At 41.3% G+C, this 72,089-nt stretch overlaps 3 protein-coding genes and 1 pseudogene across 3 annotated transcripts; 2 read left to right on the top strand and 2 right to left on the bottom strand.

The window, feature by feature from the left end:
* The first annotated feature begins 18,983 nt into the window (after window positions 1–18,983).
* LOC127297093 (aminotransferase ALD1 homolog) lies at window positions 18,984–22,668 on the top strand. The gene is made up of 8 exons (XM_051327353.1): window positions 18,984–19,027; window positions 19,170–19,225; window positions 19,364–19,431; window positions 19,536–19,652; window positions 21,034–21,096; window positions 21,247–21,351; window positions 21,443–21,493; window positions 21,601–22,668. Exons 1-8 carry the CDS (start codon window positions 19,005–19,007, stop codon window positions 22,423–22,425), a joined length of 1,308 nt encoding a protein of 435 aa, XP_051183313.1. The 5' UTR covers window positions 18,984–19,004; the 3' UTR covers window positions 22,426–22,668.
* A 421-nt stretch (window positions 22,669–23,089) lies between these two features.
* On the bottom strand, window positions 23,090–26,581 carry LOC127297095 (uncharacterized). The gene is made up of 10 exons (XM_051327354.2): window positions 26,409–26,581; window positions 26,247–26,284; window positions 25,877–25,926; window positions 25,722–25,787; window positions 25,435–25,475; window positions 25,149–25,285; window positions 24,660–24,750; window positions 24,226–24,297; window positions 23,475–23,581; window positions 23,090–23,376 (listed from the first exon to the last, which is right to left on the bottom strand). The coding sequence occupies exons 1-10, from the start codon at window positions 26,492–26,494 to the stop codon at window positions 23,234–23,236; spliced, it is 831 nt and encodes a 276-aa protein (XP_051183314.1). The 5' UTR covers window positions 26,495–26,581; the 3' UTR covers window positions 23,090–23,233.
* A 166-nt stretch (window positions 26,582–26,747) lies between these two features.
* LOC127297096 (RNA cytidine acetyltransferase 1) lies at window positions 26,748–35,411 on the top strand. The gene is made up of 24 exons (XM_051327356.2): window positions 26,748–27,175; window positions 27,275–27,397; window positions 27,551–27,724; window positions 27,854–27,964; window positions 28,041–28,174; window positions 28,252–28,345; window positions 28,433–28,531; window positions 28,628–28,764; window positions 28,841–28,935; window positions 29,043–29,166; window positions 29,253–29,340; window positions 29,460–29,559; window positions 29,643–29,695; window positions 30,595–30,771; window positions 30,881–30,918; window positions 32,359–32,443; window positions 32,776–32,955; window positions 33,052–33,163; window positions 33,371–33,440; window positions 33,516–33,663; window positions 34,172–34,300; window positions 34,392–34,517; window positions 34,677–34,742; window positions 34,859–35,411. Exons 1-24 carry the CDS (start codon window positions 26,807–26,809, stop codon window positions 35,099–35,101), a joined length of 3,075 nt encoding a protein of 1,024 aa, XP_051183316.1. The 5' UTR covers window positions 26,748–26,806; the 3' UTR covers window positions 35,102–35,411.
* Window positions 35,118–69,869, bottom strand: LOC127348033 (sulfate transporter 2.1-like; annotated as a pseudogene).
* Window positions 69,870–72,089: the final 2,220 nt, after the last annotated feature.

Genomic DNA, 72,089 nt, shown 5'->3' with positions numbered 1-72,089 from the left:
GGTTTGTTTTTGTTTTTTGTTTTGTTTGAATAAAATGGATCCTAGCACTCACTTTATGGGAGAGAGACACGCTCCGCTGTTGCATATGGACAAATATGTCCTTAGGCTCTACTCATAGTATTCATGGCGAAGTTTCATCTTCGTTAAATTGTTATATGGTTGGAATTGGAAAATGATACATGTAGTAAATTGCTATAATGTCTTGGATAATTTGATACTTGGCAATTGTTGTGCTCATGTTTAAGCTCTTGCATCATATACTTTGCACCCATTAATGAAGAAATACTTAGAGCTTGCTAATTTGGTTTGCATATTTGGTTTCTCTAGAGTCTAGATAACATCTAGTATTGAGTTTTGAACAACAAGGAAGACGGTATGGAGTCTTATAATGTTTACCATATGTCTTTTATGTGAGTTTTGCTGTACCGTTCATCCTTGTGTTTGTTTCAAATAACCTTGCTAGCCTAAACCTTGTATCGAGAGGGAATACTTCTCATGCATCCAAAATACTTGAGCCAACCACTATGCCATTTGTGTCCACCATACCTACCTACTACATGGTATTTATCCGCCATTCCAAAGTAAATTGCTTGAGTGCTACCTTTAAAACTCCATCATTCACCTTTGCAATATATAGCTCATGGGACAAATAGCTTAAAAACTATTGTGGTATTGAATATGTACTTATGCACTTTATCTCTTATTAAGTTGCTTGTTGTGCGATAACCATGCTTCTGGGGACGCCATCAACTATTCTTTGTTGAATATCATGTGAGTTGCTATGCATGTCCGTCTTGTCTGAAGCAAGAGAGATCTACCACCTTTATGGTTGGAGCATGCATATTGTTAGAGAAGAACTTTGGGCCGCTAACTAAAGCCATGATTCATGGTGGAAGTTTCAGTTTGGACATATATCCTCAATCTCATATGAGAATAATAATTGTTGCCACATGCTTATGCATTAAAGAGGAGTCCATTATCTGTTGTCCATGTTGTCCCGGTATGGATGTCTAAGTTGAGAATAATCAAAAGCGAGAAATCCAAAATGCGAGCTTTCTCCTTAGACCTTTGTACAGGCGGCATGGAGGTACCCCATTGTGACACTTGGTCAAAACATGTGCATTGCAAAGATCCGGTAGTCCAAGTTAATTAGGACAAGGTGCGGGCACTATTAGTATACTATGCATGAGACTTGCAACTTGTAAGATATAACTTTCATAACTCATATGCTTTATTACTACCGTTGACAAAATTGTTTCATGTTTTCAAAATAAAAGCTCTAGCACAAATATAGCAATCGATGCTTTCCTCTTTGAAGGACCATTCTCTTTACTTTTATGTTGAGTCAGTTCACCTATTTCTCTCCACCTCAAGAAGCAAACACTTGTGTGAACCGTGCATTGATTCCTACATACTTGCATATTGTACTTGTTATATTACTCTATGTTGACTATTATCCATGAGATATACATGTTACAAGTTGAAAGCAACCGCTGAAACTTAATCTTCCTTTGTGTTGCTTCAATACCTTTACTTTGATTTATTGCTTTATGAGCTAACTCTTATGCAAGACTTATTAATGCTTGTCTTGAAGTACTATTCATGAAAAGTCTTTGCTATATGATTCACCTGTTTACTCATGTCATCACCATTGTTTTGATCACTGCATCCACTACATATGTTTACAAATAGTATGATCAAGGTTATGATGGCATATCACTTCAGAAATTATCTTTGTTATCGTTTTACCTGCTCGGGACGAGCAGAACTAAGCTTGGGGATGCTTGATACGTCTCCGACGTATCGATATTTTCTTATGTTCTATGCCATATTATTGATGATACCTACATGTTTTATGCACACTTTATGTCATATTCGTGCATTTTCTGGAACTAACCTATTAACAAGATGCCGAAGTGCCAGTTCCTGTTTTCTGCTGTTTTTGGTTTCAGAAATCCTAGTAACGAAATATTCTCGGAATTGGACGAAACGAAGACCCAGGGCCCTATTTTTCCACGGAGCTTCCAGAAGACCGAAGAACACACGAAGTGGGGCCACGAGGTGGCCAAGCTATAGGGCGGCGCGGCCCAAGCCCTGGCCGCGCCGACCTATAGTGTGGGCCCCTCGTGACGCCCCTTGACCTGCCCTTCCGCCTACTTAAAGCCTCCGTCGCGAAACCCCTGATGCGAAAAACCACGATACGGAAAACCTTACTGAGACGCCGTCGCCGCCGATCCCATCTCGGGGGATTCTGGAGATCTCCTCCGGCACCCTGCCGGAGAGGGGATTCATCTCCCGGAGGACTCTACACCGCCATGGTCGCCTCCGGAGTGATGAGTGAGTAGTTCACCCCTGGACTATGGGTCCATAGCAGTAGCTAGATGGTTGTCTTCTCCTCATTGTGCTTCATTGTTGGATCTTGTGAGCTGCCTAACATGATCAAGATCATCTATCTGTAATTCTTGTTGTGTTTGTCGGGATCCGATGGATAGAGAATACCATGTCATGTTAATTATCAAGTTATTATACATGTGTTGTTTATGATCTTGCATGCTCTCCGTTTCTAGTAGAGGCTCTGGCCAAGTTTTTACTTTTAACTCCAAGAGGGAGTACTTATGCTCGATAGTGGGTTCATGCCTGCATTGACACCTGGGGGAGTGACAGAAACCCCTAAGGTTGTGTTGTGCTGTTGCCACTAGGGATAAAACATTGGCGCTATGTCCGAGGATGTAGTTGTTGATTACATTACGCACCATACTTAATGCAATTGTCTGTTGCTAGCAACTTAATACTGGAGGGGGTTCGGACGATAACCTGAAGGTGGACTTTTTAGGCATAGATGCAGTTGGATGGCGGTCTATGTACTTTGTCGTAATGCCCAATTAAATCTCACTATACTTATCATGTCATGTATGTGCATTGTTATGCCCTCTTTATTTGTCAATTGCCCGACTGTAATTTGTTCACCCAACATGCTTTTATCTTATGGGAGAGACACCTCTAGTGAACTGTGGACCCCGGTCCATTCTTTAATACTGAAATACAAATCTGCTGCAATACTTGTTTTACTGTTTTCTCTGCAAACAATCATCTTCCACACAATACGGTTAATCCTTTGTTACAGCAAGCCGGTGAGATTGACAACCTCACTGTTTCGTTGGGGCAAAGTACTTTGGTTGTGTTGTGCAGGTTCCACGCTGGCGCCAGAATCTCTGGTGTTGCGCCGCACTACATCCCGCCGCCATCAACCTTCAACGTGCTTCTTGGCTCCTCCTGGTTCGATAAACCTTGGTTTCTTTCTGAGGGAAAACTTGCTGCTGTGCGCATCATACCTTCCTCTTGGGGTTGCCCAACGAACGTGTGAAATACACGCCATCATTACACCACAAAGAATTTTCTGGCGCCTAAAGACATTTCTGGCACCGGGTCTCACCAAATCTTGGGGAGATAACATCACTGTGAGCTCTTCTATCTCTTTTAGATTTTGCATCGTATTTTATTTATCTTATTTTTAGTCTTTGTTTGCTAGTTTTTAGTTTTTTTTTCTTATTAGTTTTCTTTCTTAAAAATTGAAAAACACATAAAAAGTAGTATCAATCATGTTTGGGAAAGGTAGAAAGTTAAAATGAGCAACACAAGGTTGTAGCCGTCTTACATACTCCACGGGCAATCGCTACAACATTAGTCCTAAGATAATAACTGCTATCTACAAATTAAGTTTTGATCATTGGAATGCTTTGGAAGCTGAGCATCATATTAAATTTATTGATAAACTTTGTTCTCAAATTGTTACTTCCGGCATAGATCCTGGGATATTAAGAGTTAATATTTTTCCACATTTCTCAGTTGGAGAAGCTACTACGTGGTATGAGACTTTGCCTCAACAAAAGCGCTTTACGAGAGGCAACCTGAGATGTTTTTATCTATGTTTTTTGTTTTGTTTTTGCATGCTTGCTATAGCATGTTAGTTTTATTTTAGTTTACTCTCTGATTTTTAAATAAAGTATCAATGTTTTACCCATTTGAATGTTTAAAGTTGCAAACAAAATATGGAGTTGCTGATTTCTACGCTGCACTTTTTAGTGCACGAATTTTTTCTCCTTACTGAAAACTTACAAAAATGAGATATTAATACCGTAACTGCAAATTTTTGTCCTCTTTTTTTTTCTGTAAATTGGATTAATTTTTGAGGTGTCTAAGTCGTATTAAAATTTTAGTTTTGCTGTAGTAAATTTTTTGGACGGATTCTACCGTGCTTGTTAGATGTATTCTTTTGAGTGTCAAAATGATTTTTACTTGCATCGTTTGATGCTGGAATGAGTAGAACATTATGTTCTCTCTGGTTCATGAATATATAATTTTATTTTTTAGTAAAATAACAACAAGCATGATTTCTGTTTACCTTTAGTGTAACCCATAGAAAAGAATGGGCAGAAAATTTTGTGTCGAAGTTTTTTCACACGGAATGGAGGAATATCACACTAGGATGATTCAAGTATGATGAAGATCATAAGCTTGGGTATTACCATGCAACCCCACTGGACTTATTTTAAAATCCTTGGTCTGAGCACCTCTAAACTCTGTTTTTTGAGCAACATTCGCAAAAAATTTAAGCGTCCTTGTTTTATTTATGTCTAGTTTTATTTTATTTTATAAGAGGACCATCACATTGAGTGTTTATGATGCATATGAATGAGCTGCTATACCAAACTCTTTATCTCCGAATGTTCAAAGTAAAATAAGTTGCATGCTCTTAAAATAAAAGAAGGAATGCCTAAAAGCTGAAATTTATTTTGTGTATTGTGTCTCTAGTTTCACATGCTCTATTGAGTGATGATTTGTTATGTACCTTATTCAGTGCTACTTCAGGCTAGTATACATAGATGTTTAACTTTAAGTATCATTGTTTGATTATGAATGAATAGTCTATGGATACTATTGCATGCTTTTAGACCTCTTGCTAGCCAAAAGATTTGAATTCTTACACAAGCATATACTTGTTTTCAAGCTCAACTCAAATCTAATGTCTATTATACCTACCTACATAGCACTTGCTATTCCAAGTATAATGTGTGTGTTTAACTCCAACCTTTTCAAAATTTCCTTTTTGTGTAATTTATATAGCTCATAAGAAAGTAATGTTTGGTAGGAAATACCACTATGCATGTTGCTGGTTTGACTGATTATGAGTAATGAGCTAGACCGTAACCATGTTTGCTGGGAAAGTCTTTCAACATTGCACTTTTAGGGTATTGCACCCTTCGTTGATCATCATTTATTTTGTTTTGTTGATGGCTATCTCTTGTGAAAAAAATTAGAGGCTATTTAAGAAAATAAGCATGCATTGTTAGAGAAGAATAATGGGCCGCTAACCGAAGCCATGCTTAATCATGGTAGACGTTTCAACAACGAGCATCCTTAATAGGTTGAGTGAAAAAAGAGTTGCGTGAAAAAAGAGTTGTGAAAAAAAGTTGTGTGAAAAAAGAGTATGAGAAAAAAGTGAGAGATAGTTAGAGTGGATGCTCAACGTCTGTTATTCATGTTGTCCCAGTATGGATGGCCTATAGTTGAGATGCATATCTCCTTTGATCCTTTGTACAGGTGACATGAAGATACCCCATTACGACACTTACTCATAAGAGATCAAACTCATAACACATATACATCTTTATACATGAGATATTTGGTACCCCATCCTTATTAGTATTCTTGACATGAATTGCATAGCTCAAAATCATATTTTATGCTCTATACTTTTAAATTTTGTTGGAGGTTTAGCACATGCGTTTCCTGCTTACTTTCTTGTGTTCAAGAGTCATAAGAAATATTTGAGAAAAGAGAAGACACAAGTCTTCCAACAATTCCATAGGATCTTCTCAAGCATGCTTTATGATTCATAAGTACTTATCATTCAGGTTACTTACAATGTTATTTACTTTTATGCATGCTATGTAGAATATAAGAGTTATCACTTTATGAGCTCATTTTACTTTTTGTTATTGTTTATTGATTGAACCTTCTGATACTTTGCATGATTATTTAGAAGCTATATATTATAAACTCCAAAGTTCATGTTAGTTTTATCACCTTCATGCTCGGGATGAGCATAGGTTAAGCATGGGGACGTTGATGCATGTAAAATGCATACATGAACTTTGTCCTTTATTATATTAAATTACCACATATTTGCAACATGTATGATGATAATACCATATTTTACATTGATTTGTGGGAATTTACCAAAGATCCCCTTTATTTGGTTTATAACCCTGCACAACAGGAAAACCCTGTTTCGCGTATTTTCACTTTTAGAGACCTATACAGAGTCAAAGTGACCTTGGATTTTGGAAGCATCATTTTTTTATCGAGAGGAACAACATGGAATTTTGAAGCTCGTCTAGAGAGGCCCGAGGGTCGAAAAAGCATAGGTGGCGCGGCCCAACTTGCTGGCCGCGCCACCCACCTCCGTTCGGCCGTCGATCGTCCGTTTGTCCTAATTCTTTCGCGAACCGACACATTTTGCCCTGAAAACCACTATATATATAACCCCGAAGAGTTCTCGGGAGAAGAAGCGAGGCAGAAAGACAGAAACACCAAAATAGAGGATACTGCAGAGAAGATTGTAGGGGGAAACTCCGCCGAGATCACCGCCGGAGGGATCTCCACCTTCTCCAATGTCTTCATCATCATCACCATGACCAAGAGGGAGTAGTCCACCTCTGGACTACGGGTTTGTGACAGTGACTTGATCCATTTCTCTCATGTTTTTCATAGTACTTAGTGCCATATATGAGCTGCCTATCATGATTATGGTCATATTTATAATACCTATGTGGTCGATCCTTGTTCTATGATATTATTATATGAGATCTGATCTTATTATATTTGTGAGATGTATTGATAGATGCATATTATGTACCTCGTTCTTAAGTTTATGTTTTGATCCAACATCTATGCAAGAGCGTGTGTGGGGTGATGTATGTGTTAGATGGAGTAGTAAGATTTTAGTTCTTGGATAGTGATAATATGTTCAAGAGCTATTATGGTTTTTACCTTTCTTTTGCTACCTCACTAGGGATAAAGTGAATGCATGTGCTATGTTCATCATGTGACAATAATGATGATCTTGTTTGTTCAAGTTAGCATATTTGATATTCAAACTTCATGTAAAAGTACTTATTGCTATGCTCTGTTAATTCTTAATACAAGATCGATGAAGGAAACTTGTGGAGCATAAGAGAGGTGTGTTGCATTATCTCTAATTTAGGACGTGATGCCCATATTAATTCTAATTTTACATATAATATTATTTGCACCTCCATATCTCATTGATGAATTGCTTTTTGTCCACCACAACTTTAAGAGAGAATAGTCAAGTGAACCCATGAAGCCCGGTCCACTTTTTATCATTAGAAACACCTTTATCTTGCATTTACATTGTTTCTATTTGCTGCACTATTTTATTCCAAAAATACAAAAATATTTATCTTTCTTATTTGCATCCAAAACACCAAAAATAATCAATCAATTTACAGTTTTTACCTAGTTATTTTATCTAGTTTAGTTTCTACTTATTTGATTATTACTTGTGTTATTTACTTACGCGAAACCTTGTGCTTGACAACCACACGGTGGAGTTGGGGACACAAGGCATTTATTTTACTTGCATAATTGCTTCAAGAAGAGAGAAGAAAATACTTTTCCATCCTGTTCCCTGAGAGTTCGATATAAACCCTCGAGTCACCCTTGTGGGGAAAAAATACTTCGCTGACGCAACACTCTGCACTTGGAGTCCCAACGCCATCAATGGGCGACCCCCGAGAGACACAGCCGATATGGAAGAAGATCTAGAAATACTCGAGGAATAAAAAGGAACCACCAAGGTTAAAGCTTTACTCCGGTTTAGCCACCTTAATAGATGCGCTGACCATGGCTTTGGTAACAGGCAGAAGGATTATTGGAGGAAGATGAAATCTAGCAAGAGGAGTCTTTCTCTCTTATGGGTTGCTTTCCTTCTCAGATATATAAATAGAAAGAATCATATTCACTTATCATATTTATCCCACCCGGCACATTCACTATCACCATGACCTGAATCACACCGCGGCTACTTTTCCATCTGCAGAAACCAGTTTATTTATTATTAGATGTTTACTTTTATGCATTTTACCTTATTTCATTACCAATACTCTAAAATCTTATCATTTACATTTGCCATTTTCCATTTTAATTCTTGTAGTCAATTCACCTAAGACTTGTGGCACCTTGGGTGTGACAGAATCACCGCAGATAAACATCCTTCTACGCTCCTTGTTGGGACACGATATAAAAACCGGAAATAATACTTCCACAAAAATATGCACGAACGACCCTGTGTTATTGTAGGCCATCAAGCTATTTTCTTGAGCCGTTGTTGGGGAGCTAAGTGTTGGGTGTTTGTTTCTTGACACTTGTAAGTTTTGATGATCTTTTGAGGACAGAGGTTCTACACGCTCAGGTAGAGTTTATCTACCAAATTTCATTGATAGAGTACTAGACTCTAGACGTCTGGAAGTTATTCAAAATTTATCTACTCCCTCCGGTTCATATTAATTGACTCTAATATGGATATATCTAGACGCATTTTAGTTATAGATACATCCATATTGAAGTCAATTAATATGAATCGGAGGGAGTAATTCATGTGTTGCAGACGTAAAAAGTTTAAGTACCATGATGGAAAACTTATCTATCACAGATAAGGCAACAGAGCCTAGCAAAACCTTAGAAGAATATCAAATTCCTTCAACGTTAGTTGCAAAAATCCTATTGTTTATACTCATTTTAAGGGAATTGAATATGAAATAGATCCCGAGTTACTAATTATGATGCAAGATAATGTCTTTTCAGGAGAAGAACATGAAGATCCAAGCATTCACTTAACTAGAGTGAATGATATTTGTGAGGTAGTTGGGCAGAGGAATTTGCCAAAAGATTTATTACTTCTCAAATTATTTTGTTGATCCTTAAAGGACAAGGCATTCCAATGGTTGCAAGCCTTACCAAAAAATACTATTGCTAGCAGGAAAGGTTGTATTAAAGAATTCATAAATAGATTTAACCCTTTCTATAAGACTATGCATGTTACAAGGGAGATTACAAATTTCTTCCAAAATATTAGAGAGCTTTGCTCAAGCTTGGGGAAGATTTTTCAGATTACTTATGAGGGTCCCCAACCACGGTTTTATGGACCATGCTATTTTACAATATTTTTATGGTGGTCTTAATGATGAATCTAAACAAATGGTTGATGCATTTGCAGGAGGAACTCTAAATTCACTAACCTACAAGGAGGCAGTAAAAAATTTCGCCGAGAGAGCCTTTAATGATAAACAATACAATCTCTTAGGTGAGGTTGAATCAAAGAAAGGTATGCTCTTTATAACCGTAAACTTATGCCTACAGTAAAAAAATTAATGAAAGAAAAAGGTATACCGACTAAGCTGAAATTGAAAGCAAGACTAATGAACTGCATGATATGGTAGTTGTAAATGATCTTGACATGAAAATGAAAAAATATTGGTATCAACAAACTGAGTTCAAAGAGTTAATGTTTAGACAACTAACTCTTCATAAGAGCCATATAAATGCTTTAGCAGGGACACTAGAAGATTCGGTTCATGCATGCATTGTCGGTCCATGGATGTCCATATGTGCCCATTCACATTCCACAAACACAACATATACACGAAGCTATCTCCTTCATGTGGGTCTTTGGAAAAAAATCATATATAATTATTCACCTAGATGTTTAATTTAATTCGGCTCTTAGCTGCATATGCTCGCTCTATCCGAAAACATATTTTTAGGTATCAAATTATGTTTGATAAAAATATACATGTACATCTCCACAATATATGTGTGTTCGTCAAGTTTGATGAAAAACTGATATTTTTGTGGTCTATGTAAAAAAAAAGAAAATTTATCTTGTAAAAAGTCTTAACTTTAGCACCAAATTTTGTTCTTTTTACACACGCCACACGATACTTTAATTTTTTGCTGAAACGACCTTGTGGGCGCGTGGCACATGAAGATGTACGTGGAAATTTTTTGTTACAATTTTTTGGCATTTCAAAATGTATCTAAGATTCATTTCAAAATAAAGGTAGCATATGCTCCCATGAGCCAAAATACCACTCTCGATAGTACTAAAACGTAATATATATATTTATCACGTGGACTTGTTCGGGAAGTGTGTCCGGGTACCCCCTACTGCTCCTTCCGTTTTAAATTAGGTGTCACAAATTGATCAACATTCATATATATCTACACACTAAAACGTGTATAAGACTCTAGGTACTCCTTCCGATCTCTTTTATTTGACTCACGTTTAGTATAAATATATTAAATTTGAGTCAGTTAGAAGAGATCGCATGGAGTACATGCGAATCAGACAAGTCGATGACACTTGTTTCTTAGGGGAGGGAGCATGTACATATTCCTGTAAATCTTGTTATTAATTAATAAAGTTTAATTAGTTGTCTATAAATAAAATACTTCCTCCGTTCATAAAAACATATCAGACCTTTGTCTAAATTTAGATGTATCTATGCATCAAAAGATGTTTAGATACATCTATATTTAGGTAAACTTATGACATCCTTTTACGGATAGAAGTAATACTACTCCCTCCGTCTTGTCTAAATTTGAATGTATCTATATATTAAAGGGTATCTAGGTACAATTAAATTTAGATAAATTTTAGACATATTCTATACACAGTATACACATAGCTAGTACTAGTAACAACGAAGTTCCTTTCCAGCACGTTTTGCTTCAATGCTAGCTGCTCGACCGATGGCAGCAGGTATTTTCCGGTTAATATGCAAGCTACAGAAGCACGCAGTGCGTTCGATCATGATTCGTGGCTAGCCACTAGCCAGCCACACTCACGCGGGGTTTACCTTATCGCGACCGCGACTTGGGAAAATTAGTTTTCCGTCTTAGTACTTTCTTTCAAGATCAGTAACCAAGGAAAACTTGAGTCCGGACGAGACGCGCACGCTTGTCTTGTAATTGTATGCACGCACGTACGTACGTACGTCGCGGCACTTGTTGACGGCCAGGGACGATGGTGAGCAGAAACTGGGGAGAAGCTTACCTGATTCTTATCCAACCGTAGGTACAGGAGGAAAGCGCATCGATATGGCACGTGGGATTTTTTTACCGGTGACGATGTAACTTGGCAAGCTTCACTTCCACGGATTTTGCCCATATTCTTTAACCGTGTCCTCTTGGATTTACTGAAGAAATGCAATGACCTTCCACCTTTAGTCACCCATGTCCCTGTCGGCCTGTCCCGAGCACAGACTAGATATCACGAGAGATACAAGATACAATGCATGCATGCATCGATCCGATCTTGTCGCCATCTCTAACAATTAATGTTAATTAAATAAATTTTATTAGAAAGTTGGTTGCTAGGAAAGACATGCGAATACAATTGAGATACTAGCTTTCTCTTATTTTATATTCATTAGCTAATGAAGGATAATCTTCTTTTTATTCATTCGTTCTCTTTCATCTAGCTAAGGAGAAATCCAACGTGGCAAGTCTAAGAGAAGGTTGTTGTGCATGCAAGTTAGCAAAGCGAGCACCTTCATGCATTTCTAGGACTGTATTTTTCATTCTTACTTTCTTTACGGAATACTCTATATTTTGTAAGATTTGCAATAAATCCTCGTTGATACATGTGGTTGTCGCTGGCATCTGGTGCTATTACCATGACGGTTTTGATAGTTTCTTAAAACAACCTTTCACTTTGCTTTATAGTAAAGCAACAAGGCTGAACCGATACAAAGTAATCAATGGAATCCTTTTATAATAGAATTAAAGATAAAGAAAATTACAGGAGTAGCCACACCTCTCCAAGAACTAGAACTAATGCCACGCCTCCTTGCTAAATAACCGAAAGCCATTGCATATGGCACACACCATGATGTTGGATTGTTGGTGGAGAGAACAGTCTGCCCTCGCTCTCTAGGCCGATCCAGCCAGAAGACAACGAAAACCTAGGACGGTGATAAAATTAAGCCACATGCATAAGGTAGGAGGCCACCGAGATAGCCTCACACCAGAGCCGAAGGAGCTTCGAGAGAATGCAGATACTTTTCTATACTACAAAAAGGTACCAAGACGCTGATGTTTTCAAATTAATGGAAGGTGTAGACCAAAGAATGCTGGTATTTACAAATTAATGGACGTGTAGAACTGTGGGAGTTGCCAATGAACCAAGAAAAGTTATACGCGGAACGGTGGAAGAAGAAACAAGCAGACCATACATGTATACTCGGAAAGCCGAGATACTAGCTAGAGTCATTAACTCTTCTGTGACCCCGACCGTGGAATATTCAAACGATGAAACGATGGCACTGCGGCAGTGAACACTGTACTACGATCAAATGTAAAACGTTCATTCCATGGTCCTATTACTTTTGCTGTGAACTTTCCGACACATTGCGTTCTAATGGAAGATACATGTTCATTACTATTGCCCGGCCGGCCTTGAAGTCAAGCTTTTGGCAGTACACGCCAGTACCTACGCATGTAGCAGGTATATATCTAGCTAGTTGACCAAAGTATTATTTTCTGCTAAAAAACTAGTTGACCAACAAAGTCCCACGTACCTGCCAGCTAGTACAGATATATGATATCTAAAGATGCATGAAAAACTACAAAATACCACACGTTGCTGGGCTATGTTGAATAGTATCCATCAACCTTCACCTCACAAGTTCATCCATAATTGACTTCTGGCTGGTAAACGCTTACAATATTGTTATAACTTCTTTACACATGATGTGATGGAGAGATGGTACATGTTTTCTCTGCAATGTCAAACAAATAATTGATCACCTCGTCCTTACCTGTTCATTGCAGAAATATATTGTGCATGTCTGCTTTTAGTCTGAGGATTGGGCATATACTATTTCATCATTGTTCAAAGGTTAACACAAGAAAACTGTTTGTGCAGGCGTAGTAGCACGCGTTTGACCACCGTCACAAGCAGAGAGGTGTATCTTGGTCATAAGGCCGCCATGGCATATTTCTATATAAACTCTTATATTTTGCCAAAATCAACATGCACTCAATCTCAGAGAGGTTTTGTACAAACTTTTTTACTGAGATTTCACACATGTTTCATATATAATGTAAGTAGAATAAATAGTTTTTGTTAATGTGAATGTACAAAATGTTATGAAATTGGGAATTTTCATAGTATGTTTAACAATTTTTTCGCACAGGTTCACAGAAAAGTGAAACATATTTGAAATGTTCTAAAAGTTTGAATGAAATACCCTCGGAGATGGACCCCACGTTTGATTTTGACAAATAGTAAGGATTTTTGTTAAGTTTTCCTCACCACACGATCAATCCTTGTTGATTGGTGGGATATCATCATCAGATAATTGTCGGTGTAGTTGCCACTTTGTGTGCATTGTAGAAATTTGAAAGTAGAAACTTATTTAGTCTATTTTCCTAAACATTATCTTAATTGTATAGGTAATATTGATTTGGATAAGGTATAGAAAAACTACTTCAACAAAGAGAAACAAGGGTGGTGGCAGGGGAGGTTAGGCTACAGCAAATAGATGAGTCAATCGATCAATATTACCGAAACCTCACCAATCGACTGGAGTTGCTCTCGCCATCACTTTTTTATTTATGCAGAAATAAGGCTACTTTGGTATTCCATTTTTCATAGGGGCAGACGAAGAAACATTTATTACTGGGGTCAAATGACATGAATGGGGGCATTTTGTATGTACTGAAGAACTTGTGCTTCTTTGTTCTAAATTACAAAAAAAATATGCGAGTGGAGAAACTTACCGAGGGCCTCAATATGGGTTTGCCCCTGGTTTTCCATGTGATAAGGTTAGCATTGCCGAATCCTAAACCTTCATCTACAAATTTTTAGATCCATTTAATTTTGGCACTGCTTGTACTTGTGGAATTGGGCAGTTTAGTTAATGAAATTGGATAATTTTTTCGTGGTACAAGGAGCAATCAATTAATGATAACCATGTTCCAGAGTCCAGACAAACGTGTCCATGAGCGAATGCCTGGTTAGCTAGTGACATGACAAGAAAACTCGCATGCTGGTCATGCTAAACAAACATCACATACGGTAGAGCAGGTATACTGTTGACATGCAAGTAGTCAACACACAATATATATGTATATATTACTCGTACTTTATAGTGTGAATGCATTCTGAGCTGACAAGATGAACGACTTGTTAATTGGTCGGTCATATACGAGAGTGAGCTCACAAAATTAGGTTTGGGGGTTATTGACTAAAATTTTGAATGTTTCAGCGAGAAGATCGACTCCTGCTGGGACATTTTGGGAAAGAAGACTTTGTAGAAAAAATACGCTTTAGGCAAGAAGACATAAGATGGCCATATATTACCAACAACACAACATAGATATACATAATCACAACGCATGTTGAACCATGACATCTATGTTAGGTTAATGCATCATGCTCCCTCGGTGGACTTGTCAACAACCAATAGCTAGCTGCTACTTGTAAATTTCTTTTCGATCGATATACTATTTAATTGATTATGTGGAGGAACAAAAAGTTGCAACTTGACCTCTCTGGCTCTCAGGAGGCCTCCCTTGTTTATTCAGTTTCAAAAACGCATTTGGTGTACTGAGGCCCTCCCTGGAGATATTGTTCTTTTTAAGGTTAGGTTAGGACTTAGCAATAGATACAAGATTTGCAATCGTTGTTTCATTCAACTTATGGTGAGTTATATAAAGGAAATTAAGTAGTAGAAATGTAGAATGGATACAAGATTTGTGATTGTTTTAGATTAACTTTTTTGGTATCCTGGAGAGAAAAAAAGGGAGCATTCACTTAAAGAAAACATGAGGCCAGAGCAGTAGTGTACCATCACCATCCGAAGCCCACGTTGGTAAATAACTATGTTTAACTGAATAGGAACAAAACACAGGTCCAAGTAATCCCGTACATGGTCTGTTCAACAAATCTAGTTTAGTACGGTTGCACAACACTCATTGCAAGACTTGTTCAGAACTTCACCAGTGGTCAACATAGAAAATGTCACTACAGATGCAAAGCAGCTCATCACACAATCAAGCTTGCCTTACCCGCAAAAAAAAAAAACTTACCTACGTGGAATGGCCGTGAAAAATCCCCATCACATCAGTCCAGGCACTTGCTTGCAGGAAACTAGCACATGGATATATATCTCTTGTTTGTGCATGCTGAGATTATATCCAATGAATATCGTGTGACATACATGTAGCTAAAGAACTATAGTAGAGAAAAGAACGGGCTTTGCTAGTTCTATGCCGATCGAGAATTAACTTAGAGCACATCATGATTCGTGCGCCCCGTAAGTTGCAACTGGGTTGCAATTGAGTTTTTTTCCGTTGCAGGTGGTTGCAACTGAGAAAAACCACTAGATGCAAGTCGTGATTGGTGATGGGTATTAGTCACAAGTGTGTTACAACTGACCAGAAATTAAGCTGATTCTCGATGGACCAAGAATTAGTCGCTCCTCGCAAAAAAAGGCTAGCCGATCAACTCCTCAAGATCTCCATGGTTTGTTCTTCTAGATGGAATACTTTCAGAGAACTTCTCAACTACTCACATTGAAAGCTATTAATTCTTCCCCAGAAAATCTAGTTTTCTTAACGGTGGCACACTCATTATGCCACTCACATTGGGAACTATCAACCATAGCGCACCAGGTTGCCCGCAACATCTTTCTCAAGGTGCGGGCATATGAATGACGTCATTTCTCGGGGGTTACTTGCGGGTAGGATGATGGGCATGGAAGAACGATAGCTTTGGTGGGTCATGATCTAGTTTCCGCTAGTTAGATGCAACATCAAGTTTTTTGAGATGTTTATCCGAGATTAAATAACTCAAGATCCGACTCGATCCACATCATAGTATGTCTGTTGTTCTCGAACGTGGCACTTCTGTTGTGCACGGTATATACCGTGTATGTTTCACCCATTCATTTGGTGCTTTGAGATTCGTGTTGGATTGTTTCACCAAGTTTTATCGCATTCCAAAAAACCGCATGAATTGACATGCAATGGAACATGGTGGAACCAGGCATGGTTGTAGAAAGTCACTTCTCATGTTTTCCATATGTTACTATTGTTCATGATTATTAATAGATCGGTGAATTTCTCGCAAAAAAAAAGACATAGGACTGGTTGAAGATGTTGTTGTCTTTAGGGATGATAACCCTTGGTATGGTCTTTTCTTGTCGGACAACATCGACATGGGAGTTCTTACATGCAACTTTTTGGAGTACTCACTCTTGTTCCGGTGCCTATGAACCACGGTCTTTTTTAATTTTCAAGTTTCCTTCATGCATGGTCATTTCTAAAAAAATAAATAAATAACTTCATATTCAATTCTATTTTGAGTTATGGAGCAAGAGTAGCTAGGTCAGGTGTCGTCCAGCGATCTATGGAGGTTGCGTGTCCGGGCAGGCGGCACATAGCACCTACTAGGTCTGGCCCTAGGTCCAAGTTGCCCAGCGGCAGGCTAGGACATTGAAAGGGTATTTCGCCTCTAAGTATATTTTGGTAATTAATGACAGTACCTGTGAACTAATATTTTTATTGAATTTTATATTAAAGAAATCTTCCATAGTTAATGCTTGAAGTTCTTGTGTTCGATTCAAGGTTGGATACAATTAAGATAAATATATAGCTTGAGTATTGACATCAAGATCATTGATTTTGAAGAGATGACTTTAGTATGTGTTCTTGTGTGGAACTCACATCAAGCCACACTCTACCTTACGTGTTAAGCCTTGAAGCTTAACAATCTTGAGAGTTTGTTTACAAGATATTGAATAGGCAGGTGGAGGTTTTGGTCCTTGACAAAGGGGCAATGTCTCTGGGTGAAAACTCATTATTTAGTATTGTAGCTAGATCAAACAGTGTCGACGTATGCTCGTCGTTCCCTTGTTGAATGTTTTGGTTTGAAGCTTTTCTCTGAGTAATCTCCAGGTTTGAGTACATTTACATCATCAACACCAACGAGCAATCAGCGATTCCTTCTGAAAGTTGTTGTCTTGGAGCATTGAGCCCTTTGTTGGGTTGCATGTTGATCGGCATGTGGTTTTGGCTGCAGGTTTATTTTGAATATTTTTTAAGTTAATTTATTATTTGATAATTAATAATAAATGTGTGCAAAGCACACACAAGTAACAAATATACACTTTGACGAGCGGTACTTCTTAACCTCCGTTCATCGACAACTATCTGGCAGGAATGGAGTAGCGGCTGCAATAGAGGTCCAGATGCACCGCAAGCTATGGAGAAAGAGCGGCTAGCGCATGTTGTCTCCAATAGATCTGTGGCGGCTACGCAACGAGGGTTGGCGAAATGGAGCACCGGCTAGGGTTGGCCCTAGGGATAGGATGTCACGCGACAAGCCATGACACGACGATATTGTTGTGTCTTGTGGCCTCGATCTCGAGTAGAGGTTCAAGATCTGGTATGCACCGACCCATATGGCATCGATCAACAAGAAGGTTGCACAACGACGAAGTGATATGACGTTGTTGTCCATTCCGGCAATTTCTTCATTTGTGGGCTACTTCCGCGTTAGCAAGCTGGTGTATAGGTGGATGACAATTTTGGTCCTTTACATAGGAGTAATGTCTCTGGGTTGAAACTCATAATTTAGTCTTGTAGTTAGATCAGGTTGTGTTGTCGTCCGCTCGTCGCTCCCTTGTTGAAGGATTTATGTTTGCGGTTGTTCTCTAGGGTAATCTCTAGGTTTGAGTACATTTGCATTGACCAACACCAACGGGCGAGCGATGGTTCCTTCTTAAAGGCACTACCTTAGAGCTTTGTACCCTTTGTCAGGTTACATGCTGCTCGTCCGGTGGATTTTGATCCATGATCATATGGTTCTTCGTGGGATTTTAGAGACGCTGTTGTGAGACAAATCCTATGAGAGCAGGTCTTCTTTTAATCCTCTTGTAAGATAATTTTTTCAGCATCAATGCTTGGCATTGTCTTCGATAATCAATAATATATGAATATACATCAAAGAGAAGGGGTTTATCCTCCTTCCAAAAAAATAAAGGGAAACTACCCCCTTCAAATAACTTGAGATTTTCAGAAAACGAATTCATTTAATCGTGCAATTTGCCTGATTTCTGCCTTTTTTTTTTACAACAGCTAGGCTGTCTCATGTGCAAATCTATTGCCAAGTCATGATCAAATCCGCTTTCAATGAGATAAATGACCACATATAGACGGGTTTGAAACTTGAGAGACCAAAGATTTTCGGTATTGTAAGTTGAGGTAACTAGGTAACAAGCATATCTCAAAAAAAAAAAAAAAACTAGGTAACAAGCATACACTTCGGCAAGAAGAAAAATTCTATTTAAATCCCCAAAAAAGGAAGTTACTCTTCACCTAGTTAGCGAGCCATTTTCTTGTTCTGAAACTTTCACCTCCAAGATAGAAAATTTCAACATCTGAATTATTACCAAATTCAGTCTCCTGGTTTTTTCGAGATTGACCAACAGCCCTCTGCCAGGAAAGTCACGTATTACCCTGTCATACGTCCACGTGCCCTACATTGGAGCAGTGCAGGTGTGGACACAAAGAACCAAGATTTTCCAAGGGGGACAAAACCACCGTGCGTAGCCGAAGACTGCCTAAATAGCTAAGGAGATCAAATCTGTTTGAACTGAAATCAGCAGCTTGCTTCCGACCATGGGCAGCAATTTTCAAAGTGGACCAGCCGGTGGCAAGCTACTTTTCAACACCTTGCTCTCTTGCCAACTTCTGTTAACTGTGTCAGCCTGTGCTCTCCAGCATTATAAATACATTCAGTAGCTCCATCGTGTCTTGCGTCCAAGAGCTACCTTGCTTACTAGCATCCTCGATCACATTTTCTTGCATCAAGAATCCTTAACACTAGCCCAAGCCCTTCAAGATCCATCATGCCGACAAATATGATCTCCAAGTATATACCCCATACAATTACGCCTTTTATTTTGTATAAAGATCGACCATGGGTTATCCATGCGTGTCAATTTCACGAAGTGATCTCAATCTGATCATGTGTTTAATTGCCGTTTTCCTTTTGTTTGATCATACATATGCAGGGTATTCGAGAAGGCTGTCCTTCCACTGGATGTTGCACCTGCTGTAAAGATAACAGGTACTGTGTTTAACAATTTATGCACAAAGATGTATGACATGGTTCTTTCCCTTGTAACCTTAATGTTCTTGTCATCTCCTAATGTCTGTCCCTCGCTTAAAATTTCTGCATGCTAATCGATCACCGCTGCAATTTCAGCTTCTCGGACGAGCGTGCGTCGCAATCCAAACATGGAGAAGCTTCGGAACGGGTACTTATTCCCGGAGGTGCGTGTACATGAAGATTTGGGGCTTCACTGACAATTATTTGAGCGTTTTATTCACTCGCTAACTTACAGCGAGTTTAATTGTTCATCCTTTGGCCGGTTCAGATTAGCATGAGACGTGAAGCACACCAGAAGAAGTACCCAGACGCGAAGGTCATCAGCTTGGGAATCGGCGACACAACTGAACCCATACCAAGCATAATCACATCCGCTATGGCCGAGGTATCAATGCTAGCTGTTTCAATTTACTTGTTTTTTCCTTTTGTACTTGAATGAACATGCATGCATGTGCACATGAGGTCATGGGGTTTTAAATTAGAAATGGTACTATACGAAATCTGCTCAAGATACTCTCTCGCATATTTCATTTGGCCTCTTATCATGACCTTATTATAGAGGACCGCAGTGCTAGCGAAATATAATACGCAGCTGTTTAACTAGTCCGGTCTATTTCATGCGCAAATACCCAACAATTGCACAGATGCTTCTGATGATCTGACATCTACAACTGAAATGGGTGGCATACTGGCATGATGCAAAAACTTTGCTAGGTTACACTAACCAATTAGGTCATTGATCGCACTTAGTCAGGGTTCAAACTAACAGTTTACTGCTCATCAGCAGTCCTCTGTCGAATAATGTACCAGGTGATTTCCTAATCGACGTGACGTATCTGATTCTCAGAGGTTATATAAGAGAGGTAGAGAAGAATACCACGCGTCATCGTACGTACGCAACAGCCAGCTGCTAGCAAGTCCCAAGCTATAGAGATTCTTACACTCCATCATCGCTTGGAGACCTTGACTTGTCAGACCCCTAATATATCGATCATATCGCATGATCGACATTCTCTTTACATGCTACCATGCCTACCGGCCAGGAGACACGTGTACACCTTGTTTCTTTGTCAAGCCACCCATGCACGCATCTTGTTAATTAGAGATCGATCGACCCTGCTCGGCCACATCATCATTCCTGATTTTTTCCATGATCTGCACAGCCACACAAACCCCTGAAAACGGAAAGATGTAGTACAAGTGGATATAAGAGCAATTAGGAGGGCAAAGCACTCACCATCATCGATGGATCTCTCCTGATTTGATCGATCCGGCTGCCAGGATATACAACAGCAGGATAAGGTGTGTCAGGCACACGACACTGAGCCTACTCGCAGACTAGTCTACGCTGGCTCTTGTGATCAATCGATGCGGCAGCGTTTGCTGTAAACGTATTCATTTTTGGGTTAGCGTACAATCGTACATCTCCTAGCCAATCCTAACATAATAAGTACAGTGAAAGTGCTTCCAGAGCACTGGTGAATGGCTGTCTCCTGCAGAGATATATATTTGTCTGCTCATTCATGGTATGTTGACATCGCATGACTAAAAGGCGACGACTGCGACTCAAGAACAAACTTGAGATTTGGTTGTGCTGCTTGCTTGACTTTGACGTAGCTAGCCAGCTTAAATTATCCGAGTCAAGCTCAACAGGCTTTAATCTAGAACGGATTTCAGTATAGTCTCACATGTTATAATCCTACTTTTTGGTCAAAAAGTGGAAATACAATCGCAGGGCTTACCTTTTTTTCCTCCTTCTTTTGCAGTACTCCCTTGCCCTATCAACTCCTGAAGGGTACCAAGGCTACGGGCCGGAGAAAGGCCAGAAGGTAACTTCTCTTGTTTGTCAGAACACCTACTCTGCAGATAACAAAACCTTGAGTTTTCCTGAAGAAAAAAAGCTATTCTTACCACGAGAGATTTCTGAGTGAAAACAAGAGTTTCATGCTGACGAAACATATATGCATGAACTCACGCAGAGTCTGAGGAAGGCCATCGCTGAGAAGATATACCCAAACATGGGGATAACAGACACCGAGGTGTTCATTTCGGACGGCGCGCAGTGCGACATTGCACGCCTTCAGGTTCGGCAAAGCCACAATTTTTTGTCTACTGACGAGTGACGAGCAAAGTCCATTCGTTAAATCTTACTCTTCTTCCAACGCTCGCTCGCAGATGCTGTTCGGGCGAGACGTAACCATTGCCGTCCAAGATCCCACCTTTCCGGTATGTACGAGCTAGGCACCGCACACACCCATCTCACCACAACAGATGGTGAAACTTCAGACTCAACGGCGGTTTACTGATCGACCTTGCATGGTGTGCGTGTGCAGGGGTACGTGGACACCGGCGTGATCATGGGGCAGACGGGCGGCGCGGGCGAGTCTGGCCGGTACGCGGGGATCGAGTACATGCGGTGCGCGCCGGAGAACGCCTTCTTCCCTGACCTCGCCACCGTGCCGCGCACCGACGTGATCTTCTTCTGCTCCCCGAACAACCCCACCGGCCACGCGGCCTCCCGCGACCAGCTCCGGCAGCTGGTGGACTTCGCGCGCGGGAACGGCTCCATCGTCGTCTTCGACTCGGCCTACTCCTCCTACGTCTCCGGCGACCAGCTGCCGCGGTCCATCTACGAGATCCCGGGGGCGCGGGAGGTGGCCATCGAGATCTCCTCCTTCTCCAAGTTCGCCGGGTTCACGGGCGTGCGGCTGGGGTGGGCCGTCGTCCCCGACGAGCTGCTCTACGCCGACGGCACGAGCGTCGCCCGGGACTTCGACCGCGTCGTGTGCACCACCTTCAACGGCGCGTCGAGCGTGGCGCAGGTGGGCGGGCTGGCGTGCCTGGAGACGGAGGAAGGGCGCGAGGCGGTGCGGCGCGTGGTGGCCAAGTACAAGGAGAACACGCGGGTGCTGGTGGACACCTTCTCGGCGCTGGGGAAGGAGGTCTACGGCGGCGACGACTCGCCGTACGTCTGGGTGAGGTTCCCCGGGCAGCGGTCGTGGGACGTGTTCGGGGAGATACTGGAGAAGACGCACGTCATCACCGTGCCGGGGAGCGGCTTCGGCCCCGGCGGCGAGGGGTTCATCAGGGTCAGCGCCTTCAACAGCAAGGAGAAGGTGGTGGAGGCGTGCGCCAGGCTCACCAGCTTCCTCGCCTAGGTTGATCGATCCTGGGAGTACGTCCCGTGTAGTAGCACGTACTTACTCATTCATGTATACCTAAGTTCAATAACTCTGCAAAGTACGCCAAGTATATATACTGGCTCCTACTGATCAAGTACCGTATGGATCGGCTGATAGATACATACGTGCTGGACATACAGAGGTGTATGCTCTAATGCTCATTGGTCTATATATATGGAACAGCAATGGAAACTTAGATCGCTTTGATCAGATACATAATTATGCTATCCTCCGTTCTACTGCAGATATAAACACATTGGTGTTCTAAGAAAGTGTTTACACAAACATACTGGTATGGAGCAAGCACTACAAGTATACACCGATTGACTTAAGATCCAATGCCAACGCATCGCTACACTTGGATCTTATTTTGATTGAACAAACAAATATCCACTGTGTCATGCCGCCCAAAGTCGACTTACCTCAAACATAACTTAGTGATGATACCTCAAACATAACAAATAAATATCTATTGTGTCGTTGGTCTATATATATGAACAGCAATGAATACGTAATTTGCTATCCTCCGCTCTACTGCAAATATAAACACATTTATGTTCTCAGAGAGTGTGTATACACTTGCATATTGGCACAAAGCAAGCACTACAAGTATACAAAGATTGTCGCCGCAAAAAAAAAAGTATACAAGGATTGCCTTAAGATCCAAGACCAACGGCTCGATACACTTGTTCTTATTTCGATTGGACAGACAAATATATCCCGTTGTGCCATGGCGCATACAGTTCACTTACCTCAAACATAACTTAGTGATGAATACATTCTTCTACTCGGTTTCACTTTCCTCTTCGCTTTCTTCTTCGTCTTCACTAAGGTTCAAATGGTTCATGTTCTCCTCCAGAGGTGGCAAGCCATCATCAGAATCATCATCCGATCCTTCCTCTGTGCTTTGGTGTGATTTCTCTGTTGCTGTGATGCACAGATATATGAAGTAAAATCAATAACCACGGAACAAAATATTGGTACGATTTACTTATCAATAGCTTGTGCCGAAATGTGATTGTTACCATTTGCAGGTGACTTGGGAACGCTTGTGGCACTTGCTAACCACGAGTTCTGCACATTAATTATCTCGGTGCCATTCTCACACTTGGAGTATGCTTTCAGCAGATCTCTGCACATTTTTACAAGGATAAGGGTGGCAAAACCTGGCCTAACACGTTATATAAAAGAAACATGCTTGTATGAAGAACCCATCATGTAAAAGAAGATAGTGTGACAGATTTGAGTGTTATATTCACAGACGATGTGATGCCCCCAACCTGTAATACGCTGTCTTCTAAAGCTTACTTGATAATGTTAAAAATGCAGCACAGTGCCTTAGGCAGGACGGCCTGGATTATCAGGATTATCGTGGCATTGCAACTGATAATTAGTATTTTGGTCAGTAGTTCGCATGTAGAGCCAGAATTAAGTTGCTTGATCTACGCAACAATTTTTGGAATTTGTGATTTGCAGGACAATGGTATATTTAACAAATATCTGATGCTTACCCTATCAAACAAGTACAGTGGTGTACATAGTCCAAAATGTGTTGCTTCATCTATGTAACAGTTATTGGGATTTGTGTTTTGCAGGACAATGGTACGAGTATATTTTTTTAGAAGCAAAACTGTAGGGCAAAAGCCCCAGAGCAATTTGGACAATGGTATATTTAACAGACATCTCATTGCTTGCCCTATCTAACAAGTACAGTGGTGTGCATAGTCCAAAATTCACTGCAAACCTATATGTAACATTTTTTTTTACTGAACTGACCTGTTAAGTGATAAAAATGAGTGACCCCATTTGAATTTTGCAAGCAGCAGTTCTCCGGTATCTTTCTCCCCACTGCGAATATAGTTATAACATAAGCTGACACACTGGCAGGAATAACTAGCATTATCCAGAACTACAAATTTACACGTTGACTATGTCACGCAAGAAATTCAGATCAACAAGTTTAGCTTGAACACTGGGGACAAAAATTAGGACCCATACTATTTTGTCAACATCAAAGTGCCTAAAATACCACATTACTTCATAAATCCTAGAAGCAATATCATAACTGTATTACCCCTAATATAGATCAATGTAACATGATGGTGCATGATGTATTTGGAAGCCCAAAGTACCTAGACTAGCGAGGCAAAACAATTATGTAATTGAATTGCTTAACAAACACTTTTTGGTAGCCGGGACTAGAAACTTACCATATTATGAGGGCAGCTGATAAAGCTTCTACACAGGACAGCTGACATGGGCGGCCATAATTCACAGGGTTTGCTGCTACCAACCATGGCACTGCAGTACAATAATCATATACTTTATTTAATGCATGCACACAAATTCACAATGGGCAAAACCTTGCGACATAACTTAATTATTACTGGTCTAATTTGGGTAAAAGAAAACATGGTAAAAAGAGATATTTCTATCAAAGCATGCCAAAGTTATGTTCTAAAATCTAAATGGAAAGAGCAGGGAGTCCAGAAGTTTGATTTAGGAATGTGCGGCTTGATGACAAATCTAGAAATGATAAACTAGTATGAAGTTTCAGGAATCTTTTAACGGAACCATTTTAATTGTATTCTAGAGCTAGTTCCATGCAAGGCAGGTAGCTGAAAGTAATCCCAAACTTCTAAATCATGCTCCAATGATTGCACAGCCCTACTGAATTTACTTAAATAGGATGATCTTACAGAGACGAGGAGCACCACAACGGAGTTTCGCGAAAGGAACATCATCTAAACGCGCCCAAGAACAATCAACCACGGCCAATCCTTTTCTTTGCACGATAGGATGATCTTCCTTGGATACACAATGTGTCCCAACAGGGCTGAAAGAAAAATAAGGAAAATAATCAGCAGGAGCTGCATATGTATCTCAAAGGACAAATTTAAGGGATAATCAAAATGAGAGAAATCAGTAAAATTAGCTCCACACAGTTTCACATGACTCTTTATTACCACATATCTTATATATTACCTGAGAACAACACCACCAAAACCATTTGTCACTCGCAACTCCTGTAAGCCAAATAACAACCTTATTAGAAATAAGTAGCTATACCTTTAATAGCAGAGGCAGTGGGTGTAGTATGCAAAGGAATTTCGGAAGAGAACAAGTTACGAAAAACTTAGAAGGACTAGATGTCCAGGACTGTATAATGGTTCATATTCAGTATATATAGTTTTTTCTTTTTTTCTTATTTTAGCATGGACATGGTTTTCAGAGGAGGGAACGGGGACATCGCTAACCAAGTGGTTCCTTACCTTTAAAAGCCCAAATCTTGAAAGTTTACGACCAGTGCATCTTTTAGCATCGCATTGTCCAAAGTCCTACAAATTATAGAGCAAACACAAGAGCTTAAAAACAGTCACACGCTATCAATGATAAGCGTAAGGACACCTGAAAACATTGCACCTACCCACATCGCAAGCTGAATTTTCATGACATTGGTTTCCTCTTCGGTGCTGTCTAGATAGAATAGCAAACATAGCATCATCAATAATAAGGTTTCAGGAATAGTGTAAAGCAATTTCATGAAGCTGACGATGCCCCAATATGGATTTTGTTTAGGCATACATGTTATACTCTTGCGAAGCTGCCAAGAAGTAGTACTATAACTTTATGAGCTACCAAGTAATATGTAAACTATGATCATACCGAACACTTACATGAAGTGCACATTTTCGTGTAAATACATCTCAACCTCACACATCAATTTATCAATCCTAAGAATTTAGAGGAGCAGGAGCCATCCATAAAACAACCAGGAAAATCCAGGGAGTTTGTACCTTCCTGCCTTGGAAGTGATGTCCCCGGACCAGCATCGCTGAAATTGAAGATATAAGAAGGTTATTTGCTCTCGTTTGTAAGAACTAGACAATTCTAGCGCAGCCAAAAAGGGGAACCTCTTTGTACAGGAAACTAACTAGCACTCGGAAGAAGTCGCTTACCACAAGGCTTCTTCTTGCTTGGTGCGGCGTGAAGAGGATGACGAGGAGGAGGATCCGCGCCCGCGCCTATTGCGGTTGTACCCCATCCTACAAGTCTTGACGGCGGTGAACCTCTCTCGTCTGGCGGCGGCGGCGGCGGCGTTGTTCGGCTCGGCTCGGAGAACACCGCAGTAGAGCCCACTGTAACCAAATGTTGGGCATCTGCGAATGGGCCTGAAGTAGCTCTATTGTGAAGCTGGGCCGGGCCGACGAAACCAGAGTGTGGGCCACGCAATCGCCCAGCCATTCTCATATCAGGTGGCCGCCGGCAGCCGGAAAACCCTAGCTAAACCCCGCCGCCAATCCCCATTCGCCCACGCCCTAGAGACAACCGGCGAGCGGCGGCGGCGGCGGCGAGGATGAGGAAGAAGGTGGACGAGCGCATCCGGACGCTGATCGAGAACGGGGTGCGGCAGCGGCAGCGCTCCATGTTCGTCATCGTCGGCGACAAGTCGCGGGACCAGATCGTCAACCTCAACTACATGCTCGCCAAGTCCCGGGTCAAGTCCCGGCCCTCCGTGCTCTGGTGCTACCGCAGCAGGCTCGAGATCAGCAGCCACCGCAAGAAGCGCGCCAAGCAGCTCAAGAAGCTCATGCAGCGCGGCCTCATGGACCCGGACAAGGCCGACCCCTTCTCGCTCTTCCTCGAGACCTCCGACATCACCTACTGCCAGTACAAGGACTCCGAGAGGGTCCTCGGAAACACGTTCGGCATGTGCATACTGCAGGTAGGTTTGTTTCTCTCTCTACAGGCTGCAGTTGCATTGTTTTGCGGTGATGTTGCTGTGGTAATTAATTTGCCTGACGTTCTGTGTTTGCTTGTGCAGGACTTTGAGGCGCTGACGCCCAACCTTCTGGCCAGAACCATTGAGACCGTTGAGGGCGGTGGGCTGGTCATCCTGCTGCTCTCTTCGCTGTCCTCACTAACCAGTCTGTATACCATGGTCATGGTGAGCTCAATTCTCTGTTGCAACTCCCCTCACCTTTGTTTCTGAGCAAACATACATAGTTTTGGATTCAACTCTGTCTAGTAGATTGTTTGCCCCCTTTCACTACCCTGCGCAGTCAAAGTAAACCAATCTGCGCCTTGTGCTAACTAACAGGATGTTCACGAGAGGTTCCGAACAGAGTCGCATACTACCGCAGCCACAAGGTTCAACGAGAGGTTCTTGCTGTCCATAGCATCATGCAAAGCATGCATCGTCATGGATGACGAACTCAACATTTTGCCTATATCATCTCACATGAAATTCATACAGCCGGTTACGAACAATGAGGTATGAATTTTGTTCTTCTGCCTATGGTGAAGTTCCGCTCGTGAAATGATGCATCCTCTGAAGATTCTGGCTGTGTCAATTCGGTAAACCTTGTTCCTTGTTGACCTGCCTATTACATTGTGCGCTTAGGATTCCGAGGGGTTGTCAGAAAGGGAGCGGGAGTTGAAAGACCTAAAAGATCAATTCCGTGAAGACTTCCCTGTTGGCCCTTTGATTGGGAAGTGCTGCACGATGGATCAGGTGCAGTTCACATACCTCTTATACTCTCTGTGTTTCCCCTTAGGCGTTAAACTGAAAACGAATAAAACATTTACAGGGTAAAGCCGTCATCAATTTCCTGGACTCTATTTTGGACAAGTCACTCAGGAGCACGGTTGCCTTGCTCGCTGCCCGTGGACGTGGGAAATCAGCAGCCCTTGGTCTTGCTATTGCTGGAGCCATCGCAGCTGGGTAAAACTCAACTCACTAGTGTTATTGATGTAGTTCATGTGCTCCTCTAATTAAAGCTAATGCTTTGGACTTTCTAGGTATTCAAATATATTTGTCACCGCTCCGAGTCCAGAGAACCTAAATACACTATTTGATTTTGTCTGCAAAGGAATGAATGCATTGGAGTACAAGGTGTCTTTATATTATCTTGTTTAATTGTTGAAGTTTAAACGTATATGATCTCTTTAATTCAATCCATGTTTCCTTTTCCCCTTTCAGGAGCATTTGCATTATGATGTAGTGAAGAGTGCAGATCCAAATCTCAGGAAAGCAACAATACAAATAAACGTCCACAAGCAGCATCGTCAAACAATCCAGGTATTAACCTACATGTTTGCAGACATATATTGCTATTGCTGAACAGTATTTTGCATAGTATCAGCGAACTGGTTCTAAAGTTTCTCTTGTTTGCAGTATATGAAACCACATGATCATGGAAAGCTTTCTCAAGTTGAACTTCTTGTCATTGATGAAGCTGCTGCCATTCCATTACCTATTGTGAAGTCCTTGCTCGGTCCATACCTTGTTTTCCTATCTTCCACTGTCAACGGGTATGTTAGCTTCAGTTACTAATACTCGTACAACCACAATTCATAAAGGTGACCATTCTGAATATTTCTGTTGAAGGTATGAAGGAACAGGCCGATCCTTGTCTTTGAAGCTCCTCCAGCAGTTAGAATCCCAAAGCCAGCCATCAGCTTCGAGCGACAAACCCAATTCCAGTAAGAGGCATCTTACTTTCATCTAAAACGAGCTGTCTACATTTTGAAATAACCTTATTAGTGTTTGGGTGTTTTACACATGGTTTGTGCTTTATTTTGGCTTCTAGGTAGGCTGTTTAAGAAAATTGATTTGAATGAATCCATTAGATATGCATCTGGTGATCCTATTGAAACCTGGCTTAATGAGTTACTTTGTTTGGATCTTGCAAACTCCATTCCAAATATCAGTAGGTAAGTATCATCTGACTTCTTGTGGCGTTGTTCTTTTCTTTTCTTATATTATTGCATGTTTAGCAAGCAAGTCTGATTTTCTTTAGGCTACCTGCCCCAAAAGAGTGTGAGCTGTATTATGTCAACCGGGACACACTATTCTCGTATCACAAGGAGAGCGAGGTATTTTTACAGGTATGATCTAATAATCTTCTGTTTCTTGTAAATTTATATATTTGGTTTGAATATAAAACTGAAATATAGGTGCTTTACATGTCAACCAATGCATTTATTCTGTATAATTAATATTACAGAGGATGATGGCGCTTTATGTTGCTTCTCACTACAAAAATTCTCCCAATGACTTGCAATTGATGGCTGATGCGCCAGCACATCACCTTTTTGTACTGCTTGGTATGGACCAAATTGATTTGCGAGCACACCAGTTTTATATGATGGCACTGTTATACAGTACTAACCTGTGTTTCTATTTTTAGGCAAGGTTGATGAGTCCGAAAACCAGCTCCCTGATATTTTGTGTGTGATTCAGGTTTGGATACTATATCCTGATTATCTTTTGGAGGATTTTTTTTTCCTGCTGATGATTGCCATTGGGTGGTTTGTTGATTGCACAGCTGAACATTCCTGTATGCATGAGGGTACATACTAATGTCAGCCCCAAATAAAACACAGAAAATATTCTTGTTCATTTACCTAATACCCTATTTTAGCTTTGTTTCTTCAGTAGATCATGCGTGTTTAAACAAAATATTCTAAATTTTGTACTTGAGCAAACTGAAATATAGTATTGATTATTGTTGAAGTGTTATACTGTCCCCTGTGTGTTTACTCCTTACATGAAATCCTGAACCTTTTATAAAGTTCTATTTTGTTAGTTCGTCAGAGCTTGTTCAAGCCGCAGGGTGCAACGAACATAACTTTGATTAATGTCTGTTACAGTTATTCAGTGATCGGAGAGAGTAGTAGAAATTAGACACACCTGGGTTAGATTTTTGAACCATTTGGTTTAAATAGGTTATTGATCTAACTTAGATATATTTCTCTACAACAACAACATCAAAGCCTTTTTCCCAACCAAGATGGGTTAGGCTACCTTAGATATATTTCTCTCTTTCAGTTTTTATTTTTCTTCTAAATACTATAGTGGTACATCACAGCTTTATCTCATCCTATGTTACATTACTGTTGTACTGCGATTCTTTTGTGATAATCTTCTAATTCTGTAGTAAATTATAGTGTTTTTTATACTTGAACTAATTGGTTATGTGCTATTAATTAAACTCACCATTCAAGTTCTGTTCATGCCTTCTGACTCAAGACATGGGCTATCCACTTAGTTCATCAAGTAATTGAGATTAGATTATACTGGATAGTAGATACACACATCCACAACATTTTAAGTTGTTAGACCTTGTTTGGAATTTTCAGGTCTGCCTGGAAGGACAAATATCTCGAAAATCAGCTATCAGAAGCCTAAATGAGGGTCATGCCCCTTCTGGTGATCAAATACCATGGAAGTTCTGTGAACAATTTCAAGACAATGTATTTCCCAGTCTCTCAGGAGCTCGGATAGTACGAATCGCTGTTCATCCAGGTGCCCTCAGGGTACTGTCTATTCTTTAGTTGAATGTGGTCGACACCTATGTTTACATTACTCCATGTTGATTCCGGAAAATACAACTCCCTGTTCTAAATGCCGTCTTTTTTAACGCAGCTTGGATATGGTTCAGCTGCCGTCCAACTTCTAGCAAGGTTATACATTACACTTTTTCTTCCTACCCCATCTATGTGTTTATCAGTTGATGCTATTCGAAAGAAAGGAAATTAGGCAAATATTCCATGGTTGTTTCTTTGCCCATTACTATTCTAAACTATATAAGTTCGTAAAAAATATTAGTACAGCGCATTCGGTCAGTCTCACTGTTAGTGGTTTCAATGGTCTTTTTGCCCTAGTTGCTTGTTGGCATTCAGTTTGCTGCCACATGGGCCTCTGACTTGTGTGCACTTCATAGTAGGCTAGTGGCATTGCGTTGCTATACAGAGAATAGTGGCAGGCTCATATGTTGAAACAGGACAGGTTGGAATGGGGCAGCCATGGCTGACCGTGGAACATGAGGTAAAGATGCTGCTTGTGAAAGTGGGAGATGATGTACAATGGCTGTAGTGACATAGCTCCTGCAGAGGTCAATGCACATAAAGCAGCAGGCGCTGTCATTCACTGAAGGCCAACCTCTTGCATTCTTGTGCCAGGCGACCTAAGACCAGTAAGGCAGCACCTAGCTTGTAGTGTAGGAAACTCATCACCCTTTCCTGTGGTGCAGTGATGCCAGGAAGGTGACACCACCTCCGAAAGTGCTGCAGCGCACAGCTCAGGAGGTGTTTGGTATGTGCTGGATCTGTCCTAGTGATCGTCGCCATTTTGTGTATACTGACCAGATACTTTGAGTACGCCTAGATCTGTGTACTGCTATTGTTGAAGAATTCTTGTTTTCTTAGATGGATACATCTGGAATACCTCTCGATACCACCCTGATGCGTCTCATCCTAAGCCACTTTAATTTGTTTGAACAATCCTTTCTCACCGTACCCATTACACTGCTGCTTTCTCAGTGAAAGCCCACACAGTGACACAGCCCTTTCTGAGCCTCTTACATGCCATTGCTTCTGATCTGGGCACCACCACTGCTCCCTCCCAACCCCAGATCTTAGTGCCGCTGCTCCGTCAGTGAGTCCCCCAGAAGATAAAGAAAACTAGAAAATGCAAGAAGGTTTTAACCATCAGATTTCCCACTTTCCAGTAATATTCACGTACTTTGAAATATTAATTCTATTTGTCAAAATGTATCTCTGTTCTGTGTTATGGAAAATGCTGTATAGTGGTATCTGCTTGTGTAGCATTAATCTGGCTGTGGTGGGAGAACCAGAGCAGTAATAGAAAATCTTGAATGGAAAATTTACCGGTAAAGTGGTAATAGCATTTCTGTATTTTTTTAATTGTTTGCAGTGGTACTGACAAAAGAGGCATGTTTGAGCCTTTGAGGTAGTATTTTTCTATTTCTATCTTTGGAATAGCAGAGCCTAATTTCTCTTAGCAGTTAGATCATATCAGTGTTTGCCTCAACCTGTTATTTTATTTACCTTGATATATTCGCATTGTATTGACACATACATTGAATTTTATTGTCCTCAAAGTTATTATCAAGGAAAAATGTCAGTATTTAAAGATGAGGAGGAAGATGAAGAGCCTGGAATTAAAATTAGTGAAGCTGCAGAGAAGGTACATTTAAACAACTGTGTTTTAAACTTTTTATTCTTTTTATGGATATCTATAGTGTGGCAGCTTGAAGTTCAATTAGTGTAAGACACCTATGGTTCCATATTATATATTTTTTCGAATATTTTCTAATTCTAGATCTCATACTTTAAAAAATTAACCTGATGTATTTGTGAAAGTTTTATATGTATTTGAATTTGATTATGCAAGTACTATTATGGGTACATTAAGATCTGCTTTATTATGGTATAACAACATCGTTTGGTTAGTATAGCTGCCACTGTTTTATGGCTTCTGCAAGTCCGTACATTCCAAATTTGTTTATATTCTTGCAGGCTTCTCTGCTAGAAGAGTGCATAAAGCCTAGGGCAAATCTTCCACCACTGCTTGTTAATGTTGAGGATCGTCGTCCTGAAAAGCTCCATTATCTTGGTGTATCTTTTGGGTTGACACAAGAGCTTTTCCGGTTTTGGCGGAAGCACAACTTCTATCCATTCTATGTGGGCCAGATTCCAGTAATGATCTAATCTGATTATCCCATGAGGTTCTTTGTTCTTCACCTCCGCTGATCTTTTATCATGTCCATTAATTTGTAATTTTTGTTTCTTAAGAGTGCTGTTACTGGTGAACATACCTGCATGGCCATGAGTCCCTTAAATAGCGATGACATCAAAGTTGGTGGTGATTCAATCGAACTTGGATTTTTGGAACCATTTTATCAAGGTATGTCCAATAGTTTTTGTTACATTTTATTGTAAGTGACATTTTGAAATGAAGCTGCTTGATTTGTAACTGTATACATCAGTCGGTTTTAGGGCTTAGCTGATAGATGCACATAGTAATTAGTATTGCTTGCTTCTGTTTTACAGCATACTTTTGCTTAAGAAATATGCTTTTGGTGCTTTCTAAGTTTGAAGGTAATTTGTTCAGATTTCAGACAGAGGTTCAGGCGGCTGTTGGGAACATCTTTCCGGCATCTCAACTTTAAGCTTGCAATGAGGTATATTTAACATTCATATTGTTTTCGTAGCAAAAGACATGTGCTTCTCTAATAACTTTTTGGTCATGCTTCTAGCGTTTTGGCTTCCAAAATAGACTTTTCACATCACGAGCCTTCAGATTATGATATCAGTCTTACATCGAAGTTATTGAGAGATGTATTATCCCCACATGACATGAAGCGGCTAGAGGCTTATTCTAACAACTTGGTCGATTATCATCTGGTAAGAATTTGATGAAATAAATAAGCATATATATTTTCATGTAGTCTCTGCAACATGTTTCCTTTTGAGGAGTTGTAAAATCTCTTCTACCTGTGCTTATTGACCTCACCGATCCTCAGAAACTTGAACATCATGTGGAAGTTTTCTCTTTATACATGTGTGCTTAGTTGTAATAATTACTACTCCCTCCGGTCATATTTAATTGATGCTAGTTCTGTAGGCACGTAAGCTAGCTACCCTCGCGTCGATCTTTTCAGACCAGAGGTAGTATATGTATAACTACTGTGATCGAGTTGTAAACAGTTTTTCAGCTTGGTTGGTGTTATCTCAGGTTGTTATCTTCTTTTCTTCTTGTTTAGAGTATATTCTATCCCATTAAATGCTGCATAGAAATTTGAATGCTACAGCGCCTGCCAACTTCACTATGTGCAAATAAACCTCTCCAATGAACCTATAGCTAGTTATATGTGGGATACACCTTTCCAATTTGCATATTTTGTTGTTGTAGATTCTGGATCTTGTCCCTATCCTTGCACATGAGTACTTTTCAGAGAAGCTTCCTGTTACACTACATGGTGCCCAAGCTTCTGTTTTATTCTGTATGGGGCTACAGGACAAAGATATAAGTGCTACAAAGGTTAGCTTGAGTTGATTACAAACAAACTCAAGATTTTCGGAATCATTGTACAAATAGTTTTCAATTATACTTTTGGTTTTGCTATTAACAGGAAGAGCTTGGCATAGAAAGGGAACAAGTTCTATCTAACTTCATCAAGACAATGAAGAAATTATATGGTTACCTTCACAACACCGCAGGAAAAGAAATTGAAGCAACCTTACCGCGACTAAAGGAAGTAAGTAAAATAAATTTATTTTCTTGCGAATGTAATGTTTGAATATGAAATTCCTGTTTCTTTTTGTGTTTTGGCATCATGTCAGTATATAAGCATGGCCATTGGTTCGAAATAGTTTTTACCAACTCCATTTTGACCTGTTTGTGTTATTATATTCAGATTGAAATGGCTCCACTTAGCAGATCTATGGACGAAGACCTTGATGAAGCAGCTGAGGAAGTGAAGGTGAGGATTCAGATATACATCACTAGTACATGTTAAATTATGATGCGGAATGGTTAGAATGCCATTTTCTCCCCTGTGTACTGCCTCTGGTAACCTTTACTGTTGGCCTAATATAGGAAAAAAGAAGAGCTGCAGATGAAGCTGCTGTGGACCCGAAGTTACTGCAGAAATATGCAATTGACAGTGACGACTTCGAGATTGAGAAGGCTCTGCAGGATGGGAAGTTGTCTGCAAGCGGTGTTATCAGTGTAAAATCAAGCAAAACAAATGCTGACAAGAAAGAGAAGCACAGGGACACTGAAAAATCGAAAAGGAAAGGAACAGATGGTAGTAGATCGTCAAAGAAAAAGAGGACTTGAAGTTATCCACTTGAAGTTACCCTGCTTGCAGCTACAAATTGAAAGAAAAAAACTTGATCATCCGAAAGTATGGGCAGAAGGGATTGGTGGTTGTGTCTAAGCTCCATTATGGGCTATATTTTGTGGATCAATCATAACAGCAGTACCCTTTACCCCTGCGGCGCCACCATGTCTGAGTTTTGATATTATTTGTTATTAGAGTACGGGTCAATGGCAAAAACGGTACCCTGTGAAAGCCCTCCAAAAATCCTACTATGCCTCGAGTTTTGATGTATCATTTGTTTTATTAGAATATATAGTTTTGCTTTTACCTGGGTGTACAGAATTTTATTTTTTGGCAAAATCTTGCGGTTTAAGGTGATGGACATTTGTTTTATTAGAAAACGTTGGTACTGACTTCCCCTTGAAGTATGATAGCTTGGGATGAGGTATTTTCCAAATGCAAACGAACCATGGTAGCCCAGATTTGAATTACTCCTCCATCCCATGAATACACAATGACCTTGTTCCGAAGGACACCAAGCTGCAACAAGTAACTCCATTAATCAGAACTACGTCAAAAGAATGTGCTGGAAGCATTGAAAAAAATAGCGCGCTATTCCAACGCTAATAGCACGCTATAGCATATCTGGAGAGCCGATGCTACGCTATTTCGGCGCTATTCGCGTTAATAGCACGCTATAACATGCTAATAGCGTATTTTTAGACCCACGCTATTTTGTTGCTAGACATCTTTTTGATGGATCAAAAACTGAAATAGTAAAGGATGGATGGAGTAGACGGTACCGCAACGGAAAGATCAATATCCACTTGTCTGAACAGAACACCGAGAGATGATCCCATGCATGTAACGAAATCCATCTTATCAACTGTTCACAGGGTGCTGACTTCCTGCAAAGGCTGATAGAATGATCGACACAAGGATGAACACTGGAGTGTAGTGCATGAGCTTCGTGAGCAGCTCCAAGGCAATCATTAGAGCAGGTCTAACAGGCCCCTTATAACCCGCCCACCCCGTAAAATTCCGGCGACATACGGGGCAGGCGCGGTTTGGGCCGTCTAGCAGGTCCCGTATTCGGGCCGCCCCGTTTCGGCGGAATACGGGGCCCAGGATATCGGCCCCTCCGCCCACTATTTATACTGGCCGCAGGTGCGAGTGAGGGGTTAACCCCTCACTCGCTACCCTAGCTCCGCCGTGCGCCGCCGCCGCCTCCACCCTGCTCCGGCGAGCAATTACTTTCTCCCCCGCGCCGCATTCGACCCCAGCTCCGCCATGGACGCCCGCGGCCGCAGTAGCGCCTCTCCGGCGAGCGGATCGAAGCGATCCCGCTCGCCGGACAACGTGGTGGACGCGTGGCGCTTGAAGTGCAAGCGCTCCGCCGCGGGTAGCCGTCGTGCGGCCTGCAAGTACGCCGGCGCGTACTACATGCCGGAGAAGCTCCAGGACTTCGCGGCCGGTGGGCGGTGGTACCGACAGGATCCGCCGCTCAAGCCTATGAGCGGCGCCGAATTCGAGGCGTGGCGCGCTGAGTGGGAGCGTGATCGCGCGGCGAAGGCGGCATGGGCTGTGCGCATCGGCAGCACCAGCGGCGGAGGAGGCGGAGGCGAGGAGGAAGCGGAGGCCGGCGAGGAGGAAGCGGAGGCCGGCGAGGAGGACGCGGCATTACTGCGGGCGTTGGCCGAGTCGGAGGTGGAGGCCGCCGAGAAGGCACGGGCGGAGGCAGAGGAAGAGGCGGCGGCCGTCGCCGCCGTGGCTGAATTCCAGGCGAAGGAGGCCGCCGCCAGGGCGGAGGAGGAGGCTGCCGCCAGGGCGGAGGAGGAGGCTGCCGCCACCGTTGATTTCGTGCCATACATCATCCTCGAGTAGCTAGGATCGCTATGTATATGTATGATCCAATGTATGATCAATGAAGAAGAACTATGGTTTCATTTTCCCGGGGTTTTAATTTTTAAAAATACAGGGCCAAATACGGGGTCTGCTAGACGGAATGGTTGAGCAAGACGCACTTTTGGGATACGGGGCGAAAAAATAGCATTATACGGGGCAGAGAAATAAGGGGCCTGTTAGACATGCTCTTACAGTGGCAGCCATGACAACGTACGTTTGACATGGCTGGCTTACATCCAACAGCAAAGTTCACAGCTGCCCTGGAGAAAGAGCCGACAGACTGCCTTTGAGAAAATGAGCTGCTGGTACGTTAGGTTTACTCGAAGAGAGGAAGAGAGAGGGACGGAGCCCACGGAGAGCTCGAGGTGAGGAGCCCAATCCTGCCGCCGCGCCGGCGTCCAACCAACCCGCCCACCCCCGAGGTTAGACATGGCTTCCCCTCCCCCACCCCCACCCCCTCCCTTTTTCTCCGTCCCCTTCCCGGTGGCGAGCCCTCGTGGCCGTCAAGATCAATGGCGCGGCGGGCGAGCCTCGGACTCGGAGGACACACTGCGCTCGTACCGCGACGCGCTTGCCGGTGGGCGAGCGGCGGCACGGGCCGAGGTGTCGGAATCCTCTCGGTCCGGGTAGGAGGTGCGCTCCGAAGTCCACCGGGAGGAGGAGCGGATGGCCTTCGACGAACTGATGATTCTGAAGATCCAATGAACGCCCTGGGAAGAACCGCCTCATGTTACGCGCAAGCGCACCGGCAAGCGGGTCACGGCGAGGGCAGCGCGCACGGGGCGGGAAGGTGGAGCCTTTGATGGCTTCTAAGGCATGTGCTTGCTGTGTGCGCAGCCCGGGCACCGCGCCGCCAACTGCAAGACGGGGCTGGTGTGCCTCCGCTGCGGCGAGGCGGGGCACATGACGTGCGCGTGCTCTCTGCCACGACCACCAAGGCCACGCTCGCCGGAGCACCACGGCGATGAGCCGGCAAGGAAGCGGCCGCACAGCGAGGACAACGTCTGCTCGGACAGCAGGGATGACGGTGACCACCACGTGCGCGCGCGTGATGGGCGCCAGGAGCTGTTGCGCGGCAGGGAGGGTGAGGCGCACCGTGCTCTGCGCGTAGATGAGCGACGAGCGGCCGAGGCGCCACCACGGGCCGCTACTGAGCGTCGGGACGTGCAGCCGTGCCGCGAGGATGCGCCGTCCAGAGGGGTGTTGTTGGACGTCGTGAGGAGTAGCCGCAACGCACAGTCGCGCCGTCCAGGGCTGTTGCTGAGCACCCTGAGCTGGGACCTACGCAGACACGCCGGGAGCTGCACGTCACGGATGTTGCGCGCGCAGTCGCGTTGGTGTCATGCGCACCTGCGGCCGATGACCGCGTCGTCGTGCCGGTGCTGCCCCTAGCGCGCCGGTCCGCGGAGGTTGGGCGCCCTCGCTCTGGCAGAGAGATGCAAGTCGAGCCTTTGGCGCTGCGCGCGGAGCCGCGCCCAGTGGCTGTGGGTAGCGAACTCGCTAGAAGATAGGAGAAGATACCAGGAAAGTCAGAGGAAGAACATGCAAGATTTCTTTGCTCATATCCTCAATGACAGTGGCAATGAAGGCAGAGGTGTAACCCTATCAGACTTTCAGAATGCAAGACCACTACCTTTTGCATCAGCTCCAGAACCAATGGATGCAGAAGATTGGCTGATGGACACCGAAAGGAAGCTCAAGACCGTCGGATGTAACGATGAGGAGAAGATTAGGTATGCCACTTATCTGTTGTCAGGACCAGCGGCATCATGGTGGGAGAATGTTGTCGCCGTACATCCTCCAGAAAAAGTGTTTACCTGGGAGGAATTCAAGAAGAAGTTCCCGGATGCTCATGTTCCGGAGAGTGTGGTGGAGTTAAAGAAAAGATAGTTTGATGAATTACACCAGAACACTTCACCAATTATGCAGTATGTTCGGGATTTCAACAGACTGTCAAGATATGCACCTAAGGAGGTGGATTCGGATGAGAAGAGGAAGAAAAGGTTCATGAAAGGAATGAACTCATACATGAAGATGCAGCTGAGGTTGGCACGGACGGCAGAATTCCAGGAACTGATTGACGCGGCAATCACTTTCGAGGATGGTTACAAGCAAGTACAAGAGGATAGGAGGAAGAGGGCTCGCATCGAGCCAAGGAAATATCCAGTTACAAAACCAACACCTGACCGAAGTTTCAAACCACGGTATCGACCTACCGGTAACCAGTATAACCGTGGAGGTCAGAACCAGAACCCAAGAAACCAGATCATATGTCACAGTTGTGGGCGGAAAGGACATGTACAGAAGGACTGTCAGAAGCCCAGGATCATATGCTACGATTGCGGGAAGGCTGGACACATCAAGCCAGAGTGTCCAAACAAGGCATCATGGAGTGGACATAACTCAGGAGGAGGACGAGCTGGAGGTGGAAACAACAACAACAACAACAACAACAACAACAACAACAACAACAACAACAACAACAACAACAACAACAACAACAACAACAACAACAACAACAACAACAACAACAACAACAACAACAACAACAACAACAACAACAACAACAACAACAACAACAACAACAACAACAACAACAACAACAACAACAACAACAACAACAACAACAACAACAAGAAGGGCAAACCGTATGGAAAGCTGAACTGCACAACCTTGGAACAAGCTGGAGAGTCGGATCAAGCAGTCTTAGGTACGCTCAGCATCCTTACTCATCCTGGAAAAATATTATTTGATACGGGAGCCACTACATCATTTCTTGCACGGGAGTTTGTGGAAAAATACGGGATTAGATGTTCTAAGCTAGAAAATCCTATAACTGTCTTATCTGCGGGGGGGAACAATCTTAGTAACCCACGTGAAAGAGGCACATGTCATGACCATATGTGACTGTGTTTATTTCGCGAATATTTTCATCATTCCCATGAAAGATATATCAGTCATCCTAGGGATGGATTGGTTGACGGAAAATGGAGCAGTGATTAAATGTGGAGACAAAACAGTATCACTCCGCAATTCCATTGGAGGACATATAGTGTTTCAAGGAGACAAGTATACCCAATTGGAGATAGGATTGGAACTTAAAAGCTTGAAGGAGGTAAAAATTGAGGAAATTCCTGTAGTAAATGAGTTTCAAGATGTTTTTCCCAAGGAACTACCGGGTATGCCACCCGATAGAGAGATAGAATTCACCATTGATCTGATTCCAGGCACCGCACCAATAGCTCAACCACCTTATAAGATGGGACCAAAGGAGTTAGTAGAGTTGAAGGCTCAGATTGATGAACTGGAACAGAAGGGATTTATCCAAAAAAGCGTGTCACCATGGGGTACACCAGTCATTTTTGTGGATAAAAGAGATGGAGGCAAGAGAATGTGTGGAGATTATCGGAATCTCAACAATATAACAATCAAGAACAAGTATCCGTTACCCAAAATTTAAGATCTTTTTGATCAAGTTCAAGGAGCAGGAGTCTTCTCGAAGATCGATTTGAGGTCAGGATTCCATCAAATCAAGATTAAGAAGGAAGATGTTCCAAAAACAACGTTTGTATCAAGGTATGGACACCACGAATACTTGGTTGTACCATTTGGACTAACAAATGCACCAGCTATTTTCATGAATTTGATGAACAAGATATTCATGAAATACTTGGACAAGTTCGTGATAGTCTTCATCGATGATATTCTGATATATTCCAAAGATAAAGAGGAATATGCAAAGCATTTGAAGATAGTTTTGCAGATCTTAAGAGAACATCAACTGTATGCCAAGTTTAGTAAGTGCAAATTTTGGTTGGATAGTGTTGAATTTCTTGGACATGTCATAACCAAAGAAGGGATAGCTGTAAATCCAAGCAAGGTTCAGTCGGTATTGGAGTGGAATTCACCCAAGAATGCAAAGGAGATAAGAGGATTTCTTGGAATGGCGGGCTACTATCAAAGATTCATTGAGGGATTTTCGAAGATTGCAGGACCTATGACCAAGCTACTCAATAAAAACACTCCATTTGTATGGACCGAGGAATGTGAAGCAAGTTTTCAGAAACTCAAGGGAAAGTTAACCACAGCACCAGTGTTAGCAGTTCCAGAACCTGGAAAGGATTACACGGTGTATTGTGACGCTTCCAAGAATGGACTTGGATGTGTTCTAATGCAAGACCGTAAGGTGATAGCTTATGGATCAAGGCAATTGAAACCACATGAACATAACTACCCAGTACATGACTTAGAATTGGCGGCAGTTGTATATGCTTTAAAGAGTTGGAGACAATTTCTTTATGGATCCAAATGTGAGCTATACACAGATCATAAGAGTCTGAAGTATTTCTTCACTCAAAAGGAATTGAATATGAGACAGAAAAGATGGTTGGAGTTGACCAAGGATTATGAACTGACGATCAACTATACACCAGGTAAAGCTAATGTAGTAGCAGATTCTTTAAGCAGAAAAAGTACCGATAATCAACCTACGGAATGGGAGATTCCAAAGGAACTTCGGAAAGAGTTAGAAGAAGCTCAGATCTTACTCATTCAAGGTGATACAATGGGGAGTGTAGCAACCTTAAGGATCATGGATGAGATGTACTCAGATTTGAAATATGAGATCATCCGAAAGCAAGGGGATGATCCATTCATCCATGAAGAACTCAAGAGGATCGAGGAAGGGAAACAATCAGAATTCCATGTTGGAGAGTTTGATTCCTTATACTTTCAGGCACGGATATGTGTACCGGATGATCCGGAAGTAAAGGCAACCATACTAAAAGAAGCACATGAAACACCTTACTCAATACATCCAGGAAGTACCAAGATGTACATGGACTTGAAAGAAATGTTTTGGTGGAACAATATGAAAAGATAAATAGCTAAGTATGTCTCGGAATGTCACACATGTCAACGAGTCAAAGCAGAACATCAGAGTCCTGCTGGACTACTTAAACCCTTGGATATTCCGGAATGGAAATGGGATGAAATCGGAATGGATTTTGTTACTGGTTTACCTATGACCAGTAAGAATAAGGATATGATATGGGTAATTGTTGATAGACTTACCGAAAGTGCTCATTTTCTAGCGGTGAATCAGAAGGACACTTCTGAGAAGCTTGTGGATATATATGTCAAGGAAATAGTTAGAAAGCATGGAGTATCAAAGAAGATAGTCTCAGATAGAGGTTCGATCTTCACGTCAACATTTTGGAAACAACTCCAAGAAGCTTTAGGATCCAAGATAGACTTCAGCACAGCTTATCACCCACAAACCGGAGGACAGACGGAAAGAACCAATCAAATACTGGAAGATATGCTTAGGGCTTGTGCGTTAAACTTTGGAGGATCATGGGAATACCATCTACCATTAGCAGAGTTCTCATACAATGTGGTGACCCAGCGTACCACTGCATGGTGTAGTACACAAGTCGTTGACATAACACAAGTGAAACACCGCTCCACTCATATTACATCCCTCAGAGTGGTACAACAGAAACATATGCGAGTCCAAGGTATGTCTATAGAAGGATACACAAACTGTTTACAGAAGATCAACATAGCCTCCTACTTTACAATGAGGTAAAACTTCAAATAAAGTTCCAGAAGAACGACTCGTAGTCTAACTTATTGCTAACTCAAGCTTAAGAGCTACTTGGCTTGCTATAGAAATCTAGCTACTTAGGTGCTAGGATTAGGGAAATGTTCCCTTTTATTACTAGTCTAGGTTTCCATTATAGTTGATGCAGAAATTGACTCCATTGACTTCTTTGACTGGATTCTTCGTCTTGTTGTAGTTGCCTCCTTTGTCTTCGAGTTCCACAGTAGTTTCTCCTTCGGTGCCTTTGATACGTCTCCGACGTATCGATAATTTCTTGTGTTCCATGCCACATTATTGATGATATCTACATGTTATATGCACATTCTATGTCATATTCGTGCATTTTCTGGAACTAACCTATTAACAAGATGTCGAAGTGCCAGTTCCTGTTTTCTGCTGTTTTTGGTTCCAGAAATCCTAGTAAGGAAATATTCTCGGAATCGGACGAAATCAAGACCCAGCATCCTATTTTTCCACGAAGCTTGCAGAACACCCGGGAAGGACCAGAGGGGGGCCACAGGCCCACCAGACCATAGGCCGGCGCGGCCTGGGTGTGGCCCGCGCCACCCTATGGTGTCGCCGCCTCTTCGACCCTCTGACGCCGCCTCTTCGCCTATTTAAGGGTCCTCGACCTAAAACCTCGATACGAAAAAACCACGGTACGAGAAACCTTCCAGAGCCGCCGCCATCGCGAAGCCAAGATCTGGGGGACAGGAGTCTCTGTTCCGGCACGCCGCCGGGACGGGGAAGTGCCCCCGGAAGGCTTCTCCATCGACACCACCGCCATCTTTATCAACGCTGCTGTCTCCCATGAGGAGGGAGTAGTTCTCCATCGAGGCTCGGGGCTGTACCGGTAGCTATGTGGTTAATCTCTCTCCTATGTACTTCAATACAATGATCTCATGAGCTGCTTTACATGATTGAGATCCATATGATGAGCTTTGTATCGCTACTAGTTGTGTGCTACTCATGTGATGTTATTAAAGTAGTCTATTCCTCCTGCATGGTGTAAAGGTGACTAGTGTGTGCACCGTGTGGTTCTTGTTGTAGGCTATGATCATGATCTCTTGTAGATTGTGGAGTTAATTATCATTATGATAGTATTGATGTGATCTATTCCTCCTTCATAGTGTAATGTGGACAGTGTGTGCACTATGTTAGTTCTTGGTTTATTTTGCAATGATCTATTATGCTCTAAGGTTATTTAAATATGAACATTGAATTGTGGAGCTTGTTAACTCCGGCATTGAGGGTTCGTGTAATCCTACGCAATGTGTTCATCATCCAACAAAAGAGTGTATGTAGCACATATGAGAAAGAGTTATTTATTATGCGATCAATGTTGAGAGTGTCCACTAGTGAAAGTGTAATCCCTAGGCCTTGTTCCTAAATACTGCTATCGCTGCTTGTTTACTGTTTTACTGTGTTACTACTTCTACGTTACTACTGCTCATACTTATTTATACCACATGTATTTCACTATCTCTTCGCCGAACTAGTGCACCTATTAGGTGTGTTGGGGACACAAGAGACTTCTTGCTTTGTGGTTGCAGGGTTGCATGAGAGGGATATCTTTGACCTCTTCCTCCCTGAGTTCGATAAACCTTGGGTGATCCACTTAAGGGAAACTTGCTGCTGTTCTACAAACCTCTGCTCTTGGAGGCCCAACACTGTCTACAAGAATAGAAGCTCCCGTAGACATCAAGCTATTTTTAAAGCGCCGTTGCCGGGGAGGAAAGGTAAAAGGTACTCACACTCCGGATCTCGGCTACTAAGCTATTTTCGCCGTTGTAAGTACTCGAAGCTATTTCCTTTAGATCCTGCAATTGCATCTTTTTGTTTCTTGTTTACACTAGTTTGGCATAATGGACGACAATGAGCTTCTTATTCTATTTCCTGATTTAAGACATGGATGGTTTGATGCGAAAATTAAAAAACCTATGGAACCTTATTTGCATGCTGGTAGTAATATTAGTATGAACGCTTTGAACACCATTGTTGCTAATGATATAGAAAATTCTAAGCTTGGGGAGGTCGGTTTTGATGAAAATGATCTCTTTAGCCCTCCGGGTATTGAGGAGAAAGTTTATGTTGACTATGATATGCCTCCCATTTATGATGATTATAATGATAGTGGTCTTTTGGTGCCGCCTACTATGGAGGATAAAGTTTATTATGATGATATTATGCCTCCTATATTTGATGATGAGAATAATAATGATAGCTACTTTGTTGAATTTGCTCCCACTACAACTAATAAAATTGATTATGCCTATGTGGAGAGTAATAATTTTATGCATGAGACTCATGATAATAATGCTTTATGTGATAGTTATATTGTTGAGTTTGCTCATGATGCTACTGAAAGTTATTATGAGAGAGGAAAATATGATTGTGGAAATTTTCATGTTACTAAAACACCTCTCTATGTGCTGAAATTTTTGAAGCTACACTTGTTTTATCTTCCTATGCTTGTTACTTTGCTCTTCATGAACTTGTTTATTTACAAGATTCCTATGCATAGGAAGCATGTTAGACTTAAATTTGTTTTGAATTTGCTTCTTGATGCTCTCTTTTGCTTCATACTCTATTTTTCTTGCGAGTGCATCATTAAAACTGCTGAGCCCATCTTAATGGCTATAAAGAAAGAACTTCTTGGGAGATAACCCATGTGTTATTTTGCTACAGTACTTTGTTTTATATTTGTGTCTTGGAAGTTGTTTACTACTGTAGCAACCTCTCCTTATCTTAGTTTTGTGCTTTGTTGTGCCAAGTAAAGTCTTTGATAGAAAGGTTGATACTAGATTTGGATTGCTGCGCAGTAACAGATTTCTTTGCTGTCACGAATTCCGACCTGCCTCCATGTAGGTAGCTCAGAAAATTAAGCCAATTTACGTGAGTGATCCTCAGATATGTACGCAACTTTCATTCAATTTGGGCATTTTCATTTGAGCAAGTCTGGTGCCTCGATAAAATCCATCTTTACGGACTGTTCTGTTTTGACAGATTCTGCCTTTTATTTCGCATTGCCTCTTTTGCTATGTTGGATGAATTTCTTTGCTTCATTAATGTCCAGTAGCTTTATGCAATGTCCAGAAGTGTTAAGAATGATTGTGTCACCTCTGAACATGTTAATTTTTATTGTGCACTAACCCTCTAATGAGTTGTTTCGAGTTTGGTGTGGAGGAAGTTTTCAAGGGTCAAGAGAGGAGGATGATATACTATGATCAAGAAGAGTGAAAGCTCTAAGCTTGGGGATGCCCCGGTGGTTCACCCCTGCATATTTCAAGAAGACTCAAGCGTCTAAGCTTGGGGATGCCCAAGGCATCCCCTTCTTCATCGACAAATTATCAGGTTCCTTCTCTTGAAACTATATTTTTATTCGGCCACATCTTATGTACTTTACTTGGAGCGTCTGTGTGCTTTTGTTTTTGTTTTTGTTTGAATAAATGCTTGTGTGGGAGAGAGACACGCTCCGCTGGTTCATATGAACACATGTGTTCTTAGCTTTTAATGTTCATGGCGAAGGTCGAATCTTCTTCGTTAAATTGTTATATGGTTGGAATCGGAAAATGCTACATGTAGTAATTGGTAGAATGTCTTGAATAATTTGATACTTGGCAATTGTTGTGCTCATGTTTAAGCTCTTGCATCATATACTTTGCACCTATTAATGAAGAAATACATAGAGCTTGCTAAAATTTGGTTTGCATAATTGGTCTCTCTAAAGTCTAGATAATTTCTAGTATTGAGTTTGAACAACAAGGAAGACGGTGTAGAATCTTATAATGTTTACAATATGTCTTTTATGTGAGTTTTGCTGCACCGTTCATCCTCGTGTTTGTTTCAAATAACCTTGCTAGCCTAAACCTTGTATCGAGAGGGAATACTTCTCATGCATCCAAAATCCTTGAGCCAACCACTATGCCATTTGTGTCCACCATACCTACCTACTACATGGTATTTCTCCGCCATTCCAAAGTAAATTGCTTGAGTGATACCTTTAAAATTTCCATCATTCCCTTTACAATATATAGCTCATGGGACAAATAAGCTTAAAAACTATTGTGGTATTGAATATGTACTTATGCACTTTATCTCTTATTAAGTTGCTTGTTGTGCGATAACCATGTTTCTGGGGACGCCATCAACTATTCTTTGTTGAATATCATGTGAGTTGCTATGCATGTCCGTCTTGTCTGAAGTAAGAGAGATCTACCACATTAATGGTTGGAGCATGCATATTGTTAGAGAAGAACATTGGACCGCTAACTAAAGCCATGATTCATGGTGGAAGTTTCAGTTTTGGACATATATCCTCAATCTCATATGAGAATAATAATTGTTGCCACATGCTTATGCATTAAAGAGGAGTCCATTATCTATTGTCCATGTTGTCCCGGTATGGATGTCTAAGTTGAGAATAATCAAAAGCGAGAAATCCAAAATGCGAGCTTTCTCCTTAGACCTTTGTACAGGCGGCATGGAGGTACCCCATTGTGACACTTGGTTAAAACATGTGTATTGCGATGATCCGGTAGTCCAAGCTAATTAGGACAAGGTGCGGGCACTATTAGTATACTATGCATGAGGCTTGCAACTTGTAAGATATAATTTACATAACTCATATGCTTTATTACTACCGTTGACAAAATTGTTTCATGTTTTCAAAATAAAAGCTCTAGCACAAATATAGCAATCGATGCTTTCCTCTTTGAAGGACCATTCTTTTTACTTTTATGTTGAGTCAGTTCACCTATTTCTCTCTATCTTAGAAGCAAACACTTGTGATTAACTGTGCATTGATTCCTACATACTTGCATATTGCACTTATTATATTACTCTATGTTGACAATTATCCATGAGATATACATGTTATAAGTTGAAAGCAACCGCTGAAACTTAATCTTCCATTGTGTTGCTTCAATGTATTTACTTTAAATTATTGATTTATGATTTAACTCTTATGCAAGACTTATTGATGCCTGTCTTGAAAGTGCTATTCATGAAAAGTCTTTGCTTTATGATTCAGTTGTTTACTCATGTCATTACCATTGTTTTGATCGCTGCATTCATTACATATGTTTACAATATGATCAAGTTTATGATGGCATGTCACTCCAGAAATTATCTTTGTTATCGTTTACCTGCTCGGGACGAGCAGAAACTAAGCTTGGGGATGCTGATACGTCTCCGACGTATCGATAATTTCTTGTGTTCCATGCCACATTATTGATGATATCTACATGTTATATGCACATTCTATGTCATATTCGTGCATTTTCTGGAACTAACCTATTAACAAGATGCCGAAGTGCCAGTTCCTGTTTTCTGCTGTTTTTGGTTCCAGAAATCCTAGTAAGGAAATATTCTCGGAATCGGACGAAATCAAGACCCAGCATCCTATTTTTCCACGAAGCTTCCAGAACACCCGGGAAGGACCAGAGGGGGGCCACAGGCCCACCGGACCATAGGCCGGCGCGGCCTGGGTGTGGCCCGCGCCACCCTATGGTGTCGCCGCCTCTTCGACCCTCCGACGCCGCCTCTTCGCCTATTTAAGGGTCCTCGACCTAAAACCTCGATACGAAAAAACCACGGTACGAGAAACCTTCCAGAGCCGCCGCCATCGCGAAGCCAAGATCTGGGGGACAGGAGTCTCTGTTCCGGCACGCCGCCGGGACGGGGAAGTGCCCCCAGAAGGCTTCTCCATCGACACCACCGCCATCTTCATCAACGCTGATGTCTCCCATGAGGAGGGAGTAGTTCTCCATCGAGGCTCGGGGCTGTACCGGTAGCTATGTGGTTAATCTCTCTCCTATGTACTTCAATACAATGATCTCATGAGCTGCTTTACATGATTGAGATCCATATGATGAGCTTTGTATCGCTACTAGTTGTGTGCTACTCATGTGATGTTATTAAAGTAGTCTATTCCTCCTGCATGGTGTAAAGGTGACTAGTGTGTGCACCGTGTGGTTCTTGTCGTAGGCTATGATCATGATCTCTTGTAGATTGTGGAGTTAATTATCATTATGATAGTATTGATGTGATCTATTCCCCCTTCATAGTGTAATGTGGACAGTGTGTGCACTATGTTAGTTCTTGGTTTATTTTGCAATGATCTATTATGCTCTAAGGTTATTTAAATATGAACATTGAATTGTGGAGCTTGTTAACTCCGGCATTGAGGGTTCGTGTAATCCTACGCAATGTGTTCATCATCCAACAAAAGAGTGTATGTAGCACATATGAGAAAGAGTTATTTATTATGCGATCAATGTTGAGAGTGTCCACTAGTGAAAGTGTAATCCCTAGGCCTTGTTCCTAAATACTGCTATCGCTGCTTGTTTACTGTTTTACTGCGTTACTACTGCTGCGTTACTACTGCTCATACTTATTTATACCACCTGTATTTCACTATCTCTTCGCCGAACTAGTGCACCTATTAGGTGTGTTGGGGACACAAGAGACTTCTTGCTTTGTGGTTGCAGGGTTGCATGAGAGGGATATCTTTGACCTCTTCCTCCCTGAGTTCGATAAACCTTGGGTGATCCACTTAAGGGAAACTTGCTGCTGTTCTACAAACCTCTGCTCTTGGAGGCCCAACACTGTCTACAAGAATAGAAGCTCCCGTAGACATCAGCCTTGATCTAAGAAGGGGGTTCAAATGGGAGGGAATGAGTACGAGCGTACTCAGCAAGTTCATATTAGGAAATAGGTGTATCATGCACTAGCTACAGCCATAGACAAGAAAGTCATAGGCCAATGCAAGTTTTCATAAACATTTCTTCAAAAGGTTTATTTTATTCTGAAAACTATGCCCGTCAGTCTTCACAGGTTGAACAGAACTTCATGGAGTTCCTTTCCTGCTGCGTTCGTAGTTCCCTTCCCTGAATAGGGAGTGACAGCCACAATTTGATACACTCTGCAGAGGTGCGTTACTTTTCCCATAAAAGACCTTATCCTTGTTGCCAACCAGGCGAATTCTTTCCCGTCCACATTTCCTTTTTGTGAGGCCAGGTGTAAGATCCAAGTCCACACCGCCATCTCCGCGACCCTGCAAACCCACCCTTTTGTCCACCCGTACACCCCCGGTAAACGTCTCCCGATCATACGGCTTTACCCACGGTGTACTTTGGACAATCCATCATAGACGGTAGAGCCAGTCAATCCACACGGATGGGGATTTAAAAGGCCATCCAAACCTACGGCAGTGCCTCCAGCACCCCGCAGCTCTAACCAGTCCATTGGCGTGCAGGAGGGAAAAGATACAGCTGACTTCCCCAGAGCCATTATAGATCTTATGGTCAACGCGATATGTACGGCGCTATAATCACTGGACGGCATTGGTACTTAGTCCTAGATGAGTAGTACCCATGCAATGGAACCTCCACCATATCAACACATACCATGGTTCCATTGCCCACCACATAGTCATATTCATAATTATAAAATAATACTTTGCTTTTCAATGCAAGAGTGATAAGTATAGTACTTTGCATATAGTTTGATACAAATAATCAAATGACATGAGCAAGCGATGAACTTGCCTTTCTTGACTGCAAGATTATGCAGGCAAAAGCTTCGATACGTGAGAACTCCAAATTCTGAAATACCATCATTGTCCGGTAAGGACAATGTTTAAAGAACTGGCAAAGATGGTATAATGCATAGTATGAGATGCAATCGTCCCGAGCGTAACCTAATCCCGATGATTTAGGATTGATGAGTTGTAAAGTTTTCTTTAGGGTGTGTTGCACTTTTAGAATGGTTCTCAAACAAGGTTCTTATTAGGGTGGATGATATGATAACATAAACAAGTGATATAATGCATCATAGCACTCATACACACAAAGGATAGTAGTGGTTGTATAACAAGTAAAGAGTAGTTGTCAGTTTTAAGTTCTAGAGGACATGGTTGATGATTACTTATATTATACTTCAAAAGAATAACTTTTGAAGAACATATTTAATTATGAATAAGAGCTATTATAAATAGGAGCTATGTGTTGTGAATTGCTACACAAGGTTGGTGTTAGGATTGATCACTATGATTTTACTAGGTAATGATGGTTAAGGTTGATTTCAATGGTGTGATGCTAAGAATGGTGATCAATGGTGCTAATATATTAACAAGCTAGGGTTTGCTCCTAAGTGACACTAGTGGATCATATAAGTTTTAATCAAAAATAGAGACATGAAATGATAGGCTCATGTGAATTGGTTTTATGTTGGTGGATCATGAACATGCATTCATTGGTTACTTATCAAGGTTTTACATGTAAATTTGAGGTTTATATAATCATATGGGCTAAACCCCTAGGGTGTTAGGATTGCAACTAATTTAGGGTTATCACATGAAATAATGAGATCAAGGTTTCTACTTATATTAGATCTAAGGTTTCTAATTATGATACAACTCTAAAAATGATAATTGACAATAGAGATGTGGTCACTAATTACTTTGAAACAAAATTACTAATGGTTTGATATTTTATTAATTTTCACAAGAATTAATAATTAGGGTAACTCCTATTTAGGTTTAATTAGAAACTAGGGTTTAACAATTGTTATTAGGTTTTAAAATAATTAACTTGCTAACTAAAGATTTTTAAGTAAACAAGTTTTGAATTACCAAAATAATATTAGACTTTAGTATTTTCTTGTTTTATTATCATTTAAAGAAGATGGAAAATAGTAATTTGCAAATTAGGGTTTATGAACTACCATTAATGTTTAAGTTAATGAAAATATAACAAAAATTTTAATCCTAACATTTTATTTCCTTAATGGATAGCTAATATTTAATTTTGAAGTTTCACTAATTATTGAATTTCAAATTGTATTTAAAACAAATGGAAAGGCATAATTAATAAAGTTAAAAAATAAATGGATTTTTATTTTGTCACACATTTTTTTATATTTTATTTGAATAGAGTTTATTTTTGTGAGCATTTTGACATATTATTTATATTTTTCTGAGCTAAAATGAATTTTACAAATTTTGGCAAAGTTTCACTATTTTACTGGATTTTTAAATAACCTAAAAAAAACTAGATATACCGATTCGTTCTCTACCCATACACGCAGACAGGTGGGGCCTTGACCAGGTCAGCTGCCACGGGGCAACGACCAAGTCAAAGTGCTCCCAGGTCCCACGGCCACGTCACTCACTTGCCGGCGGCTTGACGCCGGCGGGCAGTAGAGGACGGCGCCGCCGATTTACGACCCCCGGGGACAAGCGACTAGGCTTAATCGAACGAGAACAACAAGGTAAACCTAATGGTGATGACGCTTTTCTAAAAGGAGCAGCGGAGCATCGCCGGCGACATGCTTCTGCGGCGGTGTGCTCCGGCGAGATCTCGAAATCGAGATACAGAAGGATCTAGGATGCTCAAGTGGGCTCTAAAGATGCGCTGGCTCACCCTGAGGATGATGGTGTGCTCGACGGAGGCGTTGATGGTTGGAGACGACGGCAAGTCCATGGATTCCGAAGAACCCGAGCGGAAGGGATCGAGTCGATTTCGCTGATAGGAAGCTTCCCCCTTCGATTCCTTCTGCCAGGAGACCCTCTGAGACACGGCGGTGCTGCTCAGCTACATCCTGGACCCTGGGATGGCCTACAACGTCGAATTCATGCTCGACTCCGGAGAGGTACTGTGGAAGATAGCGGGAGATTGAGAGGGATAGAGAAGATCTGAGGGGAAATGGAGGGGTGGATGAGATCAAGAAGTGCTCGGCGGTGCTTTCCCCCCATTTATAGGCCGAGGGGAGCTCTGAGGCCTCGACACGACGACGATGATGGTCGGGAGGTGGCGGTCTCTGGAAGGTTGTCTGGCGAAGATCTTTTTCTCCCCTTGGATAGACTCGGATGCGAAACAATTAGGGCAAGGTTTTGGAACCTTCTGCCGCGTCCGGGCATCCCTATCATCGACGAGAACGGCATCTACTGGTGCTGCCGCGGTGTCGAGCTCGGAGAGGTAGACGACGACGTTTCTCCTTTGCACGAATTTTAAAGCGACCGAAACAGTATCTGGCTTTGGGCTGGGCTGCTCCTGGTCTTCTGCTGGGCCAATGACATGGGCTGCTGCTGGGTTGCACGGCCAGGTAAGCTTTTCCCTCTCTTTTCTCTTTTAAATTTCTGTTTTGAATTTGTTATTTGACTTAAATTGATTTCTGTTTTGTTTTGCAGGTTCTAAATTATTTGAATATCAATACAATTTGATAATAAGGCTCACTTCATGGTTTTGTTGTTTAAACAAATACTTAATATGTGATTAACTTGGTGTTCTTGTGAGGTGCATTTAAAATGGTAAAATGGATATGGATTTAAGAGTTTATCTCAATTCCTATTTAATTTAGGAACCAAATCTGTTTGATGGATTTGAAATTTTTTAACAGATGCATGGTAAACATAACATTTGATTTTGCTAGTACTTAACAATATGTATTGTTCATACATATTTTCATTATGGCTAGGGTTTAAGTTAAATGGTATTGAGAATGGGATTGGTTCATGATTTTATGGGAATAATGGTTCTTAGGGTTTAAGAAGATGTTTGGATAAACTTTACAATCACCAAATGACATTTAGGCCTTAAGTATCTATGGCTTGATTTATAATTGGGATTCATGGTACACAAGTTATGACAATGTTTTATGTGGGATTGATTCCATATGAGACAAGGTTTAGGGTTTTGGGAATACTTCACTATTTGAAGTATTAAATAGGCATGAGGCAAGTGATAAGTCCATTTTGCATCACTATATTATCATAATTTACTGTTATTCATTGATATATTTCATATTTAGAGGTGATACTGATGTTATTTCATCTATTTTGCATGTTTCATGATTATTGGAGGATCATCCACCGGAGTTAGGATTCTGCTGGAAAAAGCACCGTCAGAATGCAATATTTCTGGAGATCAACAATTGACGGAAATTACACCGAAGATCTTATTTTTCCAGAAGATTGAGCTAGCCAAAAGGAGGAGCCGAGGAGGGCCGCCATGGGCCCTCCCATAGGCCGGCGCGGGCCCTAGCCTGGCCGCGCCGCCCTATGGGGAGGGGGCCCACAGCCCCCTTCGGCCGCCTCTCCTTCGCGTACTTCTTCTCCCCGAAAACCTAAGCTCCAGAGAATAATCGCGAGGAGACATAGCCGCCTCTGCGGCGGAAAACACCAGAGAGAAAAGAACTCTCCGGCAGGCTGAAATCCGCAGGGGAAATTCCCTCCCGGAGGGGGAAATCGACGGCATCATCACCATCATCGAGCTGGACTTCATTGGGATCATCATCACCATCATCTCCACCACCGTCACCGTCATCTCCACTGCTGCACCTCGTCACCGCTGTAACATCTAGGGTTGAATCAAGATTGTTTGGTAGGGGAAACTCTCCCGGTATTGATTACTCCTTGTTATTGATGCTATTGAGTGAAACCATTGAACCAAGGTTTATGTTCAGATTGTTATTCATCATCATATCACCTCTGATCATGTTCCATATGATGTCTCGTGAGTAGTTAGTTTAGTTCTTGAGGACATGGGTGAAGTCTAAATGTTAGTAGTGAACTATGTTGAGTAATATTCAATGGTTAGATATTTAAGTTGTGGTGTTATTCTTCTAGTGGTGTCATGTGAACGTCGACTACATGATACTTCACCTTTATGGGCCTAGGGGAATACATCTTGTATTCGTTTGCTAATTGTGGGGTTGCCGGAGTGACAGCAACCTGAACCCCCGTTGGTATATCGATGCAGGAGGGATAGCAGGATCTCAGAGTTTAAGGCTGTGGTTAGATTTATCTTAATTACTTTCTTGTATTTGCGGATGCTTTCAAGGGGTATAATCACAAGTATGTATTAGTCCTAGGAAGGGCGGTGCATTAGCATAGGTTCACCCACACAACACTTATCAAAACAATGAAGATTAATCAACTATATGAAGCGAAAGCACTAGACTAAATTCCCGTGTGTCCTCAAGAACGTTTGGTCATCATAAGTAAACAAACCGGCTTGTCCTTTGTGCTAAAAAGGATTGGGCCACTCGCTGCAATTATTACTCTCGCATTTTACTTACTTGTACTTTATTCATCTGCTATATTAAAACCCCCTGAATACTTGTCTGTGAGCATTTACAGTGAATCCTTCATCGAAACTGCTTGTCAACACCTTCTGCTCCTCGTTGGGTTCGACACTCTTATTTATCGAAAGTACTACGATACACCCCCTATACTTGTGGGTCATCAGCATGGAAGGGTTCTACTTATAATTCAAAAGGGATATTTGGATTGGTATTCAAATGTGATCTATGGTTTTAGTTGGGATCACCCAAGTGATACACAACCAAGAGTTAGGATACAAGCTTTAATTGGGGTTTTTGTGGCTAGGGTTACTCCTCCTCACTTAGTTAGAATTCTTGTATCAAGGTAATACTAGGGTTGTCTCTAATGTTTGGATAAACAAGGTTTAGGTTTTAATGCCCTTACTCCTCCATACAAGGCATGATGATTGGTTTGAGGTTAACTACTAATGATATACTTATTATTTTATGTGATAGATGAGATCTATTAATCATATGTGTTTAACTTATTATCTATATCTACAAGGTATAGTCCTGCATTAGACAAGATCCACTCATTCCTCACTAATCCCTCTTTAATATTCCTCTCAGCACACTCATCCTAGATTCTTAGGGTTTATAATTAATATCAAGTTGTGATGATTATGGAATTGGTTTCCTAAGGTATTGCTGTTGGAATAGGGTTCCCACCTCCAAGATCAAATATTGACTTGAACAACTAGGATTAGTACTTCTCTAATATTCTTGTATGAACATGACTATGGTTAGTATTATAACTTCTCTCACTTCTCAATATCTCGGAATATCCTAAGATCCTACTTAAGAGGTGATGATATGATCCTCTAAATATATGGTTTGCCTAGGGATTCTACCTTGCAATCTTCTGTAGCTTGTTCTTCAGGAAATCTGATAAACCTGCATCTTGTGGTATGCCTCCACCTCCTAGCTTCTTCATCTTGATCCTAGCTAATTCATATGGAGTGGCTCTATGTGTTTGTTCCCATATATCATGGTACTAGAGATGAGCAAATGGATGAAGGGTGTGGCTCTATTTATAGGCTTGGGCAAGCTCTAGTATCATGACACATAGGTGGTGACTCTTGTGTTGGTTTGATGAGTAAGGTGCTTTGTTGTCATGCCCTCATCCATAGCAATCCTTTGAACATGAGGTGGCATAGCTTGGAAAGCAAGTCATGTAGATATTTTCATCACATGTGGCATAGATCATTATCCTCTCATATGATTTCTTTTTGGATAGCCAAGTGGCATTTGCTACTAAATATCTTGTGGATGGTTTTCTTATTGTTGATGAGTCACTATATAATATTTGATTGGATTTATATTATAATAATGGTCAAAAGGTGAAATTTGAAGGCTATTCCTCAAATTTGGATAGTTGTTGTTTGATTTCACCAAGGCATGATCATATGAGTTTCAAAATACTCATAGTTAGTTTTATTCAAATAGTTTGAACTATAATTCGTAATGTAAATGGATTTAGTTTTATGATATTCCATATACTTAATAAGTTATGATTTAAATAAGAATGTGTGGCTTTTATGCACTTTAGACCCTATGGTTTACCTTATTTGGTAATAAGTTTAGAAGTGAATTAAATTACACACAAAGGTAGTTGCTAACTTTTAAGTGTTAATAAGTTAGAGTTTGATTCTTAAAGAATGTGTTGTTGTAAAGCTAATTCCATTTGATCTAATCCATAGATCAAATCATCTCTACCGAAAACAAGGTTTTAGCAAAGATCACAGTGAAGTTTATAGCGCTTGACTTGATGATCTACTTCAATTCCAGCGAGTCAAGTGAAACTTCAATTACTGTGGTAAGTTTTATTTGAAAGCGCGAAAATTTCCCGGATTTTCTATGCATGAATGCAATGCACACTTTGGTGTTCTCCCATTTTGTAGCCTCAAAACCTGGGATATTGCATACAACAATAGTTATCAAAGTAGTATTCAAAGGGCACCGTATGAAGCATTATACGGAAGAAAGTGCAGATCCCCAATCTGTTGGTTCGAGACGGGAGAAAACAAGAAGTTTGCACCGGATTACATCAAGGAGAAACAAGAAGTCATCGAGGTTATTAGGGATAGACTCAAGATAGCTCAGAGTCGACAAAAGAGTTATGCCGACCAGAAGATAAGGGCATGGGAACCCAAGGTGTGAGACATGGTTTACTTGAAGGTTAGCCCAATGAAAGGACTCAAAAGGTTCGGAGTAAAAGGAAAATTAAGTCCTCGCTATATAGGACCATTCAAGATACTTAGTCAGAACAGAGGAACAACTTTTGAGCTAGAACTACCTAAACAGTTGAGTTTGATTCACAATGCATTTCATGTGTCTCAACTCAGAAAGTGTTTAAAAGCACCTGATGATCCTGTGTCACATGAGGAATTAGAACTGCAATCAGACCTAACCTATGTCAAAAGACCGGAGAAGATATTGGAAGTGCATTTGAAGAAGTTACGGAATAGGGCAATCAAATACTGCAACATTCAATGGCAGCATCATCCTAAACGGGAAGTAACTTGGGAGAAGGAGGATGATCTCAGAAAATCTTACCCCGAGCTATTCAGGTACCTCAATCTTAACTTCGGGACGAAGTTTCTGTTAAGGGGGAGAAGCTGTAATAACCCACAATATAGGAACATCGAAGGGTAGATTTAGAAATGGGATGTGCATTTCATCGCAAAACGAGGGAAATTTTCGCGCCTTATTGCAACTAAAGCTAAGAGGGATCGAGGTTCTCTCTCACTTGCAATTAGGGTTAGGCAATGTGAGTTTTGAAAATTCGACGTGATCTCTTTTGTATCTTGTTGATTTTGGGAGTTGATTTCATTTGACAAGTTATATTGAATTTATAACTCAAAATAGAAATGATAAACAAGATAGAATTTGAATTATGAATTTAGAATTCAAATATATATCATATTTCAAACACATTTCATAAATTCAAGTCAATTTGAATTTCAAATTTAAATATAAATACACCAATCATTTACAAGTGAATAATACAAATACAAATGAGCTCATAAGTAAAACTTGAGCTTTATTGATAACACACACATATACAATGTCTTTACAATATTCCTTACTTACAAGAATTGAATGAATAAGTAAATAAAATAAAAAGAAGATTACATCAATTGATCCTATACTAAAATCCTAAACTAGTGTCTTGGAAGAAATTGTCCTAGATCATCGAAACCTGCAAAAATAGAGAGAATAGCTAGACAAGGGGTTAGTAAAACAAGTCAGTGACTAGCCAGGGGTGAACCAAGTGTCAATGACACTTGTGCTTGTCCAAAACAGGGACAACACATGATAGGATCAATAGCAGACCAAACCTGGGCAAGGAAAGTGGCCCAAGTTTCACCAAAGAAGCTCACAGCTCATGGGTTTTGTGCAAGCAACAACAAGGCAAGGCACAACCTAGTCACCAAGCATGCCAGGCTTGTGTGGCATGGCCAGAGAAGAAGTACCAGGGGTATAAATAGGGTAGAAACCCTAGAAATAATGCACAGTCGACCAGATAAGCATTCACCAAGTAACCAGTGAGGGAAAGAGTAGAGTTCATCCTGTTCTTGCTCAAGAACAACACCAACCATCACAGAAACCAACCATCCATTCAAAGCCACCAACCAATCACCCAAAAATCATGGTGACCTAAGAAGGAGATCAACCAGAAGCTAGGAGGTGAAGGGATGTGATCATAAAACCATCCAGAAGCACTGCATCAACAAAATATTTCTTACTAGGAGCTGGAAAAAGGTATACAAGTTCCTGGAGAGGATCTCGTCGATCCAATCCATCATTTATGCATGACACAGGTCATGGTATGAGCAGATGCTCAAGGGGGTGATCATCACTTGGTATAACCAAGGATCACTGGCAGAAACAGAGGGAGCCATATATAGCACCTAAACCATCCAGACACTATCTTTGAGCATATGAACAAGGATAGATGCACAGAAGTGCATACAAGCAAGCACACATGCACAGAAAGCACCAGTAGATGATTACAGGTTATAAATAGCTACCAAAGACCACCTAGTGAAACCCTAGTTACTAAACCATCAGAAAATCCCAAGATTTCTTCACAGGCAAGCATAATGGCTTTCATATGAACTATGATTCCCTATTATGCAAGCAAAGATGAGTAGCCAACAAGATCTAGCCAACTGTGTGAGCAACCAGTCAGTAGCAAGGCTACTGAGGTCACAACAAACACAAATCCATCCAATTGAACCAAAGCAATAAGTCATCATTATCCAGTAATGGATTCAGACTATTTATTTCCAAATTATCCATGGAAATACCAAATCATGCATAGCAAGACACTTAAGCATCACCGCATAAGCAGTTCATCAGTAATCCATTCATCCAGGAAGGAATACATCACAAATCCATGTATGAATCATGTCAAGGCATCACTGTAAGGCAACAACAACATGCACCATTGCACCTTAGCCACTGGATCAAGTCCAGCAAGCTATAGGAGGCAGCAGCAACACATACACAGATGCATAAGCATCATTAGCATGCATCAGTAGCTACAACAGCTAGCAATTCATCCATATAGCAAGGAATTGACCAATAAGTAAGCCACTAGCAGATAATTGCTCAAGTGGATTAAGCACAAGACCAAGAAGAGCATCACAGACAAGCCAGGATTCAAGAAGTGGATCAACTGAAGCTTACACAAGCCATGGGTGAGCATCACTGACACCACAAGTGTCAGTAGTGCAAACCTAGGACAATCACAAGTCCAATAAGCCTAGGAATTAACCAGTAAGCTTATGAGCAAGACAATAAGCATAGGATCAAACAAGTAAGCATATGAACATGAGACAGTAAGCAGGTGCACAACATAGGTCAAGCACAACACAGCACAAGGAGCCAGTAGGCCTAGGTATAGCATCAACAAGTTTAGGCTAAAGCATAGCATGCGCGGCAACACCACAATGCAGCACATGCAAGCAAGAGCAGCAGCAGAGCAACACAGTAGCACCGCAGCAGCATGCGCAGTAGAGCCATATGCATAGATCGAGAGGGGCTAGATGGAGCAGAGGAGATAGGAGAAGCAGAGGAGGTTACCTGGTGAATAAGGAGGCAGCAGCAATGGCGGCATAGTGGCACAGACCGTCACGGCGGCGCCAAACCGCGACCAGGCCCGTGCCAGGCCACGCACCTCACCAGGCCGGGAAGGCGGCGAACCACCAGGAACGGCGAGGAAGCGCAGATCTGCGGAGATCGCCACGGATCCTTCGTCGTCTGCGAGCATCGCACACGCGAGAGCACACACGAGGACGAAGTCGACGAAACCAATTGTACGAACAGATGCGCCATCGCGAGCTGCGTCGGTGAGCACCACGGCGTGCCCTGGTTCGGCCGGAGACGGCCGGAGCACGGTGGCGACCATGGCGGTGGCTCAGTCGCCACAGAATCGCCTCGGGTGATTAGGGTTAGGGTTCGAGAGCGAAGCGGTGAGGACGAGAGCGAGTGAATGGGACGACACGGTCCGGTGCGACCGCACCGAGTCGCTTTGGACTAGCCCTGGTGGGCTGTCCAAATGGGCCAGAGATGTGGGCCGGCCCAATTGGGCAAGGGCATTTTAGTCTTTTTAATTTCTATTTATATCCTGAATTCTACCAAATAAAACAAATGGAAAAGACCTCTAAAAATTCAAGAAAAATAAGATTAAGAAATCATAAATTATTCTTAACAAGAATAAAATAAGAAATCAGAATTGTTACACAATTTCAAATTTTTAAATTTTTGAATTCAAATTTAAATTCTAAATTTCAAATTGCAATTTTCCTTGGATTTAAAAATAAAGGAAAATCCAAAATGAATTCAAATAATTTCAAAGGGATTTCTATTATTCCAAATCATTTCTTTTCAAAGTGAAGATTTTTTCAAAAAGAGGGAAAATCTTAATAATCAAAATTCATGAATAATTCCCAAATGTGGGAAAACCCTAATTTTCAAATTCTTTATTTGAAAGCAATATTTTCCAAAGGAAAATGTCAACTATATTTCATTCTTTTCTTATTAGAAAAGCAAACCATGTTAAAGTATTTAAATATTTATAAAGTACCGCCAAAGGCACAAATCCTCAACTCAAACCCTAAATCTGTAATAACCATGTCGGGGTAAGGGTTCCAACATGAAATAATACATCAATACATGCATCATTTGGATCTTATAACATTGTCTTTATCGGAAAATGATGCTTCTTTACAGAACCCGAGATTTAGGTTCAATCCAACACTTCGAACTGCATTATCTCGCAGTCACCAGGCAAGTTCACTCTTTCTCATGTCACCCTGATTATTTTCCATCAATTTACCGCAAAAGTACTATACTTATTATTCCTGAATTATTGAAAGAAAAATGTTACTTTTCCAAATTATGAATATGACTATGTGGTGGGCAATGGAACCATGGTATGTGTTGATATGGTGGAGGTTCCATTGCAAGGGTTCTATTAATCTAGGACTAATCACCAATGTTGTCTAGTGATTCTAGCGCCGTACAATTCGCGTTAACCATGAGATCTGTAATGGCTCTGGGGAAGTCAGCTGTATCTTTTCCCTCTTGCATATCAACGGACCTGGTGGAGCCTGACTAGGTGTTGGGATAACACTGGAGTAGGTTGGGAAATCCTTTAAAATCCCCATCCGTGTGGATGAGAGGCTCTATCGTCTATGATGGATTGTCCGACGTATATGGGGGGTAAAGCCGTATGATCGGGAGATGTCTTCCGGGGATATACGGGTGGAAAAAAGGGTGGGTATGCAGGGTCGCGGAGAAGTCAGTGATTGGCTTGGATCTTACACCTGGCCCCACACCAAGGAAGTGTGGACGAGAAACGCGTCTCGGTTGGTATCAAGGATAAGTTCTCTTATGGGAAAAGTAACGCACCTCTGCATAGGGTATCAAACTGTGGCAGTCACTCCTTGTTCCGGGAAGGGAACTACGAACGCGGCAGGAAAGGAACTCCATGAAGTTCTGTTCAATCTGTGAAGACTGGCAGGCATAGTTTTCTGAATAAAATAAACCTTTTGAAGAAATGTTTGCGAAATATGCATTGACCGGAGATTTTCTGATCAATGGTCGTAGCTAGAGCATCGAACACATTTTTCCCTTTTGAGCTTGCTGAGTACCTCTGTACTCACTTTCTTTCGACACCCTTGTTAGACTGTGATAATGAAGTGGAGGCCACTGACGGAGCACCGGAAGGCGACTACGAGCTAGTCTATGAAGAACCTGATCTGTCCGGAGGAGTGGAAGGCGTGGACTATGGGATAGTCTGCGGGCCTGACAACAATGAAGCGGAGGAGTAGAGTCATACCCTAGTGGCATAGAGCCGAGCAGCGTAGAAACTTACCTAAATAAGTTGCTGAGCTCAGTTTACTATTTATGTTGGTTTGTAATGAACTTTAGTAGTACCTTAGGGTGTTCTCATCGGACCTGTGAGAATACCAACTTGTTAAGTCTGTGATTGTAATATAATCTCGAGTGTTATGACCTGCAATGTTTCTGTTGTACCACTCTGATGGATGTGATATTTGTGAAGAAGTCCCTTCATGAAGATCATATCAACGACTTGTATACTACAACATGTAGTGGTATGCTGGGTCACCGCACTGGCCCTCTGACAGTATGCAGCTGTGGACTAGGCTGAGGGGCGTGCAACTATCTCCGGACCAACACATGCTGGTTTAGCGTTGGACGACGGATGGCCAGTATTCTTCTAATTCCTGCTATGACGCCCTCTTCCAGGGGGCAATACTATCAGGTTCCTGGAGGCTCAACTCGAAATCTTGGGCGCCACCTGGCTTGCTTGCCTGGATAGATGTTGGACGAGCTTCTCGGGGTTACCTCATGTGACATGTTGCCCGCTGCGCGACCAGTCTGCTGAGATTATGACGCACATTCTGATCGGATGCTCCTTCTCTAGGACCATTGATGCTCCTTCTCTAGGATCATTTGGTTTGAGGTTCTATCGTGGATTCGGTCCACCGCTAGAGCTCCCATGGTTGATGGTGACTTCGCGGAATGGTGGTCGCTAGTGGTGCGGAACACCCCTCGCCAGTTGCGTAAAGGAACATCATCGCTCATCATGCTCACGGTATTGTGGATTTGGAAGCACAGGAACACTGCAGTCTTTGACAACGCGTGCCCCTCGGTGACCTCATTACTTAGCGACATCAAATACGAGGCGCGACAATGGGCGGACGCAGGTGCCCAGGGGCTTCGCCAATTTCTCCCCTAGATTAGGTCTTTTGGGTTGAGTTGTACGGCGTTGTGTGGTCCTCTCTTGAACTTGTACATACAAACTTTTTTTATCTATCAACGCATCGAAATACAAGGCTTTTGCGTTTTCACGAAAAATTGCATGGTAATGATTTTACTTAGATAAAAAGAAGACAGATTAGCCAAAAGAAAGTACATAGAGACGAAGCAACTGGGGTCGGCCTCCCCTAACAGACCAAGCCTAGGATGAGCTACTGGTTGTTATATTGTGATCCAAATTCATATACTAAAGGGAGGCTAACTTCTGACGAGCAGAGCGAGGCCCGTTGCCGGAGGCTTGGGCCGAAGCGTAGCGGATCGTTGGCACCGCCTATATATACATCTTGTAAGCCGCCGGCTATGGTTGATCAGATTATAAGATAACTCACGGCGTTTGTAAACACCTCCCGATATAGTGAAGTTTTGCTGGCTGGCGCCCGTGGTTTTTTCCCCTTCTGTGTTGGAAGGGGTTTTCCACATTAAATCTTGTGTCCCCTGCGTGTGTTCTTGTTTCGTTCTTCGTTATTTGCTTGTCGCTTTTATGCCCAGAATCTCCTCCTTGCCCTGTGATCTTGCGCTTAAGGCCCAAAGCTGCAGGAAAACAATAGATTTGTATATATAGTCAGAGGCATGTTTAATTACTTTCTTCTCGATAGTAAGCTTATTCCCAATGTGCCACAAAACCCAGGAGAATGGCAAAGAGCTGCGCAAAATTTCCCTGGGCACCCGCTACACCCGAATAGCTGACGGGTCACACTCCAAGCAAATTTGGCCAAGGAGCAAGTGAAGAGGATGCGCGAGGAGTCCTCGGGTGCACCACACAGGGCGCAAGTCCCAGTGGCAGGACCCTGCCTGATAGCAATCTGGATGCTAGAAGGAAGATAGTCTAAAACTAGTTGCCATGAGAAGATCTTAATTTTTAGGAGGAGCTTCGCAGCTCAAATGTCTTTGAAATCAGCCACCGTCGCCCCTTGCGACAACTTGTCATACATCGAGCTCACCGAGAACTGACCATGCGCTTCAAGTGACCAGGACACCTTTTCCAAACAATCAGAAAGGACAACCTCCGCCAACAAAGAGGCCAGGCTGTTCCACTCGGCAACTCCTTGGTGATTCAGGGTGCGCCGCAGCTGAATATGAGGACTAGGAGCCGAACACACAGTACTAACCGAAACCATCTGGTTGTCACATATTGCAAACAGCGGTGGGAAGTGATCCCTGAGGGGTGCCTTGCCACACGACTAGTCCAACCAAAATAAGGTGCGGTTTCCATTGCGCACCTCATGATTAGCACGTTCTTGATGTGGATGTAAACTTCTTCAGAGCATGGTAATGATTAGTCCTTAAACAAATGTAAAACCAAAATAATAGCTCATAACCTATACTCACATGTTGCTATATAGCATGATGACATGGATCGTGCTACATTCATGAACCCCGTCGCAACCATTTCCTTGTTGCCATCCAGTTTGTATCCATTTAACACTGAAAAAGAGCGACCCACAGCGATAGCTTCCTATAGCAGAGAATGGTTAAATGAAACTCGGTCTTCCAAAACATGGACTATTGGGCTTCATATCAGATACTTCCGGATGTCTATAAGTATTTTTGTAGCTATAGTTTTGTGTGAGTAGTTTTTTTGTGCAAACTTGTGCCACTAGATCCAAGATGCGCTTCCCTAGGCAGTATGTAATTTGTTAAGTAGCAATTAAGCTCATGTATAACAGTACACTCTTCAGAAGAAATCTGCATAGTTTTCTTTTAAAGGTTATATATGATCTGATGAATTCTAAAGCAAATAAGTAGTACACGAGGACTCAATTTTGTCTAATTTACTACTCTTGGGTTATTAGGAGTGTGTATATTTATCTTTATGTGTATAGAAGGACTACTTTACGATTTACGCATGTAAGTACTAGTTTATTAGGAATATTTTACATTGTTGTCCGGTGCAATGTATTCTCTTTGAGAAGTAAATACGTGCTGTTAGAGTGATAACAGCACAAATAAGAGCACATTCTGCAACATGGGGTCCTTTGAGCTGAATTTGTTTGGCTGAACTTGTATTGATGCCTCCATCTACTCTTTGTATGGTCCTCACACCCTGCTTGTCAGCTCTCGTTACATAGACCATGAGAGTGGATAAAGCAACTGCAAGTAGAGGTGCAACAGCAGAGACCCAAAAGAGCTTCTTGATCCTCTTTCTCTGAAAGTACCATTCCCAGTCGTTTAATTATGTATTACTGTAAGTAAGTAAATATATAAGAAAAGGAGAGTGACACTAGTAGAAACAAGGGCTTTGGTTTTTTGCCCCAAACACCTTTTGCACCGAATTTGGCACGAACCGGTGCTAAAGGGGGTCATTAGCACCGGTTCGTGCGGTCCAGCCGTTCGAGGGACCTTTAGCACCGGTTCGTGTTACGAACCGGTGCAAATGAGCTATCTTTTACACCGGTTCGTAACACGAACCGGTGCTAAAGGGTGGGCGTCAGCCGCGAACCCTTTTGCACCGGTTCGTGTTACGAACCGGTGCTAAAGGTCTAACCTTTAGCACCGGTTCGTAACACGAACCGGTGCAAAAGGTTTTTCTGCTCCCCACGCACCTCCACCCTCCCCCGGTGGATCGCCTTTTTTAACACTGTAAAATAGAAAAGAAAATGATAGAAAATTCAAAAAATAAAATCTTTTGAGATTCTTGTATGTTACGCAACCTACTATTAGGGTAAATTAAAAAAATTTGAATTTCAGTTTTTTTTGCAAAAAAAGTTTGGAAAATGGTAAAACCGCAATAACTTTTGCATACGACATTGGAAAAAAACGTATAATATATCAAAATCATCGTGGGAAAAAGTTACATCCGAATTCACCCGGGTTTACCCGGTTAGCCAATTTTTAGATTCTCAAAATTTCAAATGAAAATACGAAAGCAGGAAGATTTTAGTTTTTGCTATAAATTCCAGATTTTATATTTTATATTTTTTTTAAAATAAATTTAATAACTAAAGATTACTATTACTTTTAGCAAATTTTTAGTTTTTCAAATTTTCAGGTTTTAGGTTTGGAAAATAAAATTAAAAATTAAAAATAATTAAAAATAATATAAATTATAATTTAATGTTTATTTATTTATTCAAGATTATTCTTACATCATTACTTTTGTTTATTAAAAAAAATTTGAAATTCAAACAATAAAGAAATGTGACATCGACCGATATGTTAATAGGATTGATATGATACTACTATCACATATATGTGCGCGAAGCACTTGGATGCGGGATGGAAATGAACGAGGAAGTTAAGCGTGCTAGTGCTAGAGTAGTGGGAGGATGGGTGACCGAGCGGGAAGTCTGAGCACGAGTAACTAATTAGACTAGAGATAAGGGTAGTTAGAGACTAAACTTATGAAATAACTAAAATATTAGAAATTCTGAAGAAAAGAAAAAAAAGGGAGTGAAAAATAATTCAATTTTTTTTACGGTAGCGGGGTTCTACCGCGGCAGCGTTTTGGGGCGTTTTCCTACCGCGGCAGACCCTTTAGCACCGGTTCGTAATACGAACCGGTGCTAAAGGTCCTCTCGTTCGGGCGCCCAACAGCCCCCACGTGGTGACCCCTTTAGCACCGGTTCGCAACTGAACCGGTGCAAAAGGGGGGGCCTTTTGCACCGGATGCTTTGCACCGGTTGGGCATCCGGTGCATATGGCCCTTACCAACCGGTGCAAAAGCACCATTTTCTACTAGTGTGAAAACAGATCTTCAATCTTACTATGAACCTCATGGCAAGAATGAACATGAAAAAGGAATATCCGATGAAGAAGTTCTCCGGATGGCACTGTCATTACATGTCATATAGACAAAAGCATTAAAAGTAAGCAACCTAAATAGCATGCAGCTAAAAATAAGGTTTATGACTAATTGCTAAGGCACAATTGCCTTGTGTTTGTTAAAAAATACATTCCCTCTGGTTGAGGAAAATGTTAAAACATGCTTAGGTTAGGAGTCAGGAAGCATACTGGTAACTGGACCAGGTCACATTTATTACAGACAGAATATTCTTGTGGCCGTTGGAGATGTTTCTCAGAAAATTCAAAGAGAAAAACTTGCATGTTCGTCATCAGCGAAATTGATTAGTTATATGGTTATCTCTCAAGGCAACATTTTTACAGATGTAATGTTTTTGAACTCCATGTTACATCAATTATTTCATGATTTAAGCGGTAATAAATAATTGAGCAATTGACTATACCAAGGAGGAAACATGTGTATTTTTGTCCACTTAACTGAGGGAAAATTTACTCTCCTTTTCCCCTTCAAGACGGATTTTCAATTGCTGGTCCTGCTTGGGATGGATGTAAAATTAGTGGTGACACCGGTATTAAGCTCAAACTTGAACTAAATACCTGTGGACACACTATTTTTATACCCAATCCAAGCAGGGCCTTATACTTCTTTCTAATATATATTGTGCATTTGTGCAGCAGGTTTCTCCCAGCCATTACCTTTCAAGAAACATAGCTAATTTTTTTCCCACCGGTAAAAGGAGTACATGTCAGTAGGATTAAAGAAGTTAATGAGACAACATGCGTGATAAACTAGGGATCTTTAGTTTTAAAGGTCATATTATGTGTTTTTTGGAGGTGTGTGCTTGCAGAAGAGCACATTCACAGTGAAAGAAAAGGAGAAACGCTTACTGGTTCATGAACTGAAACCCAGATGCCTTGGTGACAGAGACAAAGATCAGTGTTACTTGTGAAATGATTACGTCCAAGCAGCCCCTTCAGCTGCTGCAATCCTATCACAATGGCAGCTCCCCCATGAATCCGACAATTGTGGCATGTGGCAGAAAATCCATGAGAAAACCCAATCTCCAAGAATTGATCAAACAAGACTCCAATTAGCCAATAAAGAAAATGTTAGCTCATTTCGATGACAAGAGTGCAAATGCTCTACCTGAGCAGACCAAATACAAATTGGAATACACCCGTAAGGAATGTCACTGTGAAAACCATTTTTGGTAGGAAGCTGGATCAACTACTGGGTTAACTATCTTCTGAACCATTGATGAAAGCAACAGTGACACGATAGTGACCGGTCCAATGGCTATCTCCCTGGAGGTCCCCGTTACGGCATATACAAGAGGTGGCACAATACTTGTATCTACCACAAAACAAAAAAAAAATATTCAGACCAGAAGCACATTAAAACACACAAAGATATGTGAAATGTGGTTTCACTTATAAAGACCACACTGAGGATCCATTTTCGCCAGAGGTTGCATATCCAATGATCTACATTATCAGGCCAATAAAGCTATTTAGAAATCTAGTCGAGATTAGTTATGCATGTCATGTATAGTAACAATTTTATCTCTTTCTCATAAATAAAACAAGTTACCTGTGGAATACTAAGGCTTATGGTGGGTACTGCTGAAGAAAGAAGCCATCACATTCTAAGGTCATGTGTCTACTTGCTCTTGGTCTATGCTGGATGCCGTTGAAAAAAGAATCTGAAAAATTCTAAAGAGCCCGTGCCTATTATTCTAAAGTTCCATTTTGTGTGCCAAGGGGGCTTACTGCATTCTGATAATTATGAGATTTCTTGGGCTCTGCATGCCTGCTCTTTGTACACCACGGAGTTTCAAATAGCTTAAATTTCTGATCGTAACTGTTCCACTAGGTGTTCCTTTGATGAAATGCCAGGTGCAACTCATGTATTTTGTCTGTTGAGAGTATTTTCCATTAGTCATGTAAATATATTTTGTTATGTACTTTGCACCTATACAGTTCAAAAATATTAATATTGCAATATATGCTTGAAGTCCCCAGTAGTGCTTTTGCTATTGCTAAACTAATGCTCCCTCCGTTCCAAAATAAGTCACAGATTTGTCTAGATTCGCATGTATTTAGACACGTTTTGTCTAGAAAAATCTATGACACTTATTTTGGAACGTAGGAAGTAGAAGATTTACTTTAATCCTGAATGTTTATTGGTGATTTAGTAATTTAGGCTTAGATAAAAAAGCTTACACAAGCACTTCCATTTGTTAAAAGAAGGCTCAACTTCCAATCCTGAATATATATTTGTGATTTAGTATTTTAGGCTAATATGTAAACTAGACAAGCATCACGCTTCATTTTGAGCCCCTATTTCTTCAATACTTGGACGTAATACCAACTCAAATAGATCACGAATGTTTCCTTTAGTTGGTTCCTTCACTAGTTGATAGGAACCTTGGACCTTTCGTCACCTTTGCCTTGATAAAAGTAAATTGCAAGCATGCATAATGTTTATAATGGACCATGCTTGAGCGAATCATGCTCGAGCAGCTCGTGGAAACACTGTTCACACCACAGAGGCCAGAACTCGAACTATTGATGCGTAAGCTGTCCCGCCACTCTACTACAAAGGAGGATCAGGCAGCACTAGAAGACCAAACAGAATAAGAACAAACTAAAGTAGAATTGGCCTATCAGGTATCAGCTAACATTCACATTGATCCCCAGCTAAGGAAATGCTATGTGCTGCCTGCAAAGAAGTTTAATGCATGGACACGGAAGGATAATTGCATAAAATGATAAATAGTCCCATCTTATAGGAAATATTACCTATAGAAAAGAGTGAACTGTTGAACTTCGGAGAATTATCAGAACTATGTTAACGCACAGATCATTCCCATTTACCTTCGATTTCAACCACCATTTTCTGTAGGCAAACAAAGTAGAGAAGCTGTAATCATAGGATGACAAATAGCAGAAATCATATAGTACGAGTACGATGTAGCAATATGACAGGCGACTTATCACTTGTGCCTCTAATCTTGTTGGCTTTTCAATACCATACAGACAATAAGTGCTGAATCTTCATAAAGATAGTCCATGTGGTTTTGCGAGTGCCCTGACACCTGTCAGAAAATTCAGTGTTCGACCTTTGTTTTGATATAAGTTGGCCTGCCAATAAAATGTGTGATAAGAAAAGGCAGACACCCTTGTGACCAACTGACCACATCTTTTGCCTCTCACACACTATAATTCCTTTTTTCCAGAGGGGTCGGAAGAGCATTATACCCAAAACTTAATCCAGGTCCGGAGGCATAGCAGGATAATGCACAGATGGACCATCCATATAACGCCAAAATAGTTCAGTGGACTGTGTTTGGGATGCAATTATGCAACTTGAAGGTGGCATTAGCACTTATTAGTTATTACATCATGAAGATTGGCAAGCTTGACAACTTGACAAGAGTCAACTTCAAAAAATGGTGTGAGCACCTATTATGGCACGATGAAGATTGGCAAGCCTGATATGTTACTATCAAAACTTTGATTCAAGAGTCAACTCACACAATGGAAGCAAGACATGATGTAGCAAAATGAACTGAGAAATCATTCTCTCTTTTCCAGAAAGCGACCAGACGAACATGATTGATTGCATTGTGAAGATGAATAAACTCAGTCCAAAGACTGCGGAACTCTGCAATTAAGAGGGGCTCATGGTGCTTCCTGCTTGCCAAGACCATATTATTACACAATATTACCATTTTACTGACTTTGCATCCGCTCCACTCTCTCCACTCACTTTTCAATTCAACAACCGTACCCGCTAAGCGCAATCAAGAAAAAGGCGAGGATTCCTACGAACCCGTTCCTTTGGCAAGACATCAATATTGTAAAGTTCAATTTACCTCCTAAACTTGTCTCAAAGTTCAGCTTACAACCCTCAAATTTATTTTTGGTTCAACTTTCAACCCTGAATTCTACGGTTAAAAATCATCCCTTGCATTGTATTAAGTTGGTTTTTCTTATACCGTTTATGTTGTGTGTTGATGAGTTGGCACAATATATAGAAGAAAAACCGCTAACTGACGAGAAAAACCGGTTCAATACATATCAAAAAAGGGTAGAAGGTCCAATTCCAAATAGATTATAGAATTTAGGGTTAAACTAAATAAAGTTGAGGGTTGTGATCTGAACTTTGAGACGAGTTTAGGGGATAAATTAAACTTCTCTCTTGCAACAATGGCATGAGTGGAAACAAAACCTGGGATCATGGATTCAAAACCTGGAAGGCGGTACCACCTTGTGAGTCGCCAGTGAGCTCACTCCTATTTTCTCTCACGATTTGCGCTTATATATTACTCTTTTAGTTGGATTAGAGACTCTACTCGACGAGGCGCGGCGAAGCTTGAATTCGTATGCCCTAATCTATTGCCTGTAAAATTACTAGCTAATGCACTGGACTCCACACAAGATAAGAATTTTGTCGGCCAAGTAGATGAAGAAATTGAGGATCACGCAGCAACCCAGCAGTCAAATAGCTGCTGCTCCCTCTAGTAGCAAAACCGCATTGCCATGTGATCTGGGGAGCTGTGTGATTTGATTAAGGGGAGACCGGGAGATTCCGATTGATCAGATCACATGAATTTGTTCTGTAATAATACATTTTAAAAAATCTGTTCTCATTGCTTTCATAGATATATACCAAAGGTCAAAGGCCATAGAAGAAGAAAACATTTAAAAGAATCAGATTGGAGGGAGTAGTTCTATCTCCAAGTATAATTTGAGAGCCACCTGGGATCATGGATTCAAATTCGATTAGTATATGAGGATCACGGTCCAGCAAATGATTGGTCAAGTAACTTTAGCTGAAGACTTTTTCCACAGGAGTGGTGTTTTGGCACATGAAAGCATATGCTCCCTTTATTTTGAAATGTATGTTACACATGTTTTAAAATTTCAAAAAAGTTGAAACGAAAAATTGGTACGTACATCTTCACATGTTACACGCTCACAAAGTCGTTTCATGAAAAATTGACTTGTCGTGTGGCTTGTGTAAAAAAGAAAAAATTCAATGCTTAAAATAAGGCCTTCGAGAAGACAAATTTTCTCTTTTTTACATAGACCACAAAAAATATTGATTCCTCGTGAAACTTGACAAACACATGTATATTATGGAGATGTACATGTAGAACTTTTTTTCAAAAAATTTCGACCGTTCGAAACATAATTTTTTGGTATAGGGAGCATATGCACCCGGGAGCCGAATTGAATTTCCGCTTTTTCCACGCATTATACTGTCTCGTGAGATCTTAGAAGAAACC

This window comes from Lolium perenne, chromosome 4, assembly GCF_019359855.2.
Source record: "Lolium perenne isolate Kyuss_39 chromosome 4, Kyuss_2.0, whole genome shotgun sequence".
NCBI lineage: Eukaryota > Viridiplantae > Streptophyta > Magnoliopsida > Poales > Poaceae > Lolium > Lolium perenne.
This window is presented reverse-complemented; position numbering and strand designations above follow the sequence as displayed.

Bases quoted from the DNA above. Each gene is read 5' to 3' on its own strand.
- LOC127297093 (XM_051327353.1), top strand. From the start codon at position 19,005: ATGCCGACAAATATGATCTCCAA. The intron at 19,028-19,169 runs GTATATACCCCA...ATACATATGCAG, and splicing joins CCGACAAATATGATCTCCAA to GGTATTCGAGAAGGCTGTCC. The intron at 21,494-21,600 runs GTATGTACGAGC...GTGCGTGTGCAG, and splicing joins TCCAAGATCCCACCTTTCCG to GGGTACGTGGACACCGGCGT.
- LOC127297095 (XM_051327354.2), bottom strand. From the start codon at position 26,494: ATGGGGTACAACCGCAATAGGCGCGGGCGCGGATCCTCCTCCTCGTCA. The intron at 25,476-25,721 runs GTAAGGAACCAC...TTTGGCTTACAG, and splicing joins CAAGATTTGGGCTTTTAAAG to GAGTTGCGAGTGACAAATGG. The intron at 24,298-24,659 runs GTAAGTTTCTAG...CTATATTCGCAG, and splicing joins TCAGCTGCCCTCATAATATG to TGGGGAGAAAGATACCGGAG.
- LOC127297096 (XM_051327356.2), top strand. From the start codon at position 26,807: ATGAGGAAGAAGGTGGACGAGCGCATCCGGACGCTGATCGAGAACGGG. The intron at 28,936-29,042 runs GTAAGAGGCATC...TTTGGCTTCTAG, and splicing joins GAGCGACAAACCCAATTCCA to GTAGGCTGTTTAAGAAAATT. The intron at 34,301-34,391 runs GTTAGCTTGAGT...TGCTATTAACAG, and splicing joins AAGATATAAGTGCTACAAAG to GAAGAGCTTGGCATAGAAAG.